The sequence below is a fragment of the Lontra canadensis genome, unplaced genomic scaffold (assembly GCF_010015895.1).
Source record: "Lontra canadensis isolate GAN:19392208 unplaced genomic scaffold, GSC_riverotter_1.0 scaffold220, whole genome shotgun sequence".
Lineage (NCBI taxonomy): Eukaryota > Metazoa > Chordata > Mammalia > Carnivora > Mustelidae > Lontra > Lontra canadensis.
In genome coordinates, this window is record NW_022631214.1 from 416,432 (window position 1) to 474,794 (window position 58,363).

Here is a 58,363-nt window from a genome sequence, read left to right on the forward strand (position 1 = left end):
GGGTCAGCCTGGGGCTCTGCCGGCTGCCGGACGGCTCCGCCCGGCCCTGCTCGCGGGGTCCTCCAGGCGAGAGTCGGGATTTTGTTGGTTCTCCTGGACACCCTTTGGGACCGCGCTCTTTTAGAACAAGGTTCCGCACGCCTAAGTAAGCAGGAGGCTGGGTAGCTGCGGCCTGTGCTCAGAGACGTTAACCGTGCAGCTGGCCTCCCCCAGCGGCAGTCCTCGGGGCGCGGAGGGCTTCCGGAAAGAGTGGGTGCGAGCAGCTGTGCCAGAGGGGTCTGGTCAGGCTCCAGGCTGCGAGATCCCACTCCTCCCACTCCTCCCACTCGGGCACAGTCATACAAAGTAGCCTGGGGGGCTGCAGGGGCTGAGGGAAGCACTCTCTATGCTTGTCAAAACTCTCGGGCATAAAAAGGGTGAACCTCACTCATACATTTCTTTTAATGGGAAAAAAAAAGAACAAAACCCTGAAGAAATGTGACATCCTTAGTAAAAACATTTAATGGGGTAGTACTGACAGCATGTTGGGCACAAAAGAAGAGTCCGTAAATTTGAAGGTGAGTGGAATGCAAATTAAAGCCACAATGAAACACTGCTTTTCACCCACCAGAATTGTTAATTTTGGTGAGAATGTGGAATAATTGCGGCATTCTCATAGAGCGCTGGCAGGAGTTAGGGGAGTTAAGCACTCTGGAGAACAGCGAGGCAGTTTCTCCCAGACTTGGACCTCCGCTGCTCTGTGGCTCAGCAGTGCAGTCCTAGATATGAAGGTGGACGTCCACACCATGTTTGTAGCAGTCCCAAACAGGAACTGCCCAGGTGCTTGGATAAACGCCAAACTGTGGAACTCTCACTTGAAATTCCTACACTAGGGCGCTTGGGTGGCTCGCTTGGGCAAATGCCTTTGGCTCAGGTCATGATCCCGGAGTCCAGGATGGAGTTCCGCATCAGGCTTCCAGCTCCATGCGGAGTCTGCTTCTCTCTGATCTTCTCCCCTCTTGTGCTCTCTCTCCCTCCAATAAATAAATAAAATCTTTTTTAAAAAATTGCTATGGTGCATACTATATTCAGCAGTAGCACGGATTAATCGGAGAACCATACTAAGCTCAAGGACCGCCCCCCCCAAACGTGTGCGCTGTACAATTCCACTTGTAAGAGGCTCAAGAACAGCCAAAGCTTGTGGTGACAGAAATCAGAGCAAGATCCAAAAAGAAAAAAAATCAGAGCAAGGGCCCCCTCTGAGTGGGGTGGTTAGCATGAGAGAACCGGTACCATGAAGGAAAGTCTCCATGTCTTGCTTCCGTACACACTGGTGGATGGTTATCAGAACTCACCAAACCACAGACACTGAAAATCTTTTAGTATAAATTTCGTGTATACTTTAAAAAGGAAAGGGTGCCTGGGTGGCTCAGTGGGTTAAAGCCTTTTCCTTTGGCTCAAGTCATGATCTCAGGGTCCTGGGATAGAGCCCTGCATCAGGCTCTCTGCTCAGCAGGGAGCCTGCTTCCCTTCCTCTCTACCTGCCTCTCTGCCTGCTTTTGATCTCTGTCAAATAAAATCTAAAAAAAAAAAAAAAAATGTTATTTGAGAGATCAGGCATGATGGGGCTAGGGCAGAGGAAGAGGGAGAGAGAATCCCAAGCCAACTCCACGCAGGGCTGGATCTCACAACCCTGAGATCATTATCTGAGGTGAAATCAAGAGCCCGACGCTCAACCAACAGTCACTCAGGGCCCCATGACCTTTTTACAGCTGTGCGCCATGGCATGGGCGAGAGCACCCGACTCCAGGCCAGACGGCCTGGGCTGCTACCCTGTCTGCCCCCGACCTGCTGGGTAGCTTGGGGTGAGTTACTTAAGTGCCCTGTGCTTCATTCTCCTCAGTGGTAAAATGGAGGGTGATCATCACCCGTCTCAGGGGCGCAGACAAACACACGCCAGTCCTTGCTACAGAACTGCCAAACGGGCTTGGTAACTGTTAGCTATTACTGCTTCCATCGTTCACAAAGCCTAAGTTATCCACCCGTGCCTCCCCGAGGTAGCAGGGTCCTCCCCTATCATAGGGGTTTTGCGATAGCAATCACAAATCCCAATAGTCTGGAGAGGAGAGGCTGTGGGCAGCAGCAGCAATCCTCCGCTTTTTAATGACAGAAACTCGCAGCTGTCACTACATACAGCTGTCGAGCTAAAACTCTCATCCTGCGTCCCAGGGACTACGGGGAGGCAACGGACAATGGTCTGCGGAACTGGCGAGCCGCGCCCTTGAACGAGGGCACAGACATGCCTTCCAAGGGCTCTCCTGTCCCCGTGGGAAAGGAAGACAGGAAGTTGGGGCCTGGTGCTGCTGTCCTGGGCCACAGGAGGAAGTCACAGATTATGTGAGCTAGGCGGCACCACGAAACTGCCACGATGGGTCCCGTTTCTTCTCTTGGGCTGCTGTGTGAAAGAGAAACTTCCCTTGTTTAAGCCACTGAACTTTGGAGTCTCTTAGAGCATCCTACCTGCCTAACCAGTATGTTGATACCAGGATCTTCTGGGACTCCAGCAAACAAGAGGAATCCTACGACGGCAGGATCCTCCTCAGTACCATCTAACTCGGACTACACTTAAAGTAAGAGTGGGGTGATCATGGGAAATAATTCTGATGTCAGGAAGCCAGTCCTGTTACTGACCACTATTTAGCGCTGAGCTACAAGTGAGAGAACTTGAGATGTAAATCCTTGCAGGTAGAAGTGGATTTCCAATGAATAAACCAGGAAGAACTGATTGTCTTTTCTGAGAGGAACAGGTTTGACCGAATTCCTAATGGTAGTCTAACTCCTATCCTAATCCCTACCTCCTTTTCAGATCCCAGATCACGAGAGGGTCAGGGATGGTATCCGTCAACGACTGAGTGAAAGTCTCGTTTTCACGTCGTGAGTATCCTTCAACAGGGGAAGGGAAAGCATGTGCAAGTCCAGCCACATATGATGTTACTTGTCGTGGGGGTCTAGCCAGGAAAGCAGCCCATGCCAGGTAGTCTGGGAGTGACAAGGGACAGTCACAGCAGGCAGCAGCTGGAACCCTTGGCAGAGGGCACAGCAGAGCCCAAAAGGTAGCCTTGCTGGCAAGGGAGCCTGGCAGTTTCACATGCAGATTAGCAAAAACGCTATTCTACACAAGACAGTGCAATCCTTCTGAATTTCCAGAGGTCTTTAATAAAGGGCATTTATCCCTAGTTCATAAATATGCTGTTTGATGTGTCCTGCCACCATTTCTACACCAAATTAGCAAGGAAGAAAATCCAACTGGTATTTCTTTACATATGTCTCCAAAGTTGCTGACTTTAAGGCTCATCTATTCGATGAAACTCACTTGCTGAGTGGGATCCACAGTACTGTCCTCCAGCTCCTGATGCCCTCTAATCTCGTAGGAGAAAAGGGACTATCCCAAAATTACTGTTTGCCTTAAGCGTAGTTCCCTATATGTGAACGTACACAGGGAAGGAGCGCTGTGGGTTGGGGATTAGGGAAGGTTTTATGAAGGAGATGAGCTAAGTCTGCTTTCTGCTCTTGGTCACATCCTTTGGGGACCATGAGCGAGGTGCTGGAGTCTCCTGGGAAAGCCCACACCCCTTCCGAGGTCCACGGATGTGGGAGCTGAAGCTGAATCCTCAAATGCCACCAACCAGGCTTCTTCCCCCTGGAGCATCGTATCTCTGGTATCAAGCCTAACTGCCACATCTTGTGAGTGAAGCCAAAGCAGGGGTGGCACTAGGAACAGGAAGGAGTCCAGATGCCCCAGCAGGGCACAGGGCACTCCTAAGCCTACTGGTCATGGTCTCCAGAGGCTTGAGAGAACCAGGTTTATGTCTTGCTCCCGTTTGCTGCCATGTGGCCATCCTCATGCTGTCGCCAGGGTGGGGCGTTGTGCAACCGAGGTCAGTGCTCTGGCCCAGAAGGGACACCCCTGCAGGCCATCTTGCTGGCCCTAATGCGCCAAGCTTCCTGCCCCACAGCAGGCACCTTCCGTACCCCCCAGAAGGCAGGGGAGGAGGAGCATTTGGTGGAGAGCACCAGTGCTTACCACAGAACTCCCAAATGTTGACTGGACTAAGTGGGACGGGTTGATTTGGGCCAGACTGCAGACCGTGCGACAGCCACACCGTGTGCTCGGAACTCAAGCCAACGTCCACCGCGGACGGGAGTGGAGGAGGCTAGTACAGGGCTGGTTCCGGAGCCAAGCCAGGCTCTCGGCAGACACGGAGAAAGGAGGGGGCACGAAACACACTCAGGAGCCATAAGCATGGCTGACCCGGTGAGGGACAAGGATGTTGAGGATGGCAAACCTGGAGGGTTCAGAGACCAGAGTGACTGTGTCACTACCACGGAGAAGCCGGTCAGGGGAAGGTGCGGTTTTCTGGATGAAGAGGAGGCAGTCAGCTTTCAACACCCCAAGGTTTAGGTATTAGGAAAATCCCTTTCAAATACCCATCGAGTCTTCCCAAATGCACATTTAAAGCTCCCAGGCACCTGAGTGGCTGTCGGTTGAGTGTTCGACTCTTGATGTTGGCTCAGGCCATGACCTTGGAGTCCTGAGATCAAACCCCGTGTCTTCGCCAGGCTCTGCACTCAGGGGGCAGTCTGCCTGGGATTCTCTCTCTCCCTCCCCTCCGCTTTCTCTCCCAAATAGATCGATCTCTGGGACACCTCGGTGGCTCAGTCAGTGAAGCATCTACCGTCGACTCAGGTCATTACCTCAGGGTCCTGGGATGGAGCCCCGCAACGGGCTTCCTGCTAAGCAGGGAGCCGGATTCCCGCTTCCCCCTTTGCCCCTCCCCCTGCTTGTGTGCAAGCATGCACAATCTCTGTCAAAGTAATCTTTGAAAATAGTAATAAAATTTAAGAAAAAAATAAAGCTCACAAACAAAATGAGGTGTCCTGTGAGATACCTTTAAGCTGGCTCCCATTCCCTGCTCCGTGGAGTCGCGACCCAGACTGTGTGAAAAGCATGTGGACCATTTCCTCCGGCGGTTCCCAGGCCAGACGGAGGGCCGAGTGGATGAGAACTTTCAGGGGCTTCCCAGAGCCATTGCCCTCCCGCCGCAAGGCTGCCGTGACCCACACACTTCCCACCCGACCAGGAAGCTCGCTGTTGGAAAGGAACGTCTCGGTGCTGTGCTGCTTCCTGAGCCCTTGACCAGCTCAAGCTCCCGGAGTCAAGCTGGAATGCGAGAAGGGCCCGCCCCACACCAAACAGGCCCACTCCCCAAAAAAGGAAGAGCAACACAGTTTAGTGCCGCCCATCGTTTTCAGGAAAAGACATCACCAAAGTATACTTGCTACCAGCATTTGCACCACTCGCAGGCAAGTGAGAGCAGGCACAAAGGGCAAACCGGGGCTGCTGCTGCTGGTTTTAGACGCCGCTGATGACCGAGAATTCCTTCCCGTCTAGGAAAGGCCGGCAGGTTCTCCCAGCAGCTCGTGCCTATCCACCAAACCGGACAGTAGCGGCATCAACAATCCTGTTTGAATTTCTCACAGTCTGCACGAGGTAGGAGATGTCTGGCTGACCTGGTGGCTCCCCCTCAGTGGGAAGACGTGGGTCCTTTCCTCAGCACAACATTCCCGCTTGCCATCCCCCAGCCGGGACCCAGCCGCTGCCGACCTGTGCCCAGCCCCTCGTGACCACCCACTGCATGCCCGCAGAGGGCGCAGCAAGCCTCGAAATGAAATCCATGCATGCGTTCATTGAGTGCTCACAAAGGTTTAGCAACTTTACAGAGGAAAGGAAAAGGTTCGGGGGCACAGAACCATTCCTCTCCTGATCACTGTTGAGAAAACCAAGATTGCAGCCTCCCCATTTCAGGGAGTTGGAGCGAGAAGGATGAGAAGGCGGTCAGATCTTCCCCTTAGGCTGTGCAGCGCCTGTGTCCCTGGCCCCTGGTTATGGAAGCGGACCAAGCAGCGGCCCAGGAAAGAACTGCATAAAGGCTACCACAAAGCCACATTCTGGGATCACTAGTTTACTTCTTGGCTGCACAGTTTTGTCATGCTGGTCATTAATAAGAACACTTAACGGAAGACCTTCCATGTCCGGCTAACTTTTTTTTTTTTTTTAAAGATTTTATTTATTTATTTGACAGAGAGAGATATCACAAGTAGGTGGAGAGGCAGGCAAAGAGAGAGGAGGAAGCAGGCTCCTTGCTGAGCAGAGAGCCCGATGTGGGACTCGATCCCAGGACCCCGCGATCATGACCTGAGCCGAAGCCAGAGGCTTTAACCCACTGAGCCACCCAGGCGCCCCCCCCCCCCCGGCTAACTCTTTTTGATCAAAACGAGAATATGGGGGGCACTTGGGTGGCTCAGTGGGTTAAAGCCTCCGGCTTCGGCTCAGGTCATGATCGCGGGGTCCTGGGATCGAGCCCCGCATCGGGCTCTCTGCTGGGCGGGGAGCCTGCTTCCCCCTCTCTCTCTGCCTGCCTCTCTGCCTACTTGTGATCGCTGTCTGTCGAACAAATAAATAAAATCTTAAAAAAAAAAGAATACAGATGGAAGAGGGGGAACTGGGCCATGATGTGGAGGCTCAGAGAAGTACTTACGGTCTGGCTGCTGTCAGCCGTTACAGTCATGGGGCCCAGCGGTGAAGGCAGCCCCCCATACAGGTACATGCTCAGGGACATGCCCGCAGGCCGGAGGGCACCTGCCCTTGGTCTCTCTGACTGCTCAGCAAAATTCTTCTCCTTCATACCCACCTGTGTGTAACAGCGGGCGCAGCGTGGGCTGGGGGAAGGGCACGGCTAACACACTGCCATTCCTCCGCTGTGGTCAAAAGCAGCACAAGTTAGATTTCACACCCATCTGAATCTTTTAGCAGAACAGTAAAGTGCTCTTTTAAGACAAGCAGTTAAACAGTTTATAACAACACGAAATAAAAGTTACTCCCAAATATGGCAAAATATATATATTAAAATAAGGCCCCCCAATGAAATATGAAAATCTTTAACAAAAAATAGTTTATTGCACAAAATTTAAGGAATTCCCCAGCACACTTAAATTTATAAAAAAATCAACATGCTTTTTAAAGTTACAATTGTTGTGCATGGTGACACCTTTCCCCTAACGGCCCCGACCTGAGGACTCCCTTTCATGAGAAAATTTTTAACAGAAATGAGTAACTTAAAAGCCATCCAGTTTTCTAGATCCTCTACAACATTACCCTCAAGGATCCCATTATAGCCTGAGACCACCACACAATCAGATTTGCCTGGAACGTGTTTGAGTAAGGCTCAGGACGTCTCACACGTCACAGCGTTCTTGAGGAAGGCTCCAGGACATTTGCTTTCAGACACGCTGGTCCCTTTCACTACTAGAAATCTTTACACAGGACATTTCATTTCTACTTGAAAAGTTACTCACAGGAGTAGGAATAATGCCATGGCTTCTGTAGTAAGTATCCCTACACCAAGAAAAGTCTTCCAACGGAGAAAGAATGTGATGAGAATCTTCCTAGCAGGTCTGTCCCATAACCTGGACCCAGGCCAGGGAAAATGTCACTTTCACATCCTGTCAAAATGAGGCCTGTCATACCTTCCAAACAGTAGAACAAAACCATGTAAACCCATAAGATCCGCGGCATCTATCCAATGTGTTCCATGGAAGTCAGTGATAACCACACTGCAACAAGCCTTTCCTTGTAACGTAAGAGAAACAAGAAATGACATCACGAACTGTCCAATCCAGCGTCCTCTGCAGTGAGGGCATGACATACACAGTCGCCACACAAGACAAGTGACACACACAAACATGACATAACAGCAAGCCTGTTCTTACAAATACTCCAAACTGGACTACTGTTTTCCATGAGTAAATCCCAAATTCACACGTTCTGCCCACAAACAGAATATTTCAAATGATACTCACTGCAGAACATAGCCTGGGAGGTAGCAGTGCTAATCAAGTCCCTCAGAGATTGAAAAATAAGCCTCAACAAATCAGAAGCAGGGGATTTCAAAGTCCAGCTTCCTCTCTCAGGAGACTTGTTAAGGAACCCCAAAGCCAGTGTCAGGGGCCCTTGAACAAAAGGGCCCCGGGTCAGGTGCTGCAGGCCACACAGGTGACATCGCAGCGCATGGGGACAGCCAGGGAAGTCAGACCAAAGGCAGGCTGGGTGATGACAGAACGGAAAGATGAGGTGACGACAGTGGCATAGGATGATGTCGGGAGAGCAGGGAGCACTGCCGCTGCGGGCCAGCACACGCCCCCGCGTGCACAGGCACCTACACCCCCCCACACACAAGGCACACACGCTCGCGTGTGCGCACAGACACCTGTGCCCACCCACACACACACAGGCACATGCACCTGCCCATGCCCACACATGCACAAGGGACACACACCTGTATACGCCTACATGTGTGCAGACACACCCACCCACACGTGCACAGGCACGCACCCACACACAGCAAGCAAGTAAGACATGAGGCAAACAGGGTGAGGAACAGAAATCTGCTTTCACTTGAGGATTATTCAGAATCCGTTTGCCCTCTCCTAATGACAAATGCACAGTGACCGGCTCTCACTGGGAGACCGCCAACAAGCAGCAGTGGGAAAGTAGCCGCAGCGTGAGGCTGAGTGTCAGGTCTTGGTTTGAAAATTAAAACTGAGGATGAAACACCCCAAATAAATAAGAATGTAAATTACAATTTTTCTTTTCTAATGGTACAAAAACAATTTTGTCAAAAACAATTTCCAACTTAAGATGAAAAATAGGATATATTTATAATGAAAAGTCTTCAAGTATTATTTCAAGATTAACCCTGTACAAATGATATATACTTCAGAAATTTCAATACTTGCTAGGGAATTTTTTTTAAACACTAAGCATCTTTGTGGTTAACGCTACTTTATCAATTAACCTTCTGATAGTGTAAGAGAAGACAAACGGCTTGAAAATACCAAACCGTTTTCTCCACAAGAGAGACGTTAAGAAGCCAAGTCAACAGATGCAAATCTGGCCTGATCAGTACCACTTCCGACTTCATCCTAAGACCCGCAGATCTGCACCAGGGGCCTCTCTTCTCTAACTATGGTAACTATCAGCTTGGATTTCCTAGCCAACGTGGCCAAGGGACAAAGTTACAGCCCTCACGGGTCAGACAGTCAAGTAAATCTCCCAGGCTCAGGGAGCCGGCTTCTGAATCAGACTCTCACCTATAGGAGAGCTCAGGAGGCCTCCACCACCTTCCCACAGAGATCACCTGCCCCTGCTAGAAATCCCTCCAGATGAGAGGTTACAGGGCCTCTGAAGGCTGTCACCACGAGTACAGCATGTCCCCTGATGACCACACAGTCCCCGATGGATGGATTTTCATGTGGGCACGGTGGTGGGGCAGTTGGGGCAGGTGGGAGGAGGCCTGGAGAAGCCTTGCGCCTGGCTCGGAGCCCTGCAAGAAGCCCTGGTCCTTTTTCCCCACCTCTCCTATGACCTCTCCCCAAACATCACCCATGTAGGCCAGTGTGCGGTCACTGGTAACCTTGTGGCCACTAGGCCCGCCCAAGGGACAGCCAAGGGGAGTGAGGCCGGGCAGCATCAATGGTCAGGTGGGGGTGGAGGTGTGCACTTAGGACGAGGCTCTCAAAAATAAAGTGAAACTGAAACAAAAAACCTTTCGCTCCAAGAATATTTGGTTTTAGAAGGTACAGTAAATAAAATAATTATATTTCTTAAAATATAATTTTCCGACCGACATCCCTAAATCCTACAAGTACGTTACTTCCTGACAGCAGATTTTCAAAAGGCAATCGATAAAAAGACAATTCAGGTCATTCTTAAATAATATGGACATATTCTTTTTGAAGATTAGCTTATGATTTTCAGTATTTATATACACATCCTATGGTGAGATAACTATTGAAAGTAAAATAAAACCAAAGGTGCAAATCAAGTTTCATTTCTGCAGGGAGGTAAAGCTCTCACTGAATCAGGAAAGAGAGAAACGGGACCCAGTCATGCAGTGTTTCCACCGGTGGCCACTGGCGGGCATCAGCCCTCAGAGAACAGCATCTAAGGTCACTCGACAGAGGCCTTCTTCTGGAAGGAACCTTTCAGACACATTCAGAAACTCACTGAGATCTAAACTAGGTTGTTAGCATTTGGTCATTTCGTGGGGAAGCTAGCTGTGATCTGCGAATGACTATTTCTCCAATCCTTGGCTCCTGTTCAGTTCTTTTACTCCTGAAAAGGCAGATGCAAAATTTCAACTTCATCTCTTAGGAAACACAGAGCAAATAGTCAAATAAATAACATTGATAAAAGAAAATTCCTTTGGGTAGTTACAAGCACTCAGAGCGGAGGTGCTCAGTGGTTGCTGTTCCAAGTGCCTGTCCGGAGACCCTGCACTGACTGTGTCGCTCTGTATCTCCTCTGGGGTTGGCATGATCTCCCAAGAGAGAAGCGCTGGCGGCGGGGTCCCCCTGCGTCCATGAGGACAGGGACTCATGCACGGTGACGGCGTGTGCCTCCATCTGGCGCTGCAGGCTGTCCATCTCCTGCCTGGGCAGACCGGGGAAGCAGAGGAAGGCAGGCCAGTCAAATGGGAGCCGGAAATGACGCTCTGACTTCCCCAAGGGGCAACGGGTCCTCTCCAACATAGATCTGAACAAGCATCTCTGGCACCCTTGGGGGGCGGACAGACCTATTTGGGAAGCAGCACCCATGCTGTCACACGACTTATGGGGCTCAGTATTTCTCTCTGCATGTGCAGAGGTCTGCATACACGGGCCTGCGCTCAGGGAGAGGGTGGGTGAGACATCACTGAGGGCCTGCATGCACAAGGCCTCCATTCACAGGGTCAAAAAGATGTCCCCACAGGGCCACGCCCTGCCAACACTGGCCTCAGGCTGGTGGGAGCAAAACCTCCAGCTATGTGCAGGGCTCCTAAGGGCAACCCAGCTCCAGGCAGGCCTCCCGTACGAGAGGGACTGAGGGCCTGAGTGATCGTACATAGCCTAGACCTGCCCAGCCTCTCTGGGGCTTGCAGGGCTGGCAACAGGATTCCCCCAAGTCGAACACGCCATCTACTTCCAGGGCCCAGGGAGGACACAGAGCGTGGCTCATACTTCAGCTGCTGAAGACAACTGTTGAGGTTCCTGAGCGGCTCCTTGCTCACGGCAGGCGGGGGCCTCAGCAGCTCCTCCAGCAGCGAGGCCGGGACAGGGCAGTCGGGGATCTTGACTGGCGTCACAGGGCCGGAAGAGCTGGCCTCGCCTTTCAGTTCCTTTCTCTGTTTTTAAAAGCACGCAGTTAGCCCTCTCGCTTGGAGGCGGACACCAACCACAGCTTCCCCTACGCGGCGCCCGACTGTCACAAGCGCAGCCCCGGGCTTCAGGGAGTGCCAGCGGGGAGCTGAGCTCCTTCCTGACGCTCCAGAGCGCACCGGCTCACACGGCAACCCGCAGCGCCGGCTGCTTGGGAGGACGGGCCGAGCTCACCGAGAACACCCCTGTGGGGACTAGGGGCGCTTTCCACAGAGGACCACGGCCTTGACCCCGCAAATCCCTAGGAAATTAAGCCTATTTTTAACTCCTACAACTCCCCTTTCTAGAACTTCAAACTCTTTCCACAGACAGGCAAACAGGCTAAACAGACTCTGAGTCTCAATGATTTCTTGGCACCTGGAGGCACCAACGCAGACCGAGCGGGGAAACCGATGACAGGTGCACAGGGAACCTGCGCGGCTTCCCGGGGCCCCCAAGCCACGCGGCAGCTGCCGGCCCCAGCCGGCGCACCGATCGGCCAGGGGCTCTTGCGAACACCGGCAGACGAGCCTTCGTATGGCTTAGAAGGCGTATTACAACAAAATGATACCTGAATCCATAAAAAGCAGTAAAAGGCTCTGGGAAAAGGCGCCAAAATAAAAGGCTTTGGCCCGTGGCCGAGCCCAAGACCCTGGCATCATTTATGTCGCACAGGAGCTGCCGCACACTGGCTCAACAGAACTTCAAGGCTGAGTGACCAGAGGGCTGCCAGCCGCCTGCCAGCAGGGCTGCCGCGGGCCCAGGGAAGCCCGCGAGGGCGCCGAGCCCGAGTACCGTCTTGGCCGCGCCGCGCCGCAGGTCCAGCCCGAGCTGCTGGTTCTGCTGCAGCAGAGTCTTCATGCTGTTCTTCAGCTCCGACACCTTCGCTTGAAGCGCGAACTTCTCCTTCTGGGTTAGCGACAGATCTTCCCGCACCGTCTCCAGCTCCGCTTTCACATTCTAAAGAAAGGGAAGTCACACGCTTTTAAAATCTGAAGATCTTACCTGCGCTAAGATCTGTGTATGTCCCAAGGGTAAGGGCTGGAAACGCAGCGCTCACTTCTCCGTGATGCTGCACTTGGCGCCGCCGCACCAGCCTACTTCGGCCCCACGGTCTGGGCTGGGCAGCATCCGCTACGGTCCCACCCGCAACGTCCTTACCCAACATTCAGAGCCTCTGCTGAGCAACGAGCGATACTTCCGTGTCCACTGTCTACAGCGGACCCCGAGTCACCTGTTCCAACTCCGAGGCGAGCTACTGGAGTAAGCGTCCCCATTAGGAAGAAAGACATAAATCAATCGTGTCACTCCAGCCGTGCACAAGTAGGAGTCCTAGCAAGACTCTCTTCCTGATGCTTTACGTAAGCAGTCAAGCCCGCACATAGATCTCTTTGTGGAAAAGTGTATCACCGACTCGTGAACTTCCCACGTGCGCTGTCTCATTGCCTGGGCTTTGTCAGGTCCCAGTCCTGGTACACTTCACACAGCCCGGCCCAGGGCACACGGAACGCTGGGGCTGGGCCTCCTTTAGCTGTGTGACCTGCCCTTCTTTCTGAAACGGGTAACGTCCGCACAGTGGCTTGGTGGAAGCGCTTGGTTCGGGGGTAACTCATGTTACGCACTTAGCACCTTGTGAGGAGCAGCCCTGGACTTTCTGCCCCAGGGCCTTTCCACGGCACGCACCTGCAGCAACTGCTGTATTCCATCCAGTTCCTTCTTACTCTGCTGCTCCGTCAGCTCCAGCTGCTGCTTCAAAGACTGGACTTCTCTTTCCTTCTGATCCACCTCCCACTTGAGATTTTCCATCTAGAGGAGGGAGAAAGCCACATGAACAACAGAATTTTGAAGTGGCTTTTTTTTTTTTTTAAGATTGTATTTATTTATTTGAGAGAGAGACAGTGAGAGAGAGCACGAGCGAGGAGAAGGTCAGAGAGAGAAGCAGACTCCCCGTGGAGCCGGGAGCCCGATGCGGGACTCGATCCCGGGACTCCGGGATCATGACCTGAGCCGAAGGCAGTCGTCCAACCAACTGAGCTACCCAGGCGTCCCTGAAGTGGCTTTTTTACACTATAAATTGCTCTAACTACATCTCTGTGTGCCGTTTAACATCATACTTAGAAAGAATAAATACCCCTTTCCAAGCAGACAAGGAGTGGGGGAACGGATGTGTCGACAGTGGAGTCTAGCTCTGTCAGCCCTGCTAACTGGAGGAGCAAAGCCTCCCCGGCGGGTCACCTCTTGGTCTCCCATGGGCTGTTCGCTCCGCTGCTCGTCCAGCTGCTTCTGCAGGAGCTGGAGCTGGGTCCGGGCCTCCGCCAGCTCTGCCTGGAACTGTGCTATTTCCTGGGACTGTTTCCCCTCTTGAACCCTAGCATAAAAAACAAGGAGGCATGAAGTCACAGCAGTCCTACCCCCACACAAAGTGGTTCCCCACTACGGGTGACAGAAACTCACACGCTGCTCACTCTGGGCAGGGACCGGTCTAGGAGCTCTGGGGTGCTGTGTTGTGACTGGGTGTCACAGACGCCCCCGGGAAGGACATTTTGCGAGCCCATTTTATGAAGGACAATGGGAGAAAAGCCCCCTGCATGTGCTCAACTCAAGGCCGCCCTAAATGGAGGTTGCCGTGAACCTCAGTGGTGGCGCCCAGCCCTCGGGACACCTGCCCCTCATATGGGGCTCTCAGTTCTTGGTGAAGGACCCTCGGGTATGCACTGGGGACACCCGCGTCCGGCCAGAAACTTGAGAGTTGAGCTGCAGGTTTCCTAAGACAGAGATTGGATACATTCTCCTTCTTAGATCTGCCTCCAGAGTGCACAGAGATTTGCCAGAGCCTGGGTGACCTGCACGTGTGCGACGTCCTACCTGGAAGATGCGGCGGCCCCCGCCCGCCCACCCCCAGCCGCGGCGCGGACCCAGCCCCCGCTGGCGGCACTCACTGGAGAGCGTCGGCCTCAGCCTGCAGCTTCCGCACCAGCTGCTCCTTGGCCTGCAGCTCCTTCTTCACCTCACTCAGCTCCAAGGTGGCAGCCTTGAAGTGACGGCGGTCATGTCCTGCTTCCGCCTTGGCGGCAGCAACCTGCAAGCACAGAAACCAGCGTCACCAAGGACAGCAGCCAGAACCACACGGAAGGCGCCAGCGTGCTGTCTGCGAGGGGAGCCACCGCCGGTCCCACCCGCGTCCCAGCCGCCCCTGCCGTCGTTTCCTCCGAAGCTTCTCCAACTCCCCGAGGACCGAAGCCCTAACACACGCCTGGCACACAGGCAGGCGACACGGCCGCCAGCGTCTGCCGAACTAACAAATGCACACGAGGTCTGAATAGTTTTGGTCGTCCTCCTCAAGGACATCCGCCTCGTTCTTGTTATATCCAGTCGCGGCGGATGTTTCTGGGGAAGAACGCGCCGTCCCCGCACACCGAGGAACCGCGGTGACGCTACTCCTAACCGCACCAGGACACAGTCACCTTCCCATGGCCGACCGCAGTTTCTCCCAAGGTTTCCGAGACCGGCAAATTCTCAGAGTATAACAACATCTTCCGGTTTCCTTTCCAATAACTCAGTTCTCTTATCTAATAGCACAAGCAAGGACTTCTTTGTTTCAAGTTTAATAAAGGGCGCCTGGGGGGCTCAGTTGGTAAAGCAACTGCCTTGGGCTCAAGTCATGATCTCAGGGTCCTGGGATTGAGCCCCGCATCGGGCTCCCTGCCCAGCAGGGAGTCTGCTTCTCTCTCTGCCTGCCACTCCCCCTGCTTGTGCTCTCTCTGCCAAATAAATAGAATCTTTTTTAAAAAATTAAAAATATAAAACTTAAATAAAAACACGATATAGAATAGTCAAATTTAGAAAAATCTCTTATAAAAAGAAACAAAACTCCAAAAAAGATGTTAACAGTGGTTTATCACTAGATGCAAATTCAAGATGACCTTTAATCTTACTTTTTTCCTTTTTACTAGTATGTACTGTTTTTACAATCCAGATAATTATATGAAAGCCACTTAGAGAGATAAATGATGACTGTTCAGTTACTGCCCTTAAAAAAGGAAGCCCATGTCACATATCCATCCTTTTCCCCAACACTTTTATTTACAGATTTCCTAGTTTCATCTTCATTAAAGGGGAGTAAAATTAGTAAGTGAGCAAAAGATAGGAATTGGGGGAAAAGTAGAAAAGGAGGGAGGGTAGCTGACTCAGCTCAACTCCACGCAAGGAATAAAAACCAACCACGGGGAGGGATGGGGTGGCTGGTGAGGGACACTGGGAGGGCATGCGCTATGCTGAGCGCTGTGAACTGTGTAAGACTGATGAATCACAGACCTGCACCCCTGAAAGAAATAATACATTATATGTTAATAAAATTAAAAAAAAAAAACAAAACCCACAACTACAGGCAAGGCAAACGGGGGTCTGTTCACAGTAACAGATTCTTCGAGAGCGAGCAAGCACACAAGCATGTCGGGGGGGGCAGGGGGAGAGAGAATCCCAAGCAGACGCCCTGCTGAGCACAGAGCCCAATGTGGGACTCGGTCCCAGAACCTGAGCCAAACTGAGCCAACCAGGCATCCCCCATAGCAACATGTACTGAACAGATCTTAAAACTGTTCTCTCTTAAAAGAATATTCTACTGTTGCACCCCCAAAAAAGGAAGAACGTTTCTATCGTATCACCATGGAGACATTTTTAAAGGATGTGACAAACACCCTTGCGCATGTGCACACAGCAAACACATTCTAGCACTGGGTGTGGTACATAAACAATGAATTTTGGAACACTGAAAAAATAAAATTAAATTAAAAAACAAAAAACAAAAAACCCCACACTGTGAACATCTCTCTGGTGCCAGGTGCTGGGGACATGAGGGTAAGCGAGTCCTGGCCCTCAAGCCATGATGCTGATGTTCTGCTGAGGAATCACGGCTATGCACTCGCTGAGGAACCCTAGGGGCTGAGGTCTGGCCCAGGCCATAAGGGCGGCGAGGCAGGCCTCTCTCTGGAAGACTGACCTGATGCACTGGCGGGCACCTGAGCACAGGAAGGAGCCTGCCAGGAAACGGCGAAGGTGCATGCAACCTTCTTTCTTGATTGCTCTCTTAATACTAACGGGGTCATCGCTCTGCAGTTTGTTTTAACTCAAGACTATGTGTGCGACACTGTCCTCCAGCAAGTATGTCTACAGGGCTCTGTGCGTGCGTCTTGGGCCCGTATGACTGCATCTGGGTTAATCCAAGTCCACTCTTCTAGGGACGGACATCAGAGCTCCCTCCAGCTGCTCACTGTCACCAAGACTGTGATGACACTGCTGTCAGAACACATCAACAAAGATATTCGTACAATAAATTCCTAAAAGGGAAGTGAGGCATCAAGGGTACACATACTCGGCTTTCAGAAACACGCACTGCCACAGGCTCTGAAGCTGCAGTTCACAACCGGGGGAAGCTAGCCACTCGCCTGCTCCTTGAGGCTGTGCACTTTGGCCTTTTCTCGCTCCAGCGCGGCCTGTAAGGTGTGGATGAGCTGCTTCGTCTGGCGGTCCTCCTCCTCTTTCCGCTGCAAGACGGCCTGCACCTACGGCATATCACCAGAGCGGTAAGGGAGGAAGGCCTGTGGGGCCCCAGTGCCCCGCACAAGGCGGCCAAGGAGAGAGAATTCCATCTCTGGAAAACATAAAGTCTGAGATGGCCGTTTTCAAGCACAGAGCAAGGAACCCAAAGGCTGCCTGTAATCAGGGCTTAGAAACACACACGTCCCTGGTGGGGCAGGTAACACAGATGCAGGAGGCCACCAGACATGGCAGAGGTGGGAACCAGTGCCAAATACAAGTTCATAAGCTCTCTGGTGGCTGGAAAATTTGAGACAGGGGCTGGATCTGGCTGCTGACTGCCCCGTGAAGATGGCCCTTAAGTGCCAGGCCTGCTTCCCCATCCTCAGAGAGGCCGCAGAGCCTGAGGAGCGAGAACAGGGTCTGGAGAGAGCCCCCAGGGTTCATATCCCAGCGCTGAGTCACAGAACCCGTCACAAACAGTGGGATCAGCTTGAGCAGGGAGGCCCCCACCCGCCAGGAAGCTAACGGACAGGGCACAGCGCCTCCACACCTCAGTAAGGGGGGCATTAGGAGCTCCCACCCCTGCCCCACCCCGCAAGGCTCCAAATGTCACCAGATCCTCCCTGTTTCCTGTCTCTGCTTGTGGGTGGCAGGGACAACTGCATGAGGTAACGTGTACCAGACCCAGAGCCACCTGCCCTGCAGCGAGTCCCCTGCCTCTGGCAAAGGGCCGGAGTACCTGAAGGTTCAGCTGAACCAGGTCTGCCTCCCTCTTGGCCAAAGCTGTTTCTAAGATGCTGTTGTGCTCCCGGAGAGCGGCGTTGGACTGCCCCAGGCCTGTAAGCTTCCCTCGCTCGTGCTCTAACTCAAGGGCCAACTTCTTATTCAGTTCCTCGAGGCGCTTTATCTTCCTCCTAAAGCCTCTGGATTCTTGAAGCTGAAACAGATCAAAGCCACTGTGACCCGACACGAGTACCTCTTCTGGCTAACGGGGCTAAGCTCCCCACACCAGGAACACAACACCTGTGCCAAAAAGCTCCAAGAGACCACCCAGGACTGCAGCAGATACAGCACACCCCAGGTCCCAGCCCCCTAGCTTTCCCCCAGGGAGGCTGGGACCCTGGGGTGAGCCCTTGGTGACATCATCACCAACTGCCACATGTAGCATCACCTGAAGCCACAGCCTCTCTGGGCCCGAGAGTTACACGAAATTCTTTTAAAGACTAGGTTTTCTCAAAAAACAAAAACAAAAACAAAAACAAAAACAAAACAAAAAAAAAAAAACAAAAAAAAAACCACCAGGTTTTCGCATTATTTGCAACCAGAGTTCTTACCGGCCGCATCTTCACCCTAACACTCTGACAACCCACTACTGAGGGGTGATCGAGAAAGCGTGTGGGGAGCATGGCAGTAAGGGACGGGGTGAGAGGGACCCAGACAAGGGGTCAGACGACACACAGAAGCACGGTGCAGAGGGTTCCGCCTCTCCAGAGCCGCACAGGAGCAGAGAGGCCCGTCCAGCTGCGCAGGGACGGAGCGCGACCTACCTCGTCCTCCAGCTCCAGCACCTTCTCCCGGTACTCCTCCAGCTCCTGGCTGGTCAGTGTGATAATCTCCTGGAGCTCCTTCTCCAGCATCGTCTTGCTGTGGCCGACAGCCTGCAGCTCTGCCTCCAGAGCCTGGATCCTCTCCTACCAGCCAGGACGGGAAGGGGGATTTCGTCGTGGGCTTCCAGACAGCATGTGACAGGCGCTCGCCTCCCTCCCTGCAGGGCTGCCTCGCACCCACTGTGTCAGCGGGCTGACCACCTCACGGGCGCCTCTCCCCGGACCTCCCTCCCCCGGCGGAACCCAGTGACCCCACCACAGCGGGCACACGTTAACAACTCACAAAATAACTCCTCCAGTTAAACGTTTTGAAAATACAGAAAAACTGACTTACAAACAAGAATGACAAATTACTCGCTGTGGCAAGCAAAGCGCACCCGGTGTGGCAGAACTCCCAGCACACGTGCGCGTACACGCTTGCTGGTACGGGCAGCCACTACTCCGGTCCCTCCGTGTGTGTCTCCTCGCACAGCCATTCTGATCAAGGAGGGTCTACCGCTTCCTCCACTTGGGCCTCGTTTTACTGAGGATCAGGAGGTGAGTGACGTGCCGACTTGCCGACACCCCATATTACAAGCACCAACCAAGCCAGGACTCCAGCTCTGAGGCTGCTGTGCGGCAGGGGGGGTGGGGGGGGGGGGGGGGGGGGGGGGGAGGGAGGGACGACAGCAGGTCCCCGGACGCATTTACAGTCTGTCCCTGACACCGGGGAGGCCAGAGAATCAAAAAACAAGCCTAGAAATATTTTTAGATTGAAGGGAAATTGCAACTTAATAAATTTCCCTCCTTCCACTATTTTATAATTAGGTAAAAGAAGTACTAAATTGGGCGCCTGGGTGGCTCAGTGGGTTAAGCCACTGCCTTCGGCTCAGGTCATGATCTCGGGGTCCTGGGATCGAGTCCCACATCGGGTTCTCTGCTCAGTGGGGAGCCTGCTTCCCTCTCTCTCTCTCTGCCTGCCTCTCTGCCTACTTGTAATCTCTGCCTGTCAAATAAATAAATAAATAAATAATCTTTTTTTTAAAAAAAAGAAGTACTAAATTTACCTAATTTGGTAAGAAAACAACATGCTATATAGCTTCCCACTTTTAAATTCTTACATAGAGGAAAATAAACAAGACAAACTTTGTTTAGTAAGAAACACAATCACTAAACGTAAGTCAAACGTTAGCTAGGAATAAACAAAAAACAAATTAACAGAATCGGATAAAACTTGACGCTGGCCAGGGGTGCCAGGGTGGCTCAGTGGGTTAAGCCACTGCCTTCGGCTCAGGTCATGATCTCAGGGTCCTGGGATGGAGCCCCGCGTCGGGTTCTCTGCTCCACAGGGAGCCTGCTCCCCCCACCCTCTGCCTGCCTCTCTGCCTACTTGTGATATCTCTCTCTCTGTCAAATAAATAAATTAAATAAATAAATCTAAAAAAACCTTGATGCTGGCCAAGACGGCAGGGTGTGGGGCCCCGAGGACATGGGGATGCTTCGGTATCCTCGTCCCCGGAATGATAAATGCCCCAGAAGCCCAGAGCCCTCACCCTGCTGGCCCCATCCACCATCCTCCTCCAGGACATCCACCCACTTAGCCTAAAAAACAGTCCAGAGCAGAAGGCTTCCGCCTCGTGATGTAATAGCAGGAAGAGCAGAGCCCAGGACCCTCCCCATGCACAGGGTCCCTCTTCCTTCCAGTCTGAATATTTACAGCCACTCCCATCCCACTCTAGCCCACACTGGCCGCCTTCCCCAATGGACTCCGGGCAGCAGAGCTACCTGCAACCACCCTCCACCTGGACACTGGGTGCAGCCCCCTATGCTGGCCCTTGGCTTGCCCTGCCGGCTCATGGCCTTCCTTTCTGTGTGACCACATGCCACCTGTGGCCCAGCCTCTCTGCAGCCTTCGTGTGGTCCTGGGATCTCTCAGCTACCGCAGGACAGCCCACATTGTCTCCCCAAGAGCCTCACCTGACCTCAGCTGTGCTTCAACACTGCCTGTCCATGTCCCACCACAGAAGACGGAGAGCTCACCCTGCCCAAGCCGTTCCTCAGCCCTCCATCCCACACCAGCCCTGACACAGACCCGACCATGGCCCACCTGCACACACCCCAACCCCTGAGGCAGAAACACCCCCGCCCCCACCAGCTCACCATGCCCCTTAGATGCACAGCATGGGTCTTCCTGCAAGCCCTGCATAGGGGCAGTCCCCTGTTGAGATGTACCCCCGTGTACTCTCACGCCTCCCGCTTATTCAAAACCACTTCAAAGATCATTTCCTTCAATGGCGCCGGGGTGGCTCAGTGGGTTAAGCCTCAGCCTTCGGCTCAGGTCATGATCTCAGGGTCCTGGGATCAAGCCCCATATCGGGCTCTCTGCTCAGCAGGGAGGCTACTTCCCTCTCTCTCTGCCTGCATCTCTGCCTACTGTGATCTCTGTCTGTCAAATAAATAAATAAAATCTTAAAAAAGAAAAAGATTATTTCCTTCGAAAAGCTTTCCTGGACTCTGCAAATACACCTCCCACACCCCCTCCCCACGGGCACTCAGGAAATCCCTCCCCAGACACCAGGGCGGTGTGCCCTGTGCAGGCGTGCAGGGGCTAACTGAGAGAACGTGCGGGCGGCGATCAAGCCCTTGGTCACGCTGCTAGTGCATGACACTTTACAGAGATGTGGCCGACACGCTAAGTTCTGCCCTGGGTCTCCAGTCTTTCTCGAGGTCTCCAGAATGTGAACGTTTGTAACCCAGGGAGTCCCCAGTACTGAGTCTGCACACCTGGCACCCCAGCCAGGAGCAGATGGGTTACCCACGTGCAGAGGGGGGTCACTGCCACCGCTGGCCACCTGGGCTCTCAGCTGGCTCAGTTCTGCCTCTGCCACCTCCTTGGCTGCGAGGGCCTCCTGCAGACGGCGGCTGAGGATGCCCACCGCGTTCTCGTAGGCCTTGTGTTTGGTCTTCATCTCCTTCTGAGCGCTGCTCAGGTCTGAGCCCAGCCGTTTCATTCTCTGCTTCTGCTCCGTGATGGCCCTGGGGTGTGGCAGGCAGGACAGAAAAGGAGTCCAAGCTCACTCCCAACGAGACGCCCTGGCGCCGGCACGAAGGAAAGGCTGGTCCTCACCCGCCCGCAGCCCCAGCCTGGCTAGCTGCTGCTCCCCCCAGACCCAATCCCCCAGACAGGGCCAGTGGCAACTGCCCCCCAGCGTCTAGCACTGCCCCTCCTTCCGTCCCGCTCCCCTCTCAGAGCCGCTCCAGTGACCTCATGGAAAACAGAGAACGCTGCTGTCCTCGCAGACACACACTCCCAGTGCTCGGAGCAGCAGTAATAAACCCAACAGTGCAGCTCACAGGTAACCTCCGGCGACGAAAGTAAGGTCGTGCAGGACACGAGACGCCACAGGCGTTAAAGGCCCCAAAAAGCTACGGAGTGCACACGCGCAGCAGGAGGGATACACACACGTCAGCCCCGCGGGGGGACCGGGGCTGCCACGTGCACCTGCCGTGGAACACACACACACACAGGGCTGTGCCTGTGAACCCCGGGCAGCCACCGAAGCAGGGCGGGGTTCGCCCTCCGGCCTTAGCTTTGCCATCTGACTTCCCCGGCTGCCTCCAAGTGGATCCTGTGTTGCCTCTCCTCGGCAAGGGCTCCACTGACGGCGTGTTCAGGGTCCCCCGGCCCTCAGCTGCTGTGTGTCCCCGACAGGGCTCGAGGCCGCCTGCGCCCACCCCTTCCGCCCCTGCATGGCTCGGGCCCACGTACTTGGTGGCTTCTTGCTGCAGCTCTTCGATCTGCTTCTTGAGCACCGCATTGGCCTCCGTAAGCGCTACCGTCTGCTCTTTATCAAACTGCAAAGACTTCCGAAAAAGGGGAGAAAAGACAAAGTGAGCAGAGCAAAGCCCTCCCCTGCAGCCTGCTTCCCAGGACCAGACTCTCGTGGCTCAGGGTTGCTGGTCCGTGGCCACCGTCAAGCACAAGGCTCTGAAGGACCCTGACAGAGGTTTGCGCTGTCTGTAAGCGCTCACGTTAGAGCTGTCCAGAGCGCTGCGGGGAATGCCCAGGTCAGCCTCTGCCTGCGGCTCCGCCCGCAGCCCCCGAGGGACCAGCCCTCCCCGAGCCCCCCAGGGCCCCTCCCAGCGCCTGCTGGAGTGAACTATCAATGGCTGACGGCCTCCAGCCCGGTGCTGTCTCCAGTGAGGAACCTGCCTGTCTGCCGGTCCTTCTAGGATGGGAACTCCAGGAGGGACTTGTTCCAGGCTGTCCTGCCCTCTACCCTGCATGACAGACCCCAAGGCACATCTGGCCGAACCCTGAAGTCAAACGTGTCCCACCTGCAAGTGCACCTCCATCTCGTCGCGCTCCCTCTGTGCCGACTGGAGATGCCCTTCGAGGTCGGCCATCTGCTGGTGGACATGGGACATCTCCTTCTGCAAGCGCACGTGTTCCACCTCCACGGACTTCTTCTCCCCTTGAAGCTTAATTAACTCCTGCCTCAGCTCCTTCAGCTCCGAGTCAAGCCTCTTCTTCGTGGCCTTCAGCTCACTGATGAGCTGGTCTTTGGAGGTGGCGTCCCGCCGATAGGCCTCCACCATCACCTGCCCGACAAGACAGAGCTGACGCGCAGCCTCCTTCAGCGGAAGGGCTCGCTGCTGGTGCACGGCATGCCACGTCTCGCACTACGGACAACGCATTTCACCAGCTCCAGGACACAGTTAGCTGAGGCACAGCGTCACCTCAGCATCTAAGCACGTCTGGGAGATGCGCAGAGTCACCTGGCGGCCTCCCCTTCCCTGGGGCCCGGGCGACTGCTCCCGCTCAGCCACACGGCCACGCTTCCGCTGGGTCCTCCCCCTGCTGGCGTCCCAGCAACAAACTCCAGAACCACATCTAACTGTCCCTCGGGTCGGCCTTCCTCAAAACACCGGTGCGAGCCACACTCGGCATTCCTTCCTCCAACAGCCGCACTGGCTCCGCTCCCATGCGACGTGAGCCCCCACCCTCCGCACGGGCCAGGACCTACTGCAGCGCTAGAGCAGGGTGTCGTATCTGCGAGACGCGCTAACGGGAAAGTCAGTCTTTGTCGTAGCCCAGCTCACGCCCTCTGAGAGGACAGAGGACCAAGATCCACACCACAGATGCCGACCCTACTCTGAAGCCGTCCCTGACTGGAGACCGTAGAACGGGAGGGGTGAGAGAGCAGCTAAAAACAAGCCTGCGGGTCTAACATTGCTTCCCACTTGACCAGTTTTGTTCTGGAGAAATGATTAAACCACACGGCACTTTTTGTCACACACTTGCTGTGCGTAAGGAAAACCAACATGTTTTTACCTTTTGTTGAAGAAACTGCTCCTTTATCTTCTGTGTCTGCTTCTTCAGGGTGGCGGCCTCCTGCTGTAAGTGCTCCACCTGCAAAGGACAAGCGCGCGGCCATCACTGAGGCCGCTCTGCTCCCAGGGAGGCCGGCGCCCGCTCCCGCCTGTCTCAGTCCACAGTGAACCCACCAGCGAGCAGACAGCAACACAGGCAAGACTCCAGTGTGACAGTGTCCCAAACCCCATGTCTCCGCAATTTTCAGGGGTCAGAGCTAGGATCCCTCTTACTGAGCTGACAGAGCAAATTCAGCCTCAACCTGAAGGTCCCCGCAATCCCCCAAACTACGCCCCCACTGCTTCTCGACATGCCTTCACGTCTTGTCTGAGAAGTGACAGTCCCAGGGCAGTGCTGGCAGAGGAAACACAGGCTCCCTGGACTTTACATCCCAGAGGGAAACCCGCCACCAATCTCCTCATCCTCGATGCTCAAGGAGGGCGACCTAAAGGCGAACTGTTCCTGCTGCGATACCGCTGCCCGCATCGCTGCACCTTCCTCGTGCTGTTGTTGTTTTTTTTTTTTAAAGATTTTATCAACCTATTTGACAGACACAGACCACAAGTTGGCAGAGAGGCAGGCAGAGAGAGAGAGGAGGAAGCAGGCTCCCTGCTGAGCAGAGAGCCCGATGCGGGGCTCAATCCCAGGACCCTGGGATCATGATCTGAGCTGAAGGCAGAGGCTTAACCCACTGAGCCACCCAGGCGCCCCCCTCGTGCTGTTTGTTAACGTTCGCCTACGTCAGGTCACGTCACGCTGTTAGCGTTAACAGCTTCCAGGAGTGGCGTGCTAGCGCATGTGCATATGTGCCTGGACCCTTCACGTCTCCCGCCCTCACCCGCGGACACACGACCACCGTGCCACACGTCCAGGGGGTTCCACTATGGGCAGGCAGCAGAGAAAATCCAAACCCTCCATGCAACTTTATCCATGTCTGAGTTCCACATCATCTGTGGACAGAAACTGAGGTTTCTTGGTGGATTTCTTTTTCTTTCTCTCTCTTTTTTACAATTTTACTTATTTATTTGACAGAGAGAGAGAGAAATCACAAGCAGGCAGAGAGGCAGGCAGAGAGACAGGGGGAAACAGGCTCCCCGCCGAGCAGAGAGTCTGAGGTGGGGCTCGATCCCAGGACCCTGGGATCATGACTTGAGCTGAAGGCCGAGGCTTAACCTACTGAGCCACCCAGGTGCCCCTCTTTCTTTCTTTCTACAATTTATTTAAGACTTGTTTAAGAGCAAGAGACAGAGAGAGAGCACGTGCGCTTGAAATCTGGGGTGGGTGGGGGGACACGCAGACTCCATGCTGAGTGTGGAGCTCGGTGAGGGGCTCAATCCCATGACCCTGAGATCAGGACCGGAGCCAAAGTCAAGAGTGACTTAACCGACTGAGCCCCTCGGGTGCCCTTCGGCAGATTACTTTCACCGCACCGAACACGACGCGGTTTCACAGCCCTCAGCACCTACATCCCCAGCAGCTAGAGGGAAGCACACGGCCAGCTGGTATGGGTCCCCCCGCCACCCGAGCCCTGGGCCCTGCGCTAGAAGCCTTCTTCCATGTTTATGAAACAAGGTGCTCCGACAAAGGAGCCAGCCGCCAGCACCGGCCCTCCCATGTAACCGCAACTCATCACAGAATGGCAGCAAAGCGCATTACCTGGCTGGACTTCACGGCCAACTCTTGCCTCAACTGCTCTAAAACCTGGGATGTCTCCTCGGTGCCCTCCTCCAAGCGCTTGGCTCCTCTGTCCAGTTCCTCCCTGCCACTCCTGGCCGCCTGCAGAGCCACCTCTAAGACAATCTTCTCATTTTGCAGGAAGCGGATGGTGTCGTCCCTGGAGGCGGCCTCCCCCTGTAGCTCCTCCAGCCGGGCGTGCAGCTCATCGTAGCGCATCTGCAGGTCGCCGAGGGACTGCTCCCGGGCCTGCAACGTCTCCTGTGTCGCGGTGAGCTGCCTCAGCAGGTCGAGGTGCTCCTGCTGTAACACCGCAAGCTGCTGGTCTCGTTGCTGCAAAGTCAGATTCACCTGGAAAATAGGAACTCGATTCACAAGGACTGCCCTGCAACAAAAACCCCGCCCCTGCTCCGAGAGTGTGTTCAGGGTGCTTTGGGGTCAGTGTTCCGTATGGAAAGTTCTGGGGAGGAAGAACACCGGAGTCAACCACCCGGCCAGGTGTGCAGCAACAGCCGGACTGCTGAGGAGACATGGTAACGGATTCAACAGACACTGGCCCCAATGCGGGCAGTGAGGCCAGCCAGGCGAGGACGGGCCGTGTGCAGCACCGGGGCAGCCACGCGAGGCACGGTGGGCGCTTGCCTGCTCCAACCGCTGCTCCAGGGACGCCGCTGAGGCCGCCACCTTCTGCAGCTGCTCCTTCTCGTCCTCGAACTCCTCCAGCCTCCGCTGCAGGTCCTCCTCCACCATCGTCTTTGCCTCCTGAATCTGCACGAAGGCAGCTTCCTGGTCCAACATGTCGGCCTGAGCACAGAAAACAGTGTTTTTAAAAAAGAAAAACACTATCAGGATAACCCGACAACCACAGCAGACTGAGTGTAAAAACCTCATTCACATCACTGTCCTGTCCTCGACCCGCACACTGAGGAGCCAAGGGGCACAGAGGCCCAAGGCTGGTGACCTCCTGCTGCCCAAGAGAGAAGCCGCCTCACCCACTTCCTGGCCCACAATTCCCTCTGCTGACGCCCGGGCCAGCCGGGTCAAAGTGAGCAGAAGACCAGCTTGAAGAAATGGGATAAAAGGGGCGCCTGGGTGGCTCAGTGGGTTAAAGCCTCTGCCTTCAGCTTGGATCATGATCCCGGGGTCCTGGGATCGAGCCCCGCATCGGGCTCTCTGTTCAGCGGGGAGCCGGCTTCCCCCCGCCCGCTGCCTGCCTCTCTGCCTACTTGTGATCTCTTGTCTATTAAGTAAATAAATAAAATCTTTAAATAAAATACATCTCCTCGGGGCACCTGGGTGGCTCAGTGCGTTAAAGCCTCTGCCTTCAGCTCAGGTCATGATCCCAGGGTTCTGGGATCGAGCCCCACATAGGGCTCTCTGCTCAGCAGGAAGCCTGCTTCCCTTTCCCTTTGCCTGCCTCTCTGCCTACTGTGATCTCTGTCTGTCAAATAAATAAATAAAATCTTAAAAAAAAAAAAACAACCAGAAATGGGTAAAGTGATGAGCGACCCCTCCCTGCCTCTAAGGCGAGGACAGGCTGTAGAGCATCCCTGTGTTGGAGAAGGGATACTAGGAACTTTTTTTTTTTTTTTTAAGATTTTATTTATTTGACAGAGAGAACAAGGGAGAGAGGGAACACAAGGAGGAGAAATGGGAAAGGGAAAAGCAGGCTTCCTGCCTAGCAGGGAGCCCAATGTGGGGCTCGATCCCAGGACCATGGGATCATGACCTGAGCCACCCAGGCTCCCCTACTGGGAACACTCTTACTCAGTTGGTGAAACCACAGGAGGGCTGTGAGACAAACATCGCATTCCTTATGGTGTGATCATGTAGACAAGACCCAACACCTAGATGTATTTCTCAGGGAAAAGCATCAGTTTATAATTTAAAGTTCTTTCAGTTCTTTGGTGCTAAGCCCTTGTAGCAGATGCCTGCTGTGCCGCAATGATCCCCCATCACCCTCATCACCTGTGAGGACAAGGGTGTGTGCAGAGAGGTGGGAGACAGAGGAGGGGCCGCAGTCCCAGGACACCGTCTTTCCACATCCTTGGCACACAACTGCCAGGCCACACGCTGCCCAGATGCTGTGCACCGTTCCCGACAAGCCTGTCGAGTACGCGTTATCACCCTCATTTAATAGAACAAGGGAACAAGGCTCAGAGAAGGTAAGAAACCATATGGGGTCTCAGAGCTGAGGAGACCAGTCAAAGCCGCTGTGCCCACCACCCCGGGCATAATCTGTGGAGGCAGCCGGTCCTGTCCTAACTCAGGCGTGTGGCTGCGGGGGTTAAAGAGGACACAAGCAGAGAGCACAGACACAAGAAAATACTTGTTCCTATGAGGCCTTCTGAGATCCAACATGCTGAACTGTTTCCCCCACCTGCCAGCGGGCCCCAACCCCTGCCCAAGTGCAAGGCCCACATGGGAGAGCCGAAGACAAGTCAGCGCCAGCAGCTCAGATCAGAGAGACACAGGAGCTTCCCGTGAATGTGAGGGTCAGAGTCCCCAACCTGAAATCACTGCCACTTGTCCTAAAGGTCAGCTTAAAAGACACTGTAAATGTAAGCATACATAATGGAATGTAAGCATACATAATGTCAGTGTTCATGTACACGTGCTTGTCAACTTGAACCTTGACCACCGTGAAAACAAAGCCCCAATCCCAGACGAACACCAACAGGCTGAGGTCCCGGAACGCAGAGCCCTCACCTCGATGCCCTGCAGCTGGACAGCAATGCGCTCCTTCTCCTTGATGGACCTCTGCTGTGTTTCCGTCAGTTGCTGCGACAGGGATACGTTCTCAAGTTTCAGGTGCTCCAGGAGGCCTGCCTGGGTCATCTGTCCAACCTTCAAAGAAAAATTCCACAAGGTAGAAAGTGGCCAGATTTCACGCTCAAGTGCAGACTGGGCTATCCCTGAGGCCGGACAGGGAGGGTCCCTACCCAGCGATGGCCCTTGGGGGAAGCTGTTCCTCAGGACCCCACCACACAGGACTCACGGCCCACCCTCCTGTCACTCACCCTGACACCTGGACCACCTGGGCTGCTGTGCCTAAGAGGGGCAGGCCGACAGTCCTGAGGTCAGGGGTCAATTCCCCCAAGGCTATGCACTTTGTTGCAAGACCTACACGAACGTTCTCAGTGAAGGTATATGTGTCAGCCCAGGGCTGAGGGGCCTCATCTGGTTACAGGACAGCAGGGATTGGAATCTGCCCCCAAAATGACCTGACCAAGGGACGCCTGGTGGCTCAGTGGGTTAAAGCCTCTGCCTTTGGCTCAGGTCGTGATCCCAGGGTCCTGGGAGCGAGCCCTGCATTGGGCTCTCTGCTCTGTGGGGAGCCTGCTTCCCTCTCTCTCTGCCTACTTGTGATCTTCTCTGTCAACTAAATAAATAAAATCTTAAAAAAAAAAATGACCTAACCAACTAGGACCAGATACATCTCATGCCCTGCCCTCTCAGTGCCTGTCTGAGATACTGGCCAGGCTGACCCCTGGCTGTCACACAGTCAGGCCTCCCCTGACCCACCGTCTCTCACACAGAAGGTATCCAGCACAGCATGCCAGCCCCGAGAGGGGGCTCAGGAAAGAGAAGCCCTGAGGGAACACGGGTCTGTGACTGGATTTTCCCTCACATTACTTCCAGATCTAATGTGGACACTTCTTGACTTGTGAGATGAGGATGTGACCAGAAGTTGTGAATGCTGGGGTCTAACTGGAAGCTATTCAGAGCAGAGGAGGAGGCACCATTTGCTGGGACTGTGTTCTAAGGCAATGAAAGAGAAAAGACCACCCTGCTCTGTCCTGCCTCTTGAATGTGCCTGGCAACATTTCTATGTTAGCTGGGAAAGGAGGAAATGCCTTCACCTTCCTAATCAGGAATGCTGACCCTGCGTTCCCAAGGTATCTGAGAAAACGCAGTCTTGGCTCTTAGACTCCACTGCCTAGGGCCCTCCCTCCATTTCTGTCTTATGTCAAGATACATAAATGTAGCTTCTTTAAATATACCTTTAAATATGCATTTATGCCTTGTATAAATGACTGTCACTTCAAGCTTGCATTAACTTGCACAGTGATTTCCATGTATGTTGTAAGTAGAATAAATGCTTATCCATATGGTCCTTTGGCTTAAAATACATGGAACACAAATTTAAGGATATTTCTATGTCATGTATTCACAGACTTTAGATTTTGTGTGTGTTTTTTTAAGAGCATTTGGTGGAGTTAGTAATTTATATCTTCTACTTAATAAATAAGTGTTTTTTTGTTTTTGTTTTTTTTTTAAACATCTGTGCCAGGGTTTTTTTTTTTTTTTTAAGATTTTTATTTATTTATTTGACAGAGAGAAACCACAAGTAGGCAGAGCGTCAGGCAGAGAGACAGGGGGAAGCAGGCTCCCTGCTGAGCAGAGAGTCCGATGTGGGGCTTGATCCCAGGACCCTGAGATCACGACATGAGCCGCAGGCAGAGGCTCAACCCACTGAGCCACCCAGGCACCCCCTTAATAAATAAGTTTTAACTAACCTCTAATATTTTATCTGAAGAAAAGACAAAAGAAAGGGAGAGAGAAAAAAACCTGTAGCTGAATTCAAAAAGAGGCACCAAGGCACCATTCGTCATCCTCACGATCTAATCAGTCTAAAGCACCAAGATGTGGAGCAAAGTGCATCTCAGGCACTTGCCTGCCATCCCGAGCGCCTCTGAAGCACAGCGGGCCTAGAGGGAGAGGCCTCGAGGAAAAGGACCCAGTGTTACTCCATGGGCCTGGATGGTCACCCGCCCCCAACTCCTCATGCAGACTCTGAGGCTGACACGCCTGCACCCCCCACAAAACAGAGAGAAACATTCAGAGTATTCATGCGGGACAGACCTGGTGCCCAAGCAGCTGGAGCCAGTGAAACTCCAACCAGGAGGTGACACATGCTGTGCTCTGTGCGTGTCAGCAATGACCCAGGAGGGCAGTGACCAGGGCATAGGAGCTGGTGTGCGAGCCCTGAGACCCAGGCAGACACCAGGCTGAGCTGGATTCAAACAATGCCAGTCCCCCTCCTCTGGGGGGGACTCATCACAGCTTCAGTAACAGGAATTCTAGAGAGGGGACTTCAGAATTAAAAATGTGCAAGTAGAAGCTGAAAGACTCCTGGGATCGGAAGGTCATGGAGGGTGGCTGCCCCGCAGGACGGGGTGTAGGCTGCATGAGCGGGCAACAGAGTTCTCAAAAACGTATCCATAAGGACGCCTGGGTGGCTCAGTGGGTTAAGCCTCTGCCTTCGGCTCAGGTCATGATCTCAGGGTCCAGGGATCGAGCCCCGCATCGGGCTCTCTGCTCAGCGAGGAGCCTGCTTCCCCCTCTCTTTCTGCCTACTTGTGATCTCTGTGTCAAATAAATAAAATCTTAAAAAAACAAAACAAAAACAAAAAAACCCCAGAAAGACCAACCTGTTACATTAAAAAAAAAAATGTATCCATAAAATCTAAAAACAGGAAGACTTTTTAATTGAGGAAAAAGGCAACTGTTCCACACAAGACACATCAGGGGCCATACCTGGATGTGGGCCATCTCTCCCTGCAGTCTGACCCGGGCCTCCTGGGCCAGGGCGAGCTGCTGCTGGTACCACTCCCGGACATGCTGCAGAGAGGCGATCTCGGCCTGGGACGCCTTCAACTTGCTGCTCAGAGCCGCGCGCTCCCCTTGCACCTGCTGGAGCTGGCTCTGCAGGGCCGCCATCTGCTGTCGCAGGTCATGCACTGGAAGCAAGCAGAGCAGCTCAGGGCACCTGCTGCACACAGGAGAGCCTGCAGCTCGGCACGGAGACGCCGAGCAGAGCCAGGCGCTCGGCAGAGTGAGAAACACGGCTGACTCTCTCCATGTTGCCATCGTGGGTGCTAAACCGCGGCTCCCCGGGGGAAAATGGGTCAGCTGATCAATACACAACCTTGTTTCCTGTGTGTGTACGTTAAAGGCGCCTCATTCACTCTGGACTGTTGACTCACCGACACTGAACTCACAGCCAACAGCAACTAACTCAGGCCTGAACGAAGCTCACCTAACACACGTATCTTTTCCACGAAACACATCACAGACTCCTCGCACTAAGAGCACACAACAGTGTCTGGAGTTCATTTTAAATTGTAAAACCGCCCTAAACAGTATAAAGATGCAAAGGAGGTGATGCTAAACTGTACGAGGGCACCTGCTCAGCTGGGAGGGAGAGTGCTGGGTCGCTCGCACCTTGCACAGAGCGCTCCTGCTTTCGAGTGACCGAGCGCAGTACTGCTGTGGGGGGCTACAGCCAGATCTAAGTGAGCCGGGGGATTCACAATTAGGGATCCATGGACACTGAGGGTCAACTGTGTGTCCACAAAGCCACTGCAGGTGTTAGGACTCTGGTCTTCAAACAGCCTGATGGCACCTGCGTCAATAAACAGACTGGTATCTGCTGCTAATTCCACTAAAACCCAATGGTGTGCTGATATGACCAACTCTTAACACTGACAAGGGCGGGAGGGGAGGAAAGGAGGAGACGGGAAGTCACAATAACCCAAAGCACACTACAAACAAAACCGGTCAGATACTCGAAAATTAAAATTATACCCAATATTTAAGAAAACACTCACCATTCAAAAGACCATTCCCAGAACTTAACAAACAAACAAAAGTGAGAGTTTAAGAGGATCTACAATCCCTTATCAGACACCCCTGGGGCTGGATGCGTTTCAGAGATCAGAGCGGGGGCGTTGTGGAAAGGCAGCCCCGGTCCAGACCGCAGCAGCCACGCCCTCGGCTCCGTGTGTGTGAGTGCCTGCCGGCCAGCTCTGTTGCCCAGCGAGCTCCGGTCGGGGCAGGCCTCGCAAGCCAGACTTAAAAGTTCCCCTTCGCTGCATGTGCAGAAATATACAGAATTGCGTGCACTCAACCAAAACAGTATTTACTTTAGAGAAGTGTGCAGCCTGTACGTAAATCAGCAGGGCTACAACACCTCTCAGCGTACAGTGGAACACGTCAGTCCCCAGAGCAGAGGAGCGGAACCCCGCCCGCAGTCGGAGCACAGCTTGCGGGAACCCTCTTCGAGGGTTAAAGGGCAGAACCGCCGCAGGCCGGGCCGGGAGCGCTCACCTGTGCTGTCCTTACTGAGGATGTGTCTCTGCATCTCCTCCACTTTGGCTGTGAGTCTCTGGTACTGCTCCTCCGCCACCCGCAGGTCGCTGCTGGACGACGCCAGGCTGGCGTTCTTGGCTTCCAGCATGTTCTGCAGGTCGGTCATTGCTCGCTCCAGGTCCCAGCAAGACTGCTTCAGGGTGTCCACCTCTGAGCTGAGCGAGTCCTGCCGCTGCTGGCTGCTGTGGCTCTGCTCCACCTGCGCCTGCAGCCTTGTGCTCAGCGCGGCCAGCTGCGCCTGCAGCTCTGCCTTCTCTTTAAGTGCCTGCAAAGACCCCCAGCCGGAAACGGACTCTCAGGAAACGAGCCACTTCCACCCTGTGCAGCAAGAGGGCCGCCAGGATGAACGCGCGAGACACAGAGGGGAAAGCGCCGTGATTCCTAAGCTTTCGGCTGCTCCACCACCACGGCTCTCCCCAGAGAAGGCTGGTGCTTCAAACAGGCCGAAGGGGCGGGAGGGGCAACCGCGCAGCCTGCTCACTTTCGGCACAGGAGTGCCCCAACGACGCAGGCACCTGCTCGTCCGCAAGGGTGTTGGAAAACACAACTGTTCAGAAAACAAGCGCACCCGCGTGCACACGCGCACACACGAAGAAAGACGACCGGGAGTGCTGAGGGAGCCCACGACACCAAGCGCAACACGCCCAACACGCCCGCGGGGAAGACTGCCTCCCGCTGCACAAGAAGGGCTCTGAGGGGCTCCGGCCAGGGCCGCGGGGCACAAAGCACAGGAGGAGCCACAGGGATGCCGTGGGCAGGATGAAGCAAGAGGTAAGAGGGAAGGTGGGGCCTTGACAAGCCCTCGGCCCCAGGGCAGCACAGAACGTCCAAGAGACAAGGGAAGGGCACAGGCGCCATGTGCCATCGGCACCTCCTGCCGACCCGAAAATGAGTCTACCAGGGCACGGACAGGAATTCCAAAATGCAAAGACGGGCATACAAATGCGCATCAACACACACGAGAAGAAACCAACATCGGGAAGACAAATATCAAATTCAACAAACAGAAGAACAAACACCCAAGAAAATCGAGTTATCTGAGCAAAAACAGGAAGAATTTGGATTTTTACAGAAAAGCCACAAAGGACCCCACCCGTCACAATTCACACATCTGAAGAGCAAATCAGTATCCCAGGAGGAAAAGGAGGCACAGTACAGTAAAGGCAACAAGGCTTCCGACATCATTCGTGGGCTTGAGCGTGCAGGTGAAGCAGAAGTGCGCTGATGAGATGATATTCCAAAGACGGACGGACCGCCGGTCACGGGCCACCAAAATTCACCTTCATTCCCAGCACGCACCTCCCCCACCAACATGGGTCTACGTACAGAAGGGTCAGTCTGTGTCCCAGGCCCACGTCACGCAAAACACCACATCAGGCATGAGAGGCGCACCCTGCGCCCCATACTCAAGCACACCTGCAGCCACAACACCACCTCTGAGCCCGCGTGTGCCCCCTGCTCTCCACCCCGAACCTAGAGAGCCGGACGCGACTGAGCAGATTCACTGTCCATGGGGAAACTGAAAATTAAGAGACGGAAACAAAGAGAAAACAGCAAAATTCACATCGGGAAAAGCAGAAGCTGTAGCAAAGAGAATTAAAGGGACAAAGAGGACAGTTTCACCACGCCAGGGAAGTGAAATCCGCCACAGGACTGTTAGGTCAGGGTTCGGACAGGGATCCAGGGGAAACTGAGGCACGCAGCTGGAGGGGAAACGAGGGCACTTCTCGCTGAGGCTGACAAAGCACGCAGACAAAGGGAGAGGACACAGAAGCCCTGGGTGCCGCTGTGAGACGTGTGCACAACCGCACATAACCGCTGGGCGTCGCATACCCCTCCCAGAGCCGCGGCACACCAGCCCGCCCAGCGCGCCCGTTACCTGACTGGCCTCTGCAGACAGCGCCTCCAGCTGCCCTTCGAGCCTCATCTTATCTTTAAGGGCCTGCAGCATGGCGTCGTGGGTCTCGGTGGCAGAGCTCTCCAGGGACACGCTGCGGGTCGAGGGCACGGAGCATCAGGAGCCTGACGTCGCAGGGCTCCTCACACCACTCCTCTTCCCCCATGTTTTTTTCAGTAAGTTACAAGATCTGAGTGAAGCACTAGAGCCCTTACGAATGCTACCAATACACACCCCCGTGGAGCTGGAACGCCCCCACTGAAACGGCAGCCCAGGGAGGCCCCGGGCAGTCTCAGAGACACATCTGCACAAACGCTGGAAAACACCATATCTTAATAACGGAAAAGCTACTGCCCTACTCCGTCTCTTACAAGGCAACAGAGCTGCGTGGAAGTGAAATGGGGAAGACGAGGCACGTAACCAGGAGGGCAGAACAGCGCTGTCCGGCAGCTCCAGCAGCGGAGGGGCGGTCTGCAGGCGGCACCCACCTGCTGGAGATGCTGTCTGTCCGACTCCGCGTCTCCCCATTGACCTCCTGTCCCCGGTCTTGGTGCTCGGCAGCTGCGGCCTGGAGGACATCCGTGATGGAGGGGAACTGGCCCAGCGCACCAGCGGCCATCTCTTGGCCATTGACCACATAGGAGTCTTCTCGAGTGCCCACAGTGGTCACCAGAAGCCCGCACGTACCGCGGGTAGAGACGCTGCTGTGGGAGGAGCTGTCGCTCTCGTTCCCGTCGGCCTCAGACGTGTTGTCACCCGTCAGGGACGCGTTCTCCAGGTGGTCCTCGGCCTCAGGACACAAACTAACCTCCGACACCACGGATGCCACACTGCTGCGGTTCTGCTTCAGAGAGCCCCCGGCACAGTCCGCAGCAGGCGCGTCTCCACCAGAACTCCCGGATCCTGCGTCTTCTGTTTTGTAATCAGCCAGAGACCTAATTTTGCTTGACTTGGAACTTTTCTTCCCCTTGGGATGTGTCAGGAGCCCTAAGCTGCCCACCTTTGGGCCTCGAGGGACACTGGTGCGCAGGAAGGAATACTCCTTCGTCAGGGCCACAGCACTGGCCCGGGGCAAGGCCTCTGGGTTCAGCATGAGTTCCGGGTCGAGTGTGCTGGACAGTCTCGTTCTAGCCGCAGGCTGACTGGACTGAGAAAGAAAAGTATAGAGACGATGTTGAAAAGCGACAAGGCGTGTTCGAATTCTGCCGGCCAGGAAGGCTGCACCAAGCACGCTCCCTGTGCAAACCCTCAGCACACCAGCTCCGCACCCAGTCGCAGGTCCCGGCACACACCTCTCATAACTGTAACTTGGTATCGTCTTAAAATTTCCGCCAGACCAAGTCCCTCCCCATGACCCTGCTATTATGAGACTGTTCTAACAATCCTCCTGCACTCACTTTTCTCAACAGACCCGAAATGTTCAAGTTGTTATTACTATTTTTTAAAGATTTTGCTTATTCAGTTGTCAGAGAGACAGAGGAAGAGGGAGGGAGGGCAAGCAGGCACACGAAAGCAGGGGGAGTGGCAGGCACAGGGAGAAGCAGGCTCCCCACTGAGCAGGGAGCCCGATGTGGGACTCGATCCCAGGGCCCTGGGATCATGACCTGAGCGCAAAACAGACAATTGACCTACTGAACCACCCAGGCATCCCTCAAGTTATTATTATTTTTTAAGTAAGATTCATGCCCTGTGTGGAGCCCAAACAGGGCTCAAACTCATGACTCTGAGATCATGACTTGAGCTGAGATCAAGAGTCAGATGCTCGAGTGCCTGCCTGGGTTGAGCCATTGCCTTCAGCTCAGGTCATGATCTCAGGGTCCTGGGATCGAGTCCTGCATCAGGCTCTCTGCTCAGCAGGGAGCCTGCTTCCCTCTCTCTCTCTCTCTCTCTGCCTGCCTCTCTGCCTACTTGTGATCTCTCTTTGTCAAATAAATAAATAAAATCTTAAAAAAAAAAGAGTTAGATGCTCAACCAACTGAGCCACCAGGCACCCCGAAAATGTTCCAAGTTACAAAAAGCCCTGCTGGGATGTCTGGGGGGGCTCAGTCATTAAGCATCTGCCTTCAGCGCAGGTCATGATCCCCAGGTCCTGGGATCAAGTCCTGCATTGGGCTCCCTGCTCAGTGGGGGGGTCTGCTTCTTCCTCTCCCTCTGCCCCATTCCAGCTCATGCTCTCTCTTGCTCACTCTCTCTCGCAAATAACTAAATAAAATCTTAAAAAAAAAACAACCCTGCTGAGTGACAACCACCTTAGATTTATAATTACTTAGGGATAACAAGCTGCTTCCATTTATTCATACCAGCTTGCACATTTCTCAACAAAGGAAGATATGTAGGATTCATCTAAATTCTGAACTATTTTTTTTTAGAGATTTTATGTATTTATTTGTCAGAGACAGAAGGAGCACAAGCAGGGGGGCAGCAGGCAGAGGGAGAGGGAGAAGTGGACTCCCCGCTGAGCAGGGAGCCTGACGTGGGGCTCAACCCCAGGACCCCGAGATCATGACCCGAGCCGAAGGCAGACTCTTAACTGACTGAGCCACCCAGGCGCCCCAATTCTAAACCACTCCTATTGCCATTTTAACTTAATTCTTAGATACTTTATTATTTTATTGTTAAAACTATTATCTTTTCCCACTAATTTTATAACTAGTCATGTTAGCATAACTATTAATTTTTCATATTTGTGTCTTAAACTGACAATTTTCTGAATCATTAATTTAGTAATTTTAGAATAGCTCTGTCAAAATAAACTCTAATTTTTTCAGCTGATCCTCTAGTTTTCCAAGGCATTACTAAGACCTACAAATAGTAACATTTTTTCCTCTTTTTCAGTATTTGTATCTCCCACTTCTTTTTCTTATATTTATTATGTAAACTACAACTTCCCAAAGGGCCTTGAGAGGAGACGGAGGTTGACAGCAGACATTGTTCCTTGTTGCTATTTCATAAAGATTTTATTTATTTAAGAGAGACAGAGCATGTGTGAGCAAGAGGAGGGGAGAGCGGGTAGAGGGAGGGGAAGAAAGAATCTCCAGCTCACTCTGCACTGAGTGTGAAGCCCGATGTGGAGCTCAACCTCACCACCCGGAGATCCCAACCTGAGCTGAAACCAGGACTTGGACACTTAACTGAATGAGCCACCCCAGGCGCCACCTCCAGATGCCTTTTCAAAATGACTTTCTCTTACAGAGAAACAGCCAATCCGATGCTTATGCCACAAAGTCTGTGCAATCACGACAGGCAAGGGGACAAGGTGGAGAAAGGGAAACATCTCAAAATGATACTCGGATGTGACGGGAAGAATAAATGAGCAAAAAGAGCTGGAAAAGGGTCAGGGTGCAGGGCAATGGATATGCTGGCCAGTCCCGATACTAACGCAGCCTGTAAAGCCACAGTAATCAGATCCACTGAGAACTGAAAAGTGTGAGACAGGCGGATGGCACCAAATGCAGCCCAGAAATCCGTCGACGTGCAGCGGGGTTTGCCGAAGTTCGAGGAGCCGCGCGACAAGGCGGCACTGGAACTGCTGAGGGAGAGAGCAATGTGAGAGCCACGCCGCTGCCCACGCAGGGGTGAGTCCCCGCCTCCTGCCTGCATCCAGCACGTATTAAAGAAACACATTTAAAGGTACTTTTTAGGAGTGCTTGGGTGGCTCAGATGGTTAAGTGCCTGCCTTAGGCCCAGGTCATGATCCCAGGGCTGTGGGATCGAGCCCCACATCGGGCTCCCTGCTTGGTGGGGAGCGTGCTTCTCCCTCTCCTTCTACTGCTCCCCCTGCTGTGGTCTCTCGCTCTCTCTGTCAAATAAATAAATAAAATATTAAATAAATAAATAATAAAAATATTTTTTATACTACCTTATACTTTTTTAATAAGAAGAAAACACTGGTGAACTAACTTATATTCCTCCAATGGGAAGATCCTTTTGAAATATGACATAAGCCCTGAAAAAAGTAACAGCAAAGATAGAAAATTTTCACTACAAATATTTAAAAGAGATGTGCAATGAAAAATACACCAGGGGAAGTAGTTAAAAGATATGTCAAAAGGAAAAAAATTTGCAATAAAGATGAGAAAGGAGTAATTTCCTGTATATAGCACCTACGTTCACAAAAAGAGAACGAACAGAAAAATAAGCAAAGACTGACAGACACACAAACACAGGGCGTCTGGATGGCTCCATCAGCTGAGCGTCCAGCTTGTGGTTTCGACTCAGATCATGATCTCAGGGTCGTGGGATCCAGCACCGCTCCAGGCTGCGGGCTCGGCGCAGACGCTGCCAGAGAGTCTCTCTCTCTCCCTCTCCCCATCCGCACTAAAATAAATGAATAAATCTTCAAAAAAAAAAAAGACAAAAACCACTAACACATAAAAAGCACAAACTGCTAGGAGACACTTGTTCTCACCTGTCAGAGAACAAAATCCAATCTTTGTTACTTTAATGCTCACAAGCATGCCACACTAGCAGTCCCATTACTGCCGGCTGGAGTATAAACCAGTCCAGCCCATCCAGACTGCAGAATATCAAGCTAACAAACACATAAAACCTTTACCCAATAATCTGACATTCAAGGCTTTGTCCACAAAAGTATACCAAGGCACAAAACATTCACTGCAGCACTGTTTGCAATTTCAAAAATTTAGAAACAACCAGGGACGCCTGGGTGGCTCAGTGAGTTAAGTGTCCGCCTTCAGCTTGGGTCATGATCCCGGGGTCCCGGGATGAAGTCCCGCATCGGGCTCCCTGCTCCGCAGGGAGTCTGCTTCTCCCTCTCTCTGTGGCCCGCTTTCCCGCTCCTGCACACACTCTCTGTCTCTCACAGATAAATCTGTTTAAAAAATACAAACATGGGCACCTGGGTGGCTCAGTGGGTTAAAGCCCCTGCCTTCGGCTCAGGTCATGATCCCGGGGTCCCGGGATGAAGTCCCGCATCGGGCTCCCTGCTCAGCGGGGAGACTGCTTCCCACCCCCCTCTCTCTCTGCCTGCCTCTCTGCCTGCTTATGATCTCTGTCAAACAAATAAATAAATAAATAAAATATTTTTTAAAAATTAATAAATAAAATAAAATAAAAATAAAAAATACAAAAACTAAGAAACAACCAAAATGTTGATCAGAGGAGGTTCTAATGAAATGCTGGTACACATGCTGCTGTGAGGGTGACTGCGCTCAGGACACGGTGAGGGGCGCAGGTGGCGTGAAGACTCAACCCTGCCAAGGCGTAACGATGTTCCCAAAGGCTGTCAACAGGACAGAACTCTTACCGACTGTGGCATGTGAATATGGTGTCTGAGCTACGTTCCCAGGTAAGGGAAATATTCCTAAAGAAATACCCTTCTGCTCCTAGTTTAGTAGTTTCTGCTTGTTTTGCATATTTTGACTTTTATCGAACAACTACCTTTTCAGCGCCTATTGGGATGGTCCTAAGCCCCTTCACATGGACCTACCACCACCATGAGTTCTGGCAGATTCTCCCATTCTGAACTCGCCTGTCCTCAGGAAAACCTCCCTCGGCAGTCCCGCACTTGTCCACGTGCCGGCAGGGGTGCTGACTGGTCACGTGCCGCCTGAGAGCACAGCAGTGGGGAGCGCAGCTCGGCCTGCGGACGGCGGGCTCAGACCCCCACGCAGCCCGCCATTCTGCCCTGAGCGTCAGTGACACCCCTCCTCGCAGGGCTGAGGAGGACTAAAGGAGGGAGACTGTGGTCTGTGCCTAGGACAGCGCCCCTGCACGCGGCACTCTGCCTCCGCTGGCCCTGCCCTGAGGCTCCCTGGAGCAGGCCAGGGGGTGGTCCTCACAACAGCATTTTGCCTCCTGCCTGCCTTCTTCAGGGCAGGAGAAGCTGAGCACACAGGGACTGACAGTCGGTCAGGACAGCATGTGACAAACGCAACGCCCATTTCCATTACTTGAAGAGACGTTATCTTACTGAAGAAACTATCTTCCATTGAAGATCTTACTTACTGAAGGAAATACCTTCCATTTCAACTATTAGTTATGTGTGTGTATTATATTATTTTTAAAGATGGGAAATGATGCTAAATTTCACATTTGTAATCTTACACTGAACTCCTGAAACATTAATTGCCCAATGTTGGACGAGCCAGGCAGGCGTCCGGGAGGCAGAGTGAGGACAGGCACCTGGCGGCAGGGTGCAGAGGCCTGGCCCACAGACACCGGTCCTCATGCCGACTCTCCCCTTCAGCACTGAGTGACCGCTGACAAGCTCCTTACCTATCTGAGCCTCAGGCTCCTCTTCTGTAGGGAACCGGACACAAGGCCTGGCACAAAATGATCACTCGCCGCTATCCCTGGGACTTCTGCTGGGCCAGCTGGACCAACCCTGAAAGCCCCTGACCAGGCAGGAGAGCCCCGTGGCGGCTCCTTCAGCTCCCTCACGTTGGCTTTGGAGCAATGACACCCATAAAGTCACAGCCCCCTCCTGGGAACACAAAGAGCCTAGCGGGGTCATGCCACCACTAAATCACTCATTGAAAGCATGTTTAAATATTTTAACTTTGAATCCCTTTAATTGGAAATTCTCAAGTACAGAAAAGTTAAAGTATGAAACGAACACCCAAACCCATTTGCCTAGAGTCACTTGATACGATTTTAAAAGACTGCTTTCGGGGCGCCAGGGTGGCTCAGTGGGTTAAAGCCTCTGCCTTCGGCTCAGGTCATGATCCCAGAGTCCTGGGATCGAGCCCCACATCGGGCTCTCTGCTTAGCGGGGAGCCTGCTTTCCCCTCTCTCTGCCTACTTGTGATCTGTCAAATAAACAAATAAAATCTTTAAAAAATAAAATTAAAAACTAAAAATTAAAAAATAAAAATATAAAAAATAAAAGAATAAAAGACTGCTTTCATTAGCACGCCAACAGAAGTTTCATTACCTGAACAGAACTGATTTTAGCACCTAGTCATCAAATCCACATGACATGACACAGACTCTAACACTGGACAGACCACCGGTCAGCAGACACCGCACGTGAAATAGCTGAAACCTAGAACTGACTGCTCCTTTCAAAGGGGGAGAAAAATCACACCCAAGAGCTTGCAGTCTCTGCTTTTCAAATGGCAGATACAGGAATCAAACATGCTTGATCCCAGGGAAGGCAGGAGCCCCAGAGGATGGGAAATGCAGAGAGGAAGGGTCCTGCCAGAGAAGCACAAGCAGCCATCCCAGCACAGAGAAGCCACGGATAGGCCCTAGAAACCATGGCGAATTTCCGTTGTCCGCACAGCAGCCGCCCATCAGCTCGCTGGAGACGGGGGACTCACTCTTTCCTGCTGGCGTTTCACCCTGTACTGTTTGAGCTGTTCTTCCAGCCGCTTCCGAGCCTGAAGTCGGACCTGCTCCTCCTTCTCCAGGGGCAGGGAAGCCTCTGTTGAACCTACAGTGAGGAAATGACCATTTATTTTTATTTTTTTAAAAGGTTTTATTTATGTATTTGACAGAGAGAGATCACAAGCAGGCAGAGAGGCAGGCAGAGAGAGAGAGAGGGGGAAGCAGGCTCCCCGCTGAGCAGAGAGCCTGATGTGGGACTCGATCCCAAGACCCTGGGACCAAGACCTGAGCCGAAGGCAGAGGCTTTAACCCACTGAGCCACCCAGGCGCCCCAGGAAATGACCATTTAAAAATTCATAAAGCAGCAGGGCACAGAGGACAAAGCAGAACAGCGGCTTGGCTCTTCTGCGTTCAATTACCAAATAACTATGATTTCGCTTCAAACGATGCCTCGCCTTTTAGGTTGAAAGAGCTGTTGCCTGATGAAGAGACAACCATGAGCCCCGGACCGGCGTGGCCGAACCCACTGGCAAAGCACGGGGTCCGTGCTCATGCCACCAGCCTGCCGCTCCCCACAGGCACTCAGCTGGAAAACGGACCCGGGTCCCCCATGACTTGTAGCAACAGAAGAACTAAATCTCAAGCCAGAGCCAGGGCCGAGCGTTCCGAGGCTCAGGGACCCTCAGCCCGCACATAGCTCCAACCGTGCTCGGGACGTTGCCTAGGAGCACGTGGACAGTCGTGTCCACAGAACTGTACTGAGGGATAATCCGAGCACGTGGTCAAGGGACCCCAAACATGCCTTCTCCACACAGTCACATCTGCAGACACAATCGGACCTACAACTTATTTAAATTCCGTGGCGAGTCATGTTACAGTCAAGTTCTGCAAAATCGAAGGTACTCACACAAGCAGTGCTCAGACGTTTCTTCCTAAGGAAACAAACTGTTCACAGTGTCCCACTCAGGACTCACCTCAAAGTGAAGGCCAAGCAGGCATCCCTGCGAGGCCTGGGACTGGTTACCTCAGTTTCCTGATAGAGGCGACTCCAGTCCAGGGGCCAGGCTCAAGGGCAGAAGGGGAAATGACAACTTTTTGGCCAAAAACAGAACTTACAAGGGCACCTAGGTGGCTCAGTTGGTTAAGCGACTATCTTCAGCTCAGGTCATTATCCTGGAGTTCCAGGATCGAGTCCCGTATCAGGCTCCCTGCTCAGCACGGAATCTGCTTCTCCCTCAGACCCTCACCTCTCTCATGCTCTCTCTCTCAAATAAGTAAGATCTTAAAAGAAAAAAAGCAAAAAACAAAAACCCTAAAAACAGAATTTAAAATATTTCAGAACCCAAATCTTTCATTTTGGGTAATAAAAGAGCTGAGGAGTGAGCAAAAGGTGCAAAAGCCATAGGCATCTTTCACACTCAACAGCCCTGCACCTGAGCACTGCCATGGGCACAGGCAGGGTCAGCTACCACACCGATGAGAGCACAAAAGTGTCCTCATCTCACCACTTTACAGACAGCGCCACCTTCGGATGTGGATTCTGAAAAGATAAGCAGCTGTTGTTGTTGTTTTTAATATTTTATTTATTTATTTGACAGAGATCACAAGTAGGCAGAGAGAGAGATAGGAGAAACAGGCTCCCTGCAGAGCAGAGAGCCCGACGTGGGACTCGATCCCAGGACCCTGAGATCATGACCTGAGCCAAAGGCAAAGGCTTTAACCCACTGAGCCACCCAGATGCGCGCAGCTGTTGTTTTAAATAATCCCTAAAACCGGGGCGCCTGGGTGGCTCAGTGGGTTGGGCCTCTGTCTTTGGCTCAGGTCATGATTTCAGGGTCCTGGGATCGAGCCCCACATCAGGCTCTCTGCTCAGCGGGGAGCCTGCTTCTCCCCACTTCCCCGCCTGCTGCTCTGCCTACTTGTGATCTCTGTCAAATAAATAAATAAATCTTTAAAAAAAAAAAACAACCCTAAAACCTTAGGGGTGCCTGGGTGGCTCAGTTAAGCATCCCGCTCTGGTTTCAACTTAGGTCCCAATCTCAGTATGGTGAGGTCAAGCTCCGGGTCAGACTCCCCGCTCAGCAGGGAGTTTGCCAGAGAGTCTCTCTCTCTCTCTCTACCCCCCTCTGTCCCTCCCCCGACTTGCAAGCACACCCCCCACCCAAAATAAATAAAAATCTTAAATAATAATAATCTCTAAAACCTGGGCAATTGCCAAGAACTTTGCTAAGAGCTCACCAAGTCATTACTAATGTGCTCGTTTACCACTGAAAAGGTCTAGTAGTTTTCACAGGGCAAAGGGGTCCACATGGCAAAAAACCTAGGAGTCTACGGACTCAAGCAGGGAGCCCAATTCAGCAGAGTCAGGGCTGGGTAAATACTGGCCAGGAGGGGCAGCTGGTGGCCGCGGGATGCCACCATGCGGGCACCTGGGCTTAGGGTTCACAAATCCTTACAAATCAAGAATCCAGAGTTTTTTAATGACAGCTCTGGACTTCAATGTTGACAGTTAAAAAGTTATTTTATTTTTTTAAAGTAACCTGTACACCCAGTGTAGGGCTCGAACTCACAAACCCGAGATCAAGAGTTGCACACTCCACCAGCTGAGCCAGCCAGGCGCCCCTAGGTTTATAGAAATTTTAAAAACACATTGAGGCCCTAGTAAAATAATGCCTGTGAAGAAAAGGGCAAACAATCCAAAAGAAAAATGGGCCAAACAAATCAATTCACAGAAAAGAATGACCAACGGCCAAGAGGCAGAAGACGCCCAAATGATCAGGAAAGTGCGGGCTCCGAACTGAGGGGCCACAGAATCATCGTGGCACAGCCGACAGGCTGGCAAAACCGGAAACAGCACGTGCCGGGGGGAGCCCATGCCTCTCAGGGTCGTCAGTGGCATGGCGACAGGACTGTGCGCGACAGAAATGCAGATGCCACTGCTTCCCACCAACAATTCTGCTTCTGGGACGCAGCCCCCAGAAATCAAAGCGCCAACACCGCTGGACACAGGCGCCAGGCGTTCTCCGCAGCATCAGTCAGGACGGGTGACCGCACAGGCGCAGAGCCCACCCGGCCATGCCAGGGGCTCCCGACCAGCCTTCCCAGAATGAATCTGCTGTTGCACCCAACAGCGTGGGGGCAACTCCACGTGATAACACTGACCAGGAAATACAGGCTATGACAATCTAATCCCTTCTTAAAACACTGTGACTGAAACCTGGCCGTTTGCAGGGGTATAAAGGATCATGGGAGAATGTGACTTGCAGGCCGGGGAGGGGACTGAGAGGTAAAAGCACCAGGTGTGGTACCATCCCATTACGTAAGATCATGTGTGTCTGTGTATGACAAACGTGCTGGAAAAAGGCCTGGAGGCTTCCAGGGCTCACGGGCTGCCAGTTCGTGACTGTTCACCCCTGGGTCCCCGCACTGATTAAATAACTCAGTAAAGAAAGCTGTCAAAGTTTAACTCCCTACTGACTGCTTGCTCACCACCCAACGTGGCAAAAGACGTGCCGTACAGTCGTTTAAACCCAGACCTGGAGCAGTGGCCCCAGTGTCGACCACGAAGAAGTATACCTTCTCTCTAAGAGGGAGCCACTTGCTCAACGCACAACCCACCACAGTGATAAAACAGTGATGACAGAGGGACAAGCGGCAAGCTGGCCAGGGCACGTGCCTCTGAAGGGTGGTGAGTCACAAGGGATGCGGGAGGAGGGTTGGGGAGAGCAGGGAAGAGCCCAGTGGGAACAGATGCTTACACAGTTGCGTTTCTTGCATAGGAAGACTGAGTCTGAGAGACTGCAAAGCTTCTTTTCTAACACTGCCCTCAGCACTAGTCCCCTGAGACTTCCTTAGGTTGTCATGGAAACCAGCCACACCTGGAGAGGCATCGGGACCCCCTGGGCTTGTGGGGGGACCGAGAGATGACGAAGGGTCTGGGAACGGTGGTATCGGCCCATTCTGACAGGTGTCGCCCTTGCTGGGTACATCCAGGCCTCCTCCTCCATCTGAAGCTCTGGCACCTGGAAAAGAGGGCGGGCTGGTCATCATGGTTTTAACCACCAGATCAAGGTGTTTTCCAGACGCGTGGCTAACACAGGACAGAAGGGACTGCAGATGCAGGGGCGTGAGTTGTCTCCACGCCCCGTGAGACTGCTCGCTCTGGGACGAGAGCAGGCCTCGCTCTCCTCCTGTTAGTGGGCGGTATCGGACAAGCGGCTGGATTGCTCACCGTGGAATCGAGCCTGTGGGATTTAAGTGGTCGTGCTTCCTTTTCACTTAAACAAGACCAGTGAGAAATCCCATGAAAATCTTGTTTTAAAAATAGCAAAAGGAAGTAAATGCTAAAAACACAGCTGACAACGTTCCTAACGGTGCTGGAGACAGCACGCTAACCAGAGCTGCGGCCGCACACGCACACTGGGCCGGTTCCAAAGCTGTCTTCAAAGCATAAGCGTATCCTCCAAAATGAAAGATCTAAGGCAAGGTTACACGAACCGATCCAAACAATTGTGGCAAGGAGTCGGAGTTTGTGCTTCCGTCTGATGAACGCGTGCTAGACGAAAACCCAGGTTCAACCCGCGACGACGACCCGTTTCACCCACTAACATCACTACACACAGATCGGTCAGACACTACATGAAATCTCTTGCCTTGTCAAAAGAAAAAAAAGACTTCTTACAATTAAATCATGTTTACCTTCCCTGTCCCCTCACCCCGGTCAGGGAGGCAGCTGGCGGTCAAGAACCGAGATGGCACCTAGAGGGAGGAAGGGAGGGCCCGGGGGGCCTCTGGGGGTGGTTCCCGAGCCTCCCGCAGGGATCCACATCACTCGGATCCCTGGACGTACCCAGGATGCATCCAGGAAGTTGCCCTCTGCCCAAGCAAATTCAAAACGAGTTTCTGAGATTCCTTAGCTTCAACCAATGCAATGACTCACTGTCATGCTTTCCTGAAAGGAAGAACAATACAAAGGGGACACCACAGACTCAAAGCAGAGGAGCCTGGACCACAGCTCTGACCCGACCGTCTGCTCTTACACAAACATCCCTTCGGCTGCATGTTGGGTGAAGGGAAGGGGAGCCTGCATTTCAGATACGAGGTAATCAGGTCAATACCACTTTCTGATGGGCTTACAGATCTGGGAGAGTCTCTACACCTTCCTGTTCATATGACAAAATAATGTTTTGAGCATTATAGTGTACTTCTAAAAAAATCTAAAAGAAGGGCCAAAAAACGTTACATATATACATTCTCAAACACGAGCCAAACTGTGGATAAGCAAGTAACAAAGATGACGAGACAACGAGAAAATACAGCTACCACCACTTCCCACTGCGTCGGAGTACTGGGGTTTCAGGCACCATTTCTTGCAGTCCTTACAGCCGTCCCGAGGCGCTCGCACCATTCATCTTCCGTTTACACAAGACGTGAAACGAGATCAAGTGAGAGCCCCGCTGGAGGGTTCGCCATCTCGGCAGCGGGTCTGAGAGCGGGCTCCCTGCACATCCTGCCATCGAATCCCCGGTCTTGGGCCCTTGCTGTTACCACCCTGGCCCCGAAGGACAGGTAGTCAACAAAGCCATTTTAGGTGCCTGAACATCATTTGCCAGAACAGAATGCAACCTCCGCCAGCAAACCAGAACATACATACCGTACCACTTCCAAGCACCTTACCCCGACCCTCCTAAGGGGCATAAGAAGCAAGTGAGCAACGCACCCTGCAGTTCTGACGCGTGGCTGACCATCAGCGAACACGCAATGTGGTCCAGTAATCCTAGAGTGCTCCTGGACCTTTTCTGGATCCCAGTTCGTAAAACTCGGGCAACCGCCCGACAAGAGAGGCAGGCCGCCAGGCAGGGAACAGCGTGTCAGTGAAAGCCCACAGACGGCCACCGGAGCAGAGCAGGGCAGCCCCTACCCTGTGTGACATGCACAGTACTTGATTTAAAGTTGCCATCGACTCAGAAAAAACACTCAACGGACTAGTAAAAACACACTCTGAACATAAAGTTCATCATGCTCTTAAACACCACTGTTTTGTTCCAAGATGTAAGAGGCTCCATGTCCTCCTCTTTTAAGGCAAAATGTCACAGCAGAGTACCCGGTGACTTACACTGGGCTTCATCCTGGTCAGCCGGCGCCAATGAGCCTGGGAGCTTGGGGAGGGCCTCCGGGGCAGCTGCGGTGCCGGCGCCAGAGCCAGCCGGCATCCCGTCCATGGTCAGAACGGCACAGGCTGGGTGGAATCTCAGGGGCTGCACAGGAGCTGCTGGCAGGTGTGGTTTCGGCCATCAGCAGTGGCCAAAAGCTTCTGGGAAGAACCACACTAAGCTTTCCATTCCGGGGAGATCTAAAGTCTCATAAGTGGCTTGAACGCAAACCAAGTAATCTCATGGTACCTGATAAGAAGGAAAAAAGAAAGAATTAGGAATCTTCATTCGCCAGGTTTGAGTAATAATTCCAAGACTACCATTTGGCTCCCAACTCACACCTATAAAATAAACACAGACTTATTCATTCAGCAGACAACCCTCGAGTACCTACAATATGCCAGGTTTTGAGGATACAATGCTGAATGTGGGCTGTTCCAGAAGGTGCTTAATGCCTGTGCTGGTGCCTGCTACGGGCCATCCTGCCCAGATGGGGCTGTAACTGGGCCTGTAGGCACTGCAGGGAGCCTCCTAGCAGAGGCAGAGCTTAGGAGGCCGAGGAACTGAGTTATTCATTAAAATATACGTAGTTTGGGTTAAGTAGCCACCTGTGACCAGTGACGCCTGTACTGGACACACAGGGCTCCAAGGACAAGCTCCCCTCCCAGGAGCCTGACCTCATGGTGGAAGACGCAAGTACATGGAACATGGAAACTGTACACTGTATCGGGGAAGCACAGGGAGCTGATGACACGTGGAAAGGTATCCACCTGGGAATCGGGGTCCAGAGAAGGCATCTTACAGCAGGTGACCAGTCTCGTCTTTCACTTCTGTCAGGATCAGCTTTTGGCCCATCCTGCTAGGCTAAAGTTAAGGGAGGAAACCTTCACCCCAAGTTCAGCACCTGGTCACTGTTTTGGAAGTGAACCGAGGATATCCATAACCTACTCCTGATCATCAGATAAGGTCCGACCCACCATTCATGCTGCGGAGATGTTGGCATTTACTCCCTTTAAAGTAAGTTTCACCCTATCCTATTCTGTGTTTCACGAGTTTCAGGACAAAAGTTTACATGCCTTCCTTCTTTAGCTTACAAATTCCATACAGACATTTCAGGTAAGAGCCTGAGCAGACGCCACAGAGGGAGGGGGGCTGATGCTGACGCCACCGCAGGGAAGTTAGATGTGCCTCTTTCTCCACAATCCCCTTGCCGTACCCCTCGACCAGGCAGCCCCTGGCGGTTGACATAATCTGGCCTACCCACGATCAAGTGACTAGTGATGGCAGTGTCCCCCGTGCAAACCCAGGAGTGTCTGGCTTGAGCTCTAATCACCTGCACGTCCCACTCTGCTGCCTGGCACCCTACAGGCCAAAGACACTGTGGCTCAGGACCAGTGCTGGCACGAATGTGAAAAAGTTACACGGACCACTAAGTGTAGAACCAGCACTAAGGGTTGTACTAGAAAGAACCACGACAGAATGTGAGACAACAGAGGTGACTACAATCCAAGCAGCTGACTGAAAGGCTGCGTGCCCGTGTGGCTCACGGCGTATCCCTTACGCAAGTGTTTGAAGGCCGAAAAAATACTGGATCACAGAAACGAAGGGAGTTACTGGGGCTGGCCAGGACGGATCCTGTCTGCAAGGAGCTCTCTATCTTGTTTTTGTCTCCACAATAATCAGTAATCTCTTTCATCCGAAAAGCCTTTCTGGGGTCGGGGAGAGGGGTGGACGGACAAACAGGCTCTTGGAGGCTCCACACCTGTCCCCGCACATCTCACAGGGCCGTCCAAAAATCACTGTTGCACAGGGTCCCAGCACCACGGAAAACCACTTGGCTGCTGTAGATAGCTGATCCCACAGGGACGCCCACAAAGCAAGACAAGGCACACAAGCACAGGGACAGCCAGGCTAGCCCCACATCACAGGCCACTTGCAGAACAGGAAGCCACCAACACAGTGGAATGTGGAATCAACTGTCACTGCACAGGGCACACGGTAGGTGCCGCTCACCCTGACGCATTCCTTAACAAAAGAAAATGTTTGCATTTTGCTTTCCAACGTCCTTGTTTCTGTCCTGTGGAGGCAGGGGTGAAGGCGTGTAAGTCACCTTTCCCTATGATGCCTGAAAAGGTGACAATGGCAGACTGAGTGCTTTTCGGGCAGAAGCCAGTCCCTCTCGCATGGACGCCTCTCCCTGCTTGACCACCAGGTCAACCTCCCAAGGACCCTTCCGGGTCTGCCACTCGGCACTGCTCTCAAGTCTCTCCTGGCCTCAGGAGAAGCTCCCGGCCCGCTCCGTTCTGCCACGGCGATCTCCCCTCCGTGCACGCCGCACTGCAAATGCGTGCGTGCCCCCGTCCTCCAGCCTGCTGCAGGAACCGCGGAGGCAGAAGCCCCGGCTCCAAGTCTGCCCCACTCCTCGAACAGCCCTACTCCGAGCTGTGCTCGGTGCAGGCTCCGGACTTCAGTCTTTGGCCCTGCCAAGTTCCAGCCCTTAGCAACGAAGCTAGCGGCTCCACAACAAAACAGTGTTTGCCTCCCGGACACCAACAGTGCCTTTTCAAACACGGAGAAACTCTAACTATTCTGACTAAAAGTACTTGGAAGCTACGGTCCAGTGAGAGACCGAGAACGTCCCTGGGAGTTCCCAATGGGCAGAGCAGCACGTAATGGCCACATCCCCAGTGAGCAGCGTCGCCTGGGCAAGAAGAAGAGTGGGCGGCCAGCCTTCACTCGGGCCAGAGACAGAACGCGCCAACCGGACAAGGGAAGGCCCAGGGGCGGACGAGGGGCCGCGGAGGAGCACACGCCACCGAGGCAGGCAGTGACAACACTCGACCCCGACACGGTCCGGGAGAGAACTCTGGCTGAGACGTTCGAGTTCCACCCAACCCGGAGACAAATGCGTCAGGCCGCCGGGCACAGCGCTGTCCCGCTCCACTCGTCTAATTCCCTCTGTGCGCTTTCTTGAGAAACAAGAAACCTGCCGAACACCGAGAGATCCTACCCGCGTCAGAGCTGGGTGGCGCAGCCCTCCACAGGTGAGGCCCTGGCTCTGGGACACGCCCCGGTGACTCTCAAGGACGCCTCCTGCAGCCGGACAACCGACCCCACTGCCTGCCTGCCCAGAGCGGCCTCTGGTGAGGGGGCACGTCCCGTCAGGTGGTAAGCTGGCCTTCTCTGTGTGTCCTGTCTCAGGGGGACTGTACTTAGAGCGACTCAGTCGTCAGGGTCTCGTTCCCTCAGTGCTGACAAAAACAGGGCAAGGAGAAGGGTCAGAGAGCTGGGAGCACGGCCCAAGGAAGCTGCTGTTAGTAACATGCATTCCGGTCCCTGGTTTAAAAAACAAAACAATTAAAGGATCAGTCTTCTCACAGCAGCATTTTTTTTTTTAAAACACTTTATCTATTTGACAGACAGAGATTACAAGCAGGGTCGGGGGTGGGGGCAGGGAGCCCGATGCAGGCCTCGCTCCCAGGACCCTGAGATCATGACCTGAGCCAAAGGCAGAGGCTTAACCCCCTGACCCACCCAGGCGCCCCTCACAGCAGCATTTCTGACACCTGCTTTCTGCTGTGTTTCCTAGAGGGAAGAGATGGAACAAAAGCACGACTTACACAGTGTTCATAACTCTGAACGCACGCCGTCGGACATCGACGGTCGTCATACCGAGGAAAGTGGTTCAGGCAAGTGTGTGTGACTTCCGGCTTCCCCCACACAGTGGATTATGTGAGTTCCAGACACACAGGAACAGCTCCACGTACCCCGCCTTCAGTTGCCTCCACTGGCAATTACAAACACCAGGGCCAGAGATCAAACAGGATTTCCTCAAGAAGATAACATGGAGGAGCGCCCGGGTGGCTCAGGGGGTCAAGCCTCTGCCTTCGGCTCGGGTCATGATCTCAGGGTCCTGGGATCAAGCCCTGCATCGGGCTCTCTGCTCAGCGGGGAGCCTGCCACCCTCCCGCCGCCTGCCTCTCTGCCTACTTGTGATCTCTGTCCAATAAATAAAATCTTAAAAAAAAAAAGAACATCTAGCTGAGGCCACACCAGCAACCCACAGGTAAGCAGCCGCCGCAGCGCTGTGGCCAGGGTGGGCTCCAGCGGGTCGGGACGACCCCGCCCTCCGCCCTAAGGCCCTGGCGGACGCCCTAACCACTCCCAGCCGGTCTCCTCAGCAATGCGACTACGAGAAAAAGCACACAAACTTTTGCCAAGATTAAATGCAACAAGGCGCAGTCGGCCCCACACGCTCAATAACCGGCTCCTGCTACTACTGGTGTCCTCCTTGGCTGCGCTCGTCAAAGCTGACCGGTAAAGCCAGCCGGAGACACTCTCCCGCTCACGAAGCACCCGGCTGAGGCCGCCGGCCAAACACCAAACCAAACCACACAACACAACAACAACAAAACAAAACCCAAACCCGCCACTTCTGAATCTGAGTCACGTCGGATGATTTTTACTTTCCTTTCCCGCCGTTCCAGGTAGGGGAACGGAACCTCTCGCTCCAGAGACGGGCTGGCAAGAGCAAAGCATGTGGAGCGTTTCACACGCGGGCGCCACCTGTAACCCGCAGACCACCTCCCGGCGGGGCAGCCGCGCCGACAACAAAACCACCAACCAGGACGGGGCAGCCGCCCGCTCCTCCCCGCCTGCAGGCCCGCGCCCGGCGAGCAGCTCCCTTCTCACGCCGGCCCCCTCCCTCGGGGTCGGCCCGCTGCTGCTCCCCCCGCCCCACACACTCTTGTCCCGCAGACGCACCCACCGCGGCGCCCCGCACTAGGGCGCATCTTCGTGCCCACCGCCTCACTAAGGGGAGCTCGGTGTCAGGACCTGCACGCACAGCGCCCGTCACAGGTGCCCGGAGACCGCAGGCCGCGCTGCCCCCTGCTCCGTTCCGGGGCCCGAGCCTGGCCGCAGCCCCTCGGGCAAGGACCCCGCGCGGCGCCCCGAAGCCGGCCGCAGTCGAGGCGCAGGGCGGGGCGAGCAGCCACGGGCGCGATGCAGCCGACGGCCCGCTAGCCCCCGACCGCGGGTCCCGCCTGTGCCCGGGCAGAACTTCTGCAGCAGGACGAGAGCCCGCGGCCAGGAGCCGCCGGACGCTGCCGAGCCGCCGCGGGAGCCGGGGCGCCTCTGACCGACGCCGCGCACCGCCGCGCACTCAGCGCTCGGGAAGGGCGCGCCGGGCGGGCTTCAAGAAGCCGGTGCCGGGCCCCGAGGCTGCCAACGGCGAGCTGCGGGACCGACGCGGGGCGTCGCCGCTGCGGGGGGAGCCGCGGCCGGCCCTCCGCGTCCGCCCAGGCCCCGGCGCCCCTCGCCCGCCGCCTGGCCTCCGCCCCGACCGCGCCGCGGCTCCCCGCGGCGGTCCCGCGCTTCCCCAGGCCAGAGCCCCCTCCCGGGCGCCTGCCCACGACCCTCACCCGGGCGCTGTGGAAGCCTCGGCGGCCGCCGGCCGCGCTGCCCCAGCGGAGACGTGGCCGCGCGAGGGGCGGGGCGCGGCGAGGCGACGGGCTAGGCCCCTCCGGAAACAAGCTGTGCGCGCAGCCTCCGTTCCGGATGACAGACCGTCCCCTTCTGCTGGCCAGCAGCCGCCCTCAGGCCGGGCTGCCCCGGCCGCACGGTGGGACTCGAGAGCCCACTCACAACTGGCGTGAGGGAGACTTCAGAATGGGAGTTTGCGAGTCTCTCCTCTACGGAAATGCAACTTCTGGACTTGCAGAACCAACTCCGGCAGGAAGCTAAACCAGTGAACTTCCGGCGGAAGTGGCGTGGCCAGGGCTCGGGTACCCGCCCCGACCCGCCCCAGCTGTCAGGCTGTGGGCGGGGTCCGCCTCGCTCCGCCCCGGCCCCGTTGCGGGGCGTGGCTAGGAGGCTCCGGCAGGGGTGGGGGGCGGCCCGCGGAGTCGGTGCAGCTCCCGGGCGGGGTGCGGGGGGACTCGTCTCTGCGGCGCCTCGAACCCGGAATCCCCCGCCTCCCACCTCGCGACTTACTTATCTTAAGGTGCCAATGCCAAGTTGGCTCCGGCTGGGGGACCGTGGCCGTGTCTTACCTTTTCAAAAATAAAAATAATTGCATTGTTGGCACAGGCCCGGAGGTGCGCGTGACGGGTGTCCTTTGTCTACGGGTATGAAATTGTGTCGGCCCCGTTTGTGGGAAAAACTGCCCTTCCTGCATTAGCGTGCTTTTGCACACTTGTCCAGGATCAGCGGGCTGCTTGTGGGGTGTGTCTGCTCTGGCCCTTGATGGCCTCGGCCACCTGTCCCTCTGCCCACACGGCGGCCTCCAGCACCCGTACAGCAAGCCCCGGGACTGCGTAGAGCATTTCTCCCACTTGGCTCTTTCTAAGGATTGTTCCAGGTATTTGGGGACCCATGCCCTCCCATATAAATTTTAGAATAAACTTGGTTTTGTCTGTAAAAATCCTTCTGGGATTTTGATGGAATTGCATTGAACGTTTTAAAGTTTGGTTTCCACGCATTATTTGTCAGTATATAGAAATGTGATTAAATGCTGTGTGTTGATCTTGTATCCTGAGAACTTGCTAAACTCAGTTATTAGTTATAGGAGGTTTTCTTCTTATAAATTCTTTGGAATCTTCTACATAGGCCATCATGTCATCTGCAAACACAAAAATTTAACTCAAAATGAACATGGACTTAAGTGCAGTAATGTGTAAAACTATAAAACTCTTACAAGAAAACAGGAAAAATGTCAGGACTGAAGGCTTGGTGAAGTGTTCTTGGACACACCACAAAAGAATAAACTTAATAAATTGAAGTTCGCCAAAAGTAAAAACATTTGTTTTGAGGGGCACCTCGGGGGGCTCAGTCATTAACCCTCTGCCTTCCGCTCAGGTCATGGTCCCAGAGTCCTGGGATCAAGCCCCGCATTGGGCTCCCTGCTCGGTAGGAAGCCTGTTTCTCCCTCTCCCTCTCCTTGTGCTTGTGTTCCCTTTCTTGCTCCCCCTGTCAAATAAATAAAATCTTTAAAATTTTTTTTGTTTGATTTGAGAAAGATTCCACTAAGACAAGGAAAAAACAAGCTGCAGTTAGTTACAAAATATATTGCAAACCTGGTACCCAGAAAGGCCAACGTATGAAGCATTTCACCAAAAAGGATATGCAGATGGCAAACAAGCTTGTGAAAGATTTCAACACCAATGGCCACTATAAAAATAAAAATCAGCACTGCATCGAGCTCTTACTACACACACCTATTGGAGCAGCTAAAACAAACAGTAGCAACAGCAAATGCTAGCAATGATGTGGAGAAACTAGACTTCTCACACATTACTGGTGAGACTATAAAATGGCACGCCCACTCTGAAGTTTGGCGATTTCTGTAAATTAAACATATGCTTGATTGTATGACCCAGGAATTATCCTCCTGGATGTTTATCTGAGAGGGAAATGAGACTTAGATCCACACAAAAACCTGGACACTATTGTTCGCCACAGTGTTATTTGTAATAGCTCAAAACTGGAAACAACTGGAATCTGACCAACCCCACAACAGAGGAACGGTTAAACAAACTGGGGAGCACCCACATCACGGGTCTCTCTTCAGCGGTGAAAAAGGACTATTGATGCGCAGGACAACTTAGATGAACCTCCAAGGCATTATGCTGAGGCGGGAAAATCTCAGAAGGATACTGTCACGTGCTTTCACTTACATAACATTTGTGAAGTGATACGATTATAGAGTCAGAAAGCAGATTAGTGGTTGCCAAGGAATGGTGGGGGGCTGGCTAAAGTGGGGCAGAAACCCCAAAGGGAGCTGTACACCCTTTGGACTGACGTGACTAACTGGAGCTATGCAGGTGCAACCAGTGTGGGAAACTGGGGAACAAATTACGAGTAAAACGCAACAGACGACACTAAATGTAAAAACAAATGAGCCTAGATATAAACGGCATATCCACGCAGGGAAAAAATGCTAATTAAGTAAAACTTTTAAGTTTATCAAGGTGTTATTTACATTCAATTTACCCTTTTAATGTGTACAATTCAATTTTTAAACTTGCAGTTACATTTATATTTTAGCAAATAAAATTGGATTTACTTCAATGCAGTAATAAAACATTTCCATAACCCTCAAGTGCCCCTCTAGTCCATATGCATGCAGTCCCCAACACCCCTTCCCCTGACAACCAGTAACTCACCTTCTGTCTCTATGATGGGTCTATTCTGGACATTTCATATAAAAAGAATCACGTCATACGTGACATACTGTGACTGCCTTCTCTCTCAAGTAGCAAAAGGCTTCGAGATTGATTTGATCATTTTCAGCACGTACCAGAACTTTCTTCCTTTTACAGATGAGTAATATTGCCCTGCCTAGATAACCCACATCTTGTAACCCATCCGTTGGCGGACACATTCCAGTGCCTTGCATGTGCTGGTCAATGTTCCAATGTTCCCCCTTAGCTGGGGACCAGGAGACAGGATCCCTCCTCCAGTCCAGCTCTGTTTGTGTGGGGAAGACCAGCCCTCCAGGGCATCACTCATGCGGAGGAAGCTGTGTCAGTGGGAGGGGCTACCAATTACATCAGTCGTTAACTCGGTCTTCATTGCGGCCTACTGTACTCCAAGCACTCTTCGAGACACTACACAACCCCTGCAGTCACAGGCGCTTACATCCACTTGGACAACCGGACACACACGGAAACGCAAGACAAGAGATGAAGAGCTGGGAAAAGAGCAGGGTAAGGAAACAGGGTGCAGAGGCGTGCTGCGATTTAGGGAGGCCCTCGGATGAGTGAGCGAACACATGAGCCAAGTAGGGAGTTGTGCAGGTCACCGAGGGGAAGCGTTTCAGGCAAGGGAAGAGCAAGGAGAACCCTGTTTTCAAAGAGTTCCTTGAGGAAGTTATAGCTGAGCTAAGCTTGTCTGACAAAGAGGCGGGCAGAGAAGGGTCTGGGGAAGAGCTTTACTGGAAAGGAGTCAGCACACTCAGAGTGGGAGGGGGTCTGCCAGGGCGATGGGAAGCCACTGATGAGTTCCAGGCTCATCATCTTCAAAGGAGACAAACATACATGAACAAAATAGTGAGGGGACCCGGGTGGCTCAGTCAGCTAAACTTCTGCCTTCAGCTCAGGTCATGATCCTGGGGTCCTGGGATTGAGTCCCCATTGAGCTCCCTGCTCAGCAGGCAGTCTGCTTCTCTCTCTGCCCCTCCCCTCTGCTCCTGCTCAGTTGCTCTCAAAGAAGTAAAATCTTAAAAAGAAAAAAGGAGGGGCGCCTGGGTGGTTCAGTGGGTTAAAGCCTCTACCTTCGGCTCAGGTCATGATCCCAGGGTCCTGGGATCGAGCCCCGCATCGGGCTCTCTGCTCAGCAGGGAGCCTGCTTCCCCTTCTCTGCCTGCCTCTCTGCCTACTTGTGATCTCTGTCAAATAAATAAAATCTTTAAAAAAAAAAAAAAAAGAAAAGGAGAGTGAGGCTTAACAGAGAGGCAGGAAGGAGCAGTCCACCACGCATTGGGGAGGATCCTGCCAAGTGATCCCTCAGCGGAGCCTTTGCATTCATCCGCGCACTCAAGCAGCAGCCAACTAGTCGGCCAGCGATTGTGAGATGCGTGCCCGGGCCCGAGGTTTGTGCTGAGCAAGCGCTTGACAGCGAACAAGGCAGGAAGATCCTGCTCTGGGTCATCGAGGGGAGACAAGCAGTAAGCAAGTGTTTACTTTCCCATAATGACAGGCACTGGAAGAAAACCAAACAGGTGAACACTACATGGCTGGCTGGAGGGTGGCATGATGAGAGTGCCCCTTCTGAGGAGGGGATCTGAACTGAGCCCTGAGTGATGGGAAGACAGGACCATCTGGTGCTCTGCGGCCACTGTGCCCCTGAGAAGGCCTAAGCAGAGGGCCCTGAAGATGGGGTGGGCAGAAGGGGAGCTTCTGAGGGAGGGGCAGGGCCACCCAGTCCTAGGCCTTTGTGGGCCATGACAGTTACTCTTTGCTATGTGACAAACCCCCCAAAACACGGTGGCTTCAAACTGTATTAGTTCCCATAGTTAGGTGCAGTCATGTGCTGGTGTTTAACAAACTTCTCTCCAGAATAAATAAGAACGAACCTGATTTGTAGCATTTCTCAATTTCTATGGTGTGAATCCTCCCAGCAGGGTAAAATTCATGCACGAACTTGAGGTGCACACCATCATAAAGCGCCTACATCATGCAGACACATCGATGCAGAGGGCCGGGAGGGCACACGTGATGGGCAGGGGGAGTGAATTCATTAGAAGAGAGGAGTCCTGAGTGCTTACCACCTTGGCTTCTGAAGTGACTTAGGAATTCCAAATTTTCATGATTTTTAAATGGCTGTCCTCAAATTACTGGGTGGCAACACTCCTGAGACCAGGACTGTCTCCTGGGAGCTGGCAAGGCAGCTCTTCTGCGGGTCACAGGGCTCACGGCAGGGC

The 58,363-nt window shown here is 53.4% G+C and overlaps 1 protein-coding gene across 1 annotated transcript; it reads right to left on the minus strand.

Annotated features, from left to right (window-relative positions):
- Positions 1-9,641: 9,641 nt before the first annotated feature.
- On the minus strand, positions 9,642-53,591 carry GOLGA3 (golgin A3). The gene is made up of 24 exons (XM_032849191.1): positions 53,364-53,591; positions 47,904-48,189; positions 45,547-45,810; positions 41,782-41,894; positions 34,987-35,645; positions 34,481-34,592; positions 32,560-32,866; positions 30,988-31,190; positions 28,156-28,293; positions 26,089-26,250; positions 25,429-25,797; positions 23,734-23,811; positions 22,737-23,000; positions 22,168-22,262; positions 21,218-21,434; positions 18,360-18,503; positions 17,552-17,749; positions 16,719-16,835; positions 14,214-14,353; positions 13,510-13,642; positions 12,958-13,080; positions 12,070-12,234; positions 11,098-11,261; positions 9,642-10,531 (listed from the first exon to the last, which is right to left on the minus strand). The coding sequence occupies exons 2-24, from the start codon at positions 48,007-48,009 to the stop codon at positions 10,312-10,314; spliced, it is 4,491 nt and encodes a 1,496-aa protein (XP_032705082.1). The 5' UTR covers positions 48,010-48,189; positions 53,364-53,591; the 3' UTR covers positions 9,642-10,311.
- Positions 53,592-58,363: the final 4,772 nt, after the last annotated feature.

Bases quoted from the DNA above. Each gene is read 5' to 3' on its own strand.
- GOLGA3 (XM_032849191.1), bottom strand. From the start codon at position 48,009: ATGGACGGGATGCCGGCTGGCTCTGGCGCCGGCACCGCAGCTGCCCCG. The intron at 45,811-47,903 runs GTAAGTCACCGG...CCTCTTTTCCAG, and splicing joins TGACCAGGATGAAGCCCAGT to GTGCCAGAGCTTCAGATGGA. The intron at 32,867-34,480 runs GTAACGGGCGCG...GGGTCTTTGCAG, and splicing joins TGTCTGCAGAGGCCAGTCAG to GCACTTAAAGAGAAGGCAGA.